Source organism: Nymphaea colorata, chromosome 13, assembly GCF_008831285.2.
Source record: "Nymphaea colorata isolate Beijing-Zhang1983 chromosome 13, ASM883128v2, whole genome shotgun sequence".
Classification (NCBI taxonomy): domain Eukaryota; kingdom Viridiplantae; phylum Streptophyta; class Magnoliopsida; order Nymphaeales; family Nymphaeaceae; genus Nymphaea; species Nymphaea colorata.
In genome coordinates, this window is record NC_045150.1 from 3,162,036 (window position 1) to 3,233,483 (window position 71,448).

At 39.2% G+C, this 71,448-nt stretch overlaps 5 protein-coding genes across 8 annotated transcripts in view; 1 reads left to right on the forward strand and 4 right to left on the reverse strand.

The window, feature by feature from the left end:
- Positions 1-16,782: 16,782 nt before the first annotated feature.
- Positions 16,783-35,168, forward strand: LOC116266959 (uncharacterized). Of its 3 annotated transcripts, XR_004175500.2 has the most exons (9): positions 16,783-17,050; positions 17,190-17,305; positions 31,126-31,195; positions 31,343-31,401; positions 31,482-31,574; positions 31,665-31,789; positions 33,811-33,868; positions 33,968-34,240; positions 34,825-35,168. XR_004175500.2 is itself a non-coding variant. In XM_031648496.2 (8 exons), exons 3-8 carry the CDS (start codon positions 31,126-31,128, stop codon positions 34,151-34,153), a joined length of 591 nt encoding a protein of 196 aa, XP_031504356.1. In that variant the 5' UTR covers positions 16,783-17,050; positions 17,190-17,305; the 3' UTR covers positions 34,154-34,425. The 3 variants fall into 3 exon arrangements, 2 of the variants coding, with proteins under 2 accessions (XP_031504356.1, XP_031504357.1); XM_031648496.2 differs by lacking the exon at positions 34,825-35,168 and having other exon boundaries at positions 33,968-34,425; XM_031648497.2 differs by lacking the exons at positions 17,190-17,305; positions 34,825-35,168 and having other exon boundaries at positions 16,797-17,050; positions 33,968-34,425.
- A 1,359-nt stretch (positions 35,169-36,527) lies between these two features.
- On the reverse strand, positions 36,528-53,753 carry LOC116266911 (uncharacterized). Of its 2 annotated transcripts, XM_031648390.2 has the most exons (8): positions 53,085-53,753; positions 52,538-52,637; positions 44,630-44,725; positions 44,447-44,499; positions 38,666-38,714; positions 37,410-37,457; positions 37,141-37,254; positions 36,528-37,010 (listed from the first exon to the last, which is right to left on the reverse strand). In XM_031648390.2, exons 1-7 carry the CDS (start codon positions 53,303-53,305, stop codon positions 37,156-37,158), a joined length of 666 nt encoding a protein of 221 aa, XP_031504250.1. In that variant the 5' UTR covers positions 53,306-53,753; the 3' UTR covers positions 36,528-37,010; positions 37,141-37,155. The 2 variants fall into 2 exon arrangements, with proteins under 2 accessions (XP_031504250.1, XP_049937180.1); XM_050081223.1 differs by lacking the exon at positions 36,528-37,010 and having other exon boundaries at positions 37,052-37,254.
- Positions 53,754-63,151: 9,398 nt separating this feature from the next.
- LOC116266931 (psbP domain-containing protein 2, chloroplastic) lies at positions 63,152-65,958 on the reverse strand. The gene is made up of 4 exons (XM_031648442.2): positions 65,638-65,958; positions 65,417-65,490; positions 64,501-64,656; positions 63,152-63,479 (listed from the first exon to the last, which is right to left on the reverse strand). The coding sequence occupies exons 1-4, from the start codon at positions 65,879-65,881 to the stop codon at positions 63,225-63,227; spliced, it is 729 nt and encodes a 242-aa protein (XP_031504302.1). The 5' UTR covers positions 65,882-65,958; the 3' UTR covers positions 63,152-63,224.
- Positions 65,959-67,283: 1,325 nt separating this feature from the next.
- Positions 67,284-69,548, reverse strand: LOC116266930 (uncharacterized). The gene has a single exon (XM_031648441.2). The coding sequence runs from the start codon at positions 69,519-69,521 to the stop codon at positions 67,449-67,451; it is 2,073 nt and encodes a 690-aa protein (XP_031504301.1). The 5' UTR covers positions 69,522-69,548; the 3' UTR covers positions 67,284-67,448.
- A 1,378-nt stretch (positions 69,549-70,926) lies between these two features.
- LOC116266589 (uncharacterized) overlaps positions 70,927-71,448 on the reverse strand; it is a 2,346-nt gene continuing 1,824 nt past the window's right edge. The window contains exon 1 of the mRNA XM_031647852.2: positions 70,927-71,448. This exon is cut by the window's right edge and continues 1,824 nt beyond it. Coding sequence (XP_031503712.1) covers positions 71,116-71,448 — 333 coding nt within the window. The 3' untranslated portion in view covers positions 70,927-71,115.

Sequence of the window (71,448 nt, forward strand, 5' to 3'; positions counted from 1 at the left end):
TATTGCTGTTTGATTATCACAGTATAGTTGAATTGGTTCGTGATAAGATCTTATTTAAAGTCTTTCAAGAACCGACTTATCATCAAAAGTAGTTGTAACATTACATGCTACATACTCTGCTTCTTGTGTGTGCTGAGTAATACATCCTTGTTTTTTATAGGATAAGACTATCGCTCCACCTCCAAAGAGAAAAACATATCCATATGTGGACTTACTATCGTCTTTACAATCCATTAAATCTATATCTGAATAGCTAACTAGGGTTAACTCGTTGGCTTGGTAGGACAATTTCAGTCATTTCATTCCTTTAATACACCGAAAAATTCTTTTAACTGCTTGTTAGTGAGACTACCCAGGATTACTTTGATAACAGCTCACCAAACAAATAGGAAAGCTTGTGCCTGGTATAGTACAATACATTAGATACATTAAACTGCCAACAGCCTATGTTTATAGAACATTTAATTTTTGTTGTCCTTCACCAGGACAATCACTTCTACTTAAATTTGTGGACCCATTTAGCTATGAGAGTTCCAATATGTTTATAGTCATGAATTTGAAATTTCTTTAAGACATAATCAATATATTGTTCTTGGCTCAGACTCATGATTTTTGAGTCTCTATCTCGAGTGATCTTTATTTCTAGTATATAGGATGCTTCACCTATGTCATTCATTTCGAAGTTCTCGCTCAACTAAATATTTGTTTTGAATATCATAATGAGAGGATACAAAAGAGACTCCGACTTTTTCAGACATATACACACTGGTCTAGTTGATTTGCTACGTATTCAAGCTTTGTTATTGACATGTAAAAGACAAAATACCACTATCTAGGCAATTGTTTCAAACCGTATAACGATTTATGTAACTTGTACAATTTGTCTTCATTTTCTTTGATGACACATCCCCATGGTTGAGTCAGAATATATATGGTTTCCTTTAACTGATCATTCAGAAAAATAGTTTTCACATCCATCTAACAAACATCTAAATTACAGAAAGCTACAATAGCTAGAATTATTCTGATTAATGCAAATTTTGCTACTGACAAATAGGTTTCTAAGTAATCAATCATTCTATTTGAAAAAAAAAACCTTTCGCCACCGTCTTGCTTTAAATTTCTCGACCGATCTGTCAGCATTATACTTTTTCTTTAGCACCTATTTACGCCCAATGAGTCTTCTATTCTTAGGATGATCTGCTAGTTCCAGGATGTATTCTTATCCATGGATTCGCTTTTCTCATCCATAGTGTTTTTTCAATCTAGTGATTCATGCGAGTTTATGGCTTTATCATATGTCAAATTATCAGACATTTCGTTAATATCTGTTAAATAGCATAACTCCTTTACAATATATCAATGTTGTAAGAGGCGATAAAGCGAGGCGAGGCGAGACGTTAATTGAAGCGTAAGCTTCACGGACAAATTTGTGAATTATATAATATTTGTAAAAATAACAACAAAACTGAAAAAAATAATTACAATATTAAACAGATCATTAAAGAACAATACACAACACATGCAAACAACAATAATTTGTAAGTCCAAATAAATACAATGTCATATAATTGGCTCTTAAACAGTTAAATGTCATAGAACTATTATTGAAAAACAAATAACCAAAATTAAGTAAACCAAGATTTAGGTGACAATATTAACTAAGAGAATAAGTAAATAACAAATATTTGTGGACAATAATATAAGCATATTAAAATATATCAATTTAAAAAAATTAAAAAATATAATTGTTTAATTTAGATGGTCATCGACTCACCAACACGATCAACCTATGCATCTAAGCACAGCAAATCTGATTTAGGATAAGATACAATGGATCAGGCCACCCAACCCGCTAAAACAATGGAGATTCCAAGTCCACTGCTGCTATAGACAAAAGGCGTCCATCACCACTTATAATAATGTTGTAGTCTTTTGCTCTCGACGCCACATGGCAACATTGGGAGGAGGACCACCATCCAAGGAGAACACGTCCAACTCCAAATGATGGCAAATGATGACAATAGCCAAAAATAAAAGAACAGGTAACATTATATTATGAGGGCAAAGATATGACTGCAATGCGAGAAGAAAATAGATTCAAGAGGGTGGCCCCGAAACTCCCCTCCGCCTCCCCCTCTTTCTTTTGGCCATGATAGAAAGAAAGAAGGCATGAACAGCCGAGCAGTATCAAAGAACGGGCAGAGAAAATGGCTTCAGGAGGGCTGCCAGTCATGGCCAGAAAGCAAGATGGTGGACATGGCCAGCGCCATGGACTGAGAGATTGAGACAGAGAAAAACTTATAGTTGCAATGGAATGATGGATTTTGACGTTGGCTATGGCTCCGCCGCTCCACCAGCCGCAGCTCCAAGCCTCCACCCTCTAACGATTTCACAGGTGCAGGGATGGTTGAATTTTACAGGTGATTTGAGATTGATCATAAGGGATTTAGGAATACAAACCTGGTTAAAATTAGGGCTAAGTGTGAAGCCCCTTGACCATTTTTATTTATTTTTATTTTTTTTTTAATTAAAAAAATTAGCAAAACTGACTTTGCCCTTGACGCGTACGCCTCAACCAAGTGAGGCGCACGCTTCAGGGATGCGTGCGCCTCACTGCCCTACCTCAAGGCATTTTTTAGAAAAAATGCCTTGAGTCGTGTTTTTTTTTCCATGAAGTGTACGCTTCTTATAACATTGCAATATATACACCATAATCATTCAGATATGAAGAAGGAGCTCTAGGTCTTTTATAATCTAATAAAGCCTGAGATGATGAGGTATTCGGATCATTTGGTTTATTACCAAACTACTCCTCAGTCGGTTTATTGTCAGACTGTTCCTCAGATGATTCATGCTCAGCTGGTTCATTACCGAACTGTTCTCCAGTCGGTTCATTACCAGACTGATCTTCTAAATACATTAGATCATCCAGTAGATCGTTATGATCTCCCACTGGATCATTGTTTTTGTTATTGAGTTCTTCTGAGAACTATACATCTCTACTTTCTATAAGTCCCATAGTAGAGTGATATAATTTGTAGCCTTTGGATCCTTCTGGATGTCCAATAAACACACATCTTACTGATTTGTTATCTAGTTTATCCATTTTTGGATCTAAAGTTTTCACATATGCTATAGATCTTCATCTCATGAGATGTCTCAGATCTGGTTTTACACCAGTCCATTTCTCATAAGGAGTGGTTGGGACTGCTTTGCAGGACACTCTGTTTATTACAATGTTATAAGAAGCGTACGCTTCATGGAAAAAAACACGACTCAAGGCATTTTTTTCTAAAAAATGCCTTGAGGTAGGGCAGTGAGGCGCACGCATTCTTGAATATTATGTAATTCACAAATTTGTCTGTGAAGCTTACGCTTCAATTAACGTCTCGCCTCGCCTCATGAGAGGCTTAACGCCTCACCTCGCTTTATCGCCTCTTACAACATTACTTTATTATGTATATAGTTGTTAGCACAGCTTCACCCCAACAATACCATTTTGTTGTGGTGTTCTAGATATTAATTTTTGCATCTTAATTCCAAGGTGTTTGCAGTATTTGAGGAATTCATTTGATATATATTCACCATCTCGATCAAGCCTTACAACCTTGATATATTTTTCAAGTTGCCTCTCGACTTCAATTTTATATGTTTTGAATTTTTCAAGTACTTCTGACTTATATTTAATAAGGTAAATATAACCAAATCTTGAGAAGTCGTCAATGAATGTTATGAAGTATAATTTGTCACTATATATGTGGACTCTGAAATATCTACAAATATTTATATAGATTATTTTCAATAGATCAGTAGCCTGAATTGCTTTAGATGGAAATGATTTCTTTGCCATCTTTTCATATAAACACTACTCGCATTTCGTGAAATCATTTATATTTATATTTAATATTATACTTTATTGTGCTAGAGTCTTTATCTTGTCGATGCTTACATGACTTAATCTTTTATGCCATAAATTTGCACTCACACTCAAGGCACAATCAATATAAATAAAAGTGAAAGTTTTATTCATCCCATTCAGTTTAAACATGTCATGTATTTTCACATACTTCCTTTCAAACATGGTCATTCAATGTTTTCTTACTATTTCCTTATAACAAAATGAACTTAAAAACCTTTCCTATTAGAGCGGGGATGGACACTAAATTCCTCCTCATGAAGGGGATATAAAGAACCTCATTAGGTATGGCACTGGCGCCCTAAACATTAAGACGATATGACCCCACTCTCACAACATCATAGTATGAGTTATTTTTCATATAGACCTTTTGAACTCTCGGATTCAAGTCTTCCATACGAATTACATCTTCTTTAGACTTTGCTATGTGACGAGTAGCACCCAAATCAACCCACCAACTAGTCAGATCTTTATGTGCAAACAAACACTCTAACACAACAAAAATGATTTCTCTGTTGGAGTCCCGTTGACTTATCCTTCTGTTGTTGTCCTGACCATTGTTGTCCTTATTCGAGAGTTTTGTCTTGCAGTTCTTCTTGACGTGTTTAGACTTTTCACATTTGTAGCATTTTACTACAATTCCTAGAGTTCTTTGAATACCTACAAAATTGCCTTTAAACTTGCCATTATTTCTCTTTTTAAATTGTTTTGGTCTTATAGGCACATGACTGCTGGCAGGTTTATCCTGGGCTGTCATTAATTCGGCATACTTTCTCTTGGCCAGACATTTCTTGCTGAATAGATAACCATATAGGAAGCTTTTCTATCTGACTCATTCATTTTATATCAATTCTACTGTTCTAAGAGTAACTGGAAGTGCATCATTGTAGTGGTGTTGTACTTTGAGGAAATAGAGTCAAACATCTCTTGCCAATTGAACAATCCTCAAAAACTCGATCAGGTCATCTTCCATGAAGGCTAACATAATGATTTTTGCCATCAAGTCATCAGTTTCAAAAGCATCAAACACTCTCTTTTCCTCATTTGTGGGCTTGTCTTCTAAGGTGTGAAATTTGTTGATTACATATATTAGCCTCTCTAGGGTCAAGGATAACATAATCCTATGCTTCCAAGCATGAAAGTGAGTTAAGTTTTCAGTCTTGACCAGTTCTGAGGCTCCTACTTTAGAAGTTATTTCTTAGTTTTGAATTTAAATGGCAAGTAAAGAACATTAAAAGGAAAACAACATAAAGAATATCATGGTAGGAAATCTTCAATAACATTCTAAAACATCACTTAGAAGCAAGGAGATCTCAATTTTAAATTTTAGAACGTGATTTCCTTTTTTATTTTCAAAATTATTTTTGGAACCCTCTTTCAGAAATTTTAATAAGTCTAAGGGTACCTATATGCAAAGTATATAAAATCTCGGTTTTTTTACTGAAATTGCAAAACAATTTTTGGGAACCCCTCTTTTAAAAATTTTAATAAGTTTAAGGGTATCTCCTCTCGCAAAACCCTCTGCTAGGGCTTCGCCTGATCGTCTTCCTCTTCACTCGACCGTTGCTGCAACTAGCTCGCCTCTGCTTACAGCTAAAGAAGATAACAGGGATATCAAGAAGGCAACAACAGTCGGCCATGCTAATGAAGGAAAGGGAATTCACACTAATGAAGGCAATGATGGTAATCGTTATATCAAGAAGGAAACAACAGTCCACCATGATATTGAAGGAAGTAACAATGGCAATATCAAGAAGGCAACATCAGCTAGCCACGATGATAGAGAAAGCAATGATTGTAATCGTTACAATGGTGATGATGCTGATAAGGAAACGTCATCCAGCCCAACTAATGAAAGACAACGGCTGGCTAAAGACGATAATGCAGTTGTCAATCAGAGAGGCGCAGCAATTAAACAAGGAAATAACAACTGCAAATTAGATCTTGTTTCCTCATGTAACGACCGATATAAATCTTGTAATTCAGGAAACAATGGTGCTTGTAATTTTATTATAAATAAAAGAAAGACTCAGGCCTATCGTTAACAAGAACGATAGCTGCCTTTGTGGACGTAGGTGTGAGTTTACACCGAACCACGTTAAATCAGGTGTTAGTCCCTTAAATCTGTGTTTTTCTTTATGGTATCAGAGCAGGACAACCCTATGGCGCAAAGCAATTCTTCCTCAAGCATGGCATCAGTTGCAAGCAAATACCCTTATCCATACAATTTGAACGTTGCCAACTTTGTGTCGATCAAGCTCAATCAAAGTAATTTTTTGCTTTGGCAAACGCAAATGATGGGACTCATCGAGAGCCAAGATATGACTGGATTCTTAGAAGGAGAATACCAGCCGCCCGCACAATTCCTCACTGCCTCTGCTGGAAGTACAGTCACAAGACTGAATCTCGACTATCTTGCTTGGTGAAAGTCAGATTGTCTTCTTAAAGAATGGATCACTGGGACTCTTGCGGAGGAAATCCTAGGCATTATCATCGGACAACAAACTGCCATGGAGGTATGGACCACTTTAACTCTGCATTTCGCTAACAAATCTAAGGAGCGAGAAATGTTTCTTATGCAAAAACTTCAAATGCATAAGAAAGGGAACTCGTCCATTGATGAATATATCCGCAGCTTCAAGAGAATTTTCGATGAGCTCGCTGCCATTGGAAAGCCTATTACAAATGAAACTAAAGTCTTTTGGCTACTCACTGGCCTCAGAAAAGATTATGACTCTTTTTGAACAACTCTATTGACAACCATGCTGAAACCACCAACACCCTCATATCTTGAGGTAGTTGCTTTTCTTCAAAATCATGAAACTATGAGGATGTTAGAAGAAGATTCTCCTAGCACCCACGCTGCATTTTCAGCCACCGTCAATCTAATCAATGGTACATGGGAAGCAAAAATCAAAACCTCAACTCTAAAGGACGTTGTTTTGTGCAAACAAGCCAAAGTGGTTCATGGAATTCAGACAACAAAAACAAAGACGGCAATCAGAACTGATCAGCTCAGGAAAGAAGCATAATATGTCAAATATGCAGCAAAAGAAATCACACCGCTCTCAACTGCTGGCATAGGTTCAATCAAGCTTTTCAGTCACAAAAGGCCCCGCAAGCTTTGACCATCACGAAAGCATCTGACAATCAAGATCAACAATGGTTTCCCGACACCGGTGCATCGGCTCATGTGATGTCTAACGCAGGTATACTCAGTTCTCTATCTAAATATTATGGGACTGGTAAAATAATGGTTGGAAATGGAGAAAAATTGGATATTACTCATATAGGGCAGGCTTCTATAGCTAATGGGCGACAAAAACTGGTTCCTGATAATGTTTTAGTTGTTCCCAAGTTCAAGAAAAACCTTATCTCCGTCAATCAATTAATGTCTGATCTTCCTTACGTTTTTGAATTTTCAACTAATGAATTTCTTGTAAAAGAAAAGACGACTAACAAAGTGATAATTACGGGCAAAAGGCATGAAGATCTTTATGCAATCGAAAATAAGAGAGAAGGCAGCGACCAGATCTATCAAGTTCATTTATCTACAAGATTTCAAGCAGCGAATAAAGAAGTTTGGCACCAACGTCTGGGTCATGTTCATCATGAGGTAGTAAATTTTCTTGCAAATAAAAAGGCCATTCGTGTGATAGGCCCTAGCTTCTTAAACAACATATGTTCTAGTTGTCAAATGGCAAAAGTGTGTCGTCTTCCTTTCTTATCAGTGGATGAGCATTGTGAAAAATTTCTTGATAAAGTTCACTGTGACTTATGGGAACCAGCCCCTGTTATTTCAGTTGCTAAATTTTGATTCTATGCTGTTTTTATTGATGAAGCCACCCGGTTCACTTGGTTCTATCCCTTGCGTTACAAATCCGAGTTATACCAAGTGTTTACAATTTTCCATAAATATGTTGAAAATCAGTTTGATAAGAAAATTAAAACATTTCAAATTGATGAAGGAGGTGAATTCAATAGTCTCAAACTTGCAGCGTATTTACAAGAACATGGTATTCATCATCACAAAGTTTGTCCTAAAACGCCACCCCAAAATGGAATGGCAGAACGACATCACATGAGCATTGTCAAACTCGGATTGGCAATGATGTTCAATGCTAATATACCAGCTTGATACTGGGTTGAAACCTTTTCCACTGTAGTTTGGCTTATTAATAAACTACACACTCCTACGTTGAAGATGAAATCTCCTTTTGAATTGGTCTTTGGAAAAAGTCTGTCTTACTCTTGTTTGCGAACATTTGGGACAAGATGTTTTCCATATCTAAGAGACTACGCTCTCAACAAACTTGAACCAAGATCTTTACCATGCGTATTTTTGGCCTATAGTAATACACATAAGGAATACACGTGCTTATATCCACCTACAGGGAAAATATATATCTCCCGACATGTTGTCTTTGATGAAAGTATATTCCCTTATAAACAGCCTGGAGCACTCTTTTCCTCTACATCAACCAGCAACAGCGGGGCAACTTACAGTGATTGGACAGCATTAGATCATTGTTTAGATGGTAACAATAATAATTCATATCAAGTGGTCGATCATCACCTGTTGCATGATGGTTCATTAGACACTGCTTTTGTCCAAGAGCCACCTAGCAGACACGACAATATTTCAGCACAAGGGATACATGATAGAGATGAAAACGATTTACTCTCACCAAACAATGAGGCTGAAAGTCAACCATCTGAAGGACAATAGTCGATCCAAGGAAGCTCCAATATTCATTCAATGGTAACTCGGGCTAAGGTTGGTACATTAAAACCAAACCCTCAGTATTTTCTAGCCTTAACGGTACCACTTGAACCCAAAACTGTTAAGCATGCCTTTAAAGATCCAGGTTGGGTCGCTGCCATGAAGGAAGAGTTACGTGCTTTGGAACAATGCCACACTTGGACGTTGGTACCTCACCAATCAGGTATGAACTTTGTTTCAACTCGTTGAGTTTTTAAAACCAAACCCAAAAGTGATGGAATGGTTGAGCGATTCAAAGCTTGATTGGTTGCGCGTGGGTTCAACCAAGTGCCTGGCATTGACTTTCTAGAAACATTCTCTCCAGTTATAAAGGCAACAACTATTAGAATTGTGCTTACTATAGCTCTTTCTCACAACTGGGATATTTGACAAATGGATGTCAAAAACGCCTTCTTACATGGTGATTTGGATCAAACTGTATTTATTGCACAACCACAAGGATTTCTTGATGATAAAAAACCAGATTATGTGTGCCAGTTACACAAAGCTCTCTATGGTTTACGTCAAGCTCCCAGAGCATGGTACGATCGGTTTGGAACTTATCTTCTATCAAAAGGCTTCCTCTCCAGCATCTCTGATTCCTCGTTATTTATCTATAAAGAAGAACATGGTGTCATACTTTTATTATTGTATATCGATGATATCATATTAACTGGCAGCAACCCTATGCTACTTCAAGACATCATTCGGGATATTAGCGAAGAGTTTTCTATGAAGGATCTCGATTATCTTCATCACTTCCTTGGAATAGAAGTGATCAAATTTTTTGGAGGCCTCTTCCTCAATCAACAGCGATATGCCTATAGTCTGCTGGAAAGAGCCATTGTGTAAACCAGCCGTCACTCCCTTGGTTCAAAATTACAAAACTCCGGTTGATGACACACCTTTCTCAGATCCAACGCTTTTTCGGAGTTTGGTGGGCGGTCTTCAGTACCTCACTTTCACACGGCCCGAGATCTCTTTCGCTGTCAACTTCATTAGTCAATATATGCAAACGCCTATGGTCAGTCACCTCCAACTAGTTAAAAGACTCCTTCGATATGTTAGTGGCTCCATTGATATCAGATGTCATTTATATCCTCAAGAGCAACTCCAACTTCATGCCTTCTCAGACTCCAATTGGGCTGGTTGTCAAGCCACACGTCGCTCAACTACTGGATTTGTTACTTTTCTTGGCACTAATTCTATCTCTTGGACAGCAAAGAAGCAACCCACAGTAGCCAGATGTACCAACGAGGCTGAGTACCGATCCATGGCATCCGCTGCTGCTGAATTAACTTGGATTACATATATTCTTAAGGACATCGGACTTTAGCTTTCAGAACCACCGGTACTCTATTGTGACAACATGTCGACACTTCAAGTGTCTATCAAACCTATTTTTCACTCTCGCATGAAGCATGTCGAGTTAGACTATCATTTTCTAAGGGAAAAGGTTGCGCTTGGTCTTCTTACAACTCAATTTGTTCCATCGTCCCAACAGGTGGCCGACATCTTCACCAAACCTCTCTCCCAGACCACCTTCGAATCCTTAAGAGGCAAACTAGCGCTTTCCATACTGCCACCTAGTTTGAGGGAGGCTAAAGACGATAACAGGGGTATCAAGAAGGCAACAACAGTCAGCCACACTAATGAAGGAAAGGGAATTCACGCTAATGAAGGCAATGATGGTAATCGTTATATCAGGAAGGAAACAACAGTCCACCATGCTATTGAAGGAAGTAACGATGGCGATCATTACAATGGCAATATCAAGAAGGCAACACCAGCTAGCCACCATGATGGAGAAACCAATGACTGTAATCGTTACAATGGTGATGATGCTGATAAGGAAACATCATCCAGCCCAACTAATGAAAACAGTAATGAAAGACAACGGCTGGCTATAGTCGATAATGCAGTTGTCAATGAGAGAGGTGCAGCAATTAAACAAGAAAATAACAACTGCAAATGAGATCTTGTTTCCTCATGTAATGATCGATATAAATCCTGTAATTCAGGAAACAATGGTGTTTGTAATTCTATTATAAATAAAAGAAAGACTCAGGCCTATCGTTAACAAAAACGATAGTTGCCTTTGTGGACGTAGGTGTGAGTGTACACCGAACCACGTTAAATCAGGTGTTAGTCACTTGAATCTCTGTTTTCCTTCACATGAGGAAGACCCTACTACCGGCACGAGGGAGACTCTACTATCGGTGCGATGGAGACGACCAGGAAGCGCTCTCTTCTGCCATTGTGTTGAGGACGGTCGGAGACCTTTGTTACCACTACGAGGAGGAGGACCAGAGAGTGTCTCGCTGCTGCTACTGCGAAAAGGAGGACAGAACAGCGACCGGGAAGCAACAGGGGCTAGGGAACTCTCTCTGCAGCAGTTTGGGTCGCTGCGAGAAAAAAATATAGGAGGTGCGGCTGGCAAGCTCTAAGGTCTTTCAAATCCTTTCTGCTGTCGTTGGGAGGAAGACGTCCGGCTGTGCACCAGACACACTCAAAACCTCTGTGCAGGTTCTTGGGTTGTCACTGGAGAAGAAGCAGCAGCTGCATAGAAAGGGGAAGCGACGAAGGCTTCTCCAGCCATTCATAGGAGCCCGTTTGATAGGCAGGAAATTTCCTGTTCTTGCCCATCAAACTTGGGATGAAAAAAATGAACGTTGGGTTGGTTTTTAAAAAGTTTTTTTCAAAAATTTCTTTCTATCTCAAGGGATGAAAAAAAACTTTCTGAATGAAAAAAGTTACCATTGAATTCTCAGGCAATACTTAATCCAACTATTTTGTTTTCTCTTCTTTCATTCTTATCTAAGGGAGAAATTTATTTCAGAAACATAAACCTTCATTTTAGAAATTTATTTCCTAAACATAAACCCAAGTACAACAAACACAAAGAGGTATTGAAAATCTAGATTTTGTTTCCAATACCAATTCCAAAAATAGATTTCTAGAAACTTCTTTCCATTTTTATATTTCCAAGGCATCAAACGAGCCCTAGATCGTTCTCGGGTTTCTGTAGCTGAGGAGTCTCAAACCCTCTTTAGACTTGGGCATCGGGTCGGCTCAATGCTTGAAACTCCAGCTTGGGTCAGGGCTCGATACCCAACCTCGGCCCGGACTGATTAAAATAAAAAAAATATTTTTTAAAATATAAAATAGAAAATTTTGAATATAATAAATGTTTTTAATAATAAAATATATCATTATTAAATAAAAATAATAAAAATTTTTAAAAAAAAAACTGTTAATCGGGCCGACTAGGCCCAATCGGGGCTAGGTTCCGGGTACCTCTGGCCATTTCCCATGCTTAACCCTCTTTGCTACTATATGGGTCGACGTAGAGGGAGAAAAGAAATGCACAGTAGGGGACGAAGAAAAAAAACAGACTTTGTGCAATCGTTCAAACAACAGTCAATTATTTCAATGAAACGACAAAGAAAAAAAAACGCTCTGGTCAATCCAGCAGAGGTGAATTTTCTCTCCTCATTCTTGCGCGTGTGTTCTTCTGGCCAAACCCTCGATAAGGGTACTGACTCCAGATTACTCTGGTTGTATAGATCCCGAATAGAGTTATCTCTACTATGAGTCGTCGGCAGTGCTGTCTGTCATGGGAAGCGCTGTCGCCGACGAAGGAGCGTTTCTAGCCTAGGGCGGCTTACACCAGAAACTCTCGAGGTATCGAAGAAAAAAAAAATGTCAACTAGAACTACACATGCAAGCTATACTTTCTAGCACACTGCAAATTATTTGATCTAGCATGCTTCGGGTATCAATGATAGGTTTCTCTCCATGCATTGATTTATATCATTCTATCATGCCAGTAAATTTCATCGTCTGAAAGTTACTTGTTTCAGGCGAATTTGATTTCCTACTCTGATACCAATGATGAAGATTCAGCAGCAGAACAACTTCTGTATCTCCTCTTCAAACTCGCCAGCGTAGTCTCTGAGTGCACGGTCTGTAGCAGCAAGAAAGAGGCAGCTAGCAGATGTTGAATGACATAAAAAAGAAGTAAACACGAGGGAGAAGAAGATGGAGCAGAATTCAACTGGTTTGCTTCTAATCCTCTGGATTAACCCTAGATTCAGCAGTGCTGGGAACTTTATACCAGCCTCATAGGTTTTACGATTTCCTAGCTTATGGTTATAATCTGTGAGAGACTGATGGAATATAAAAGTTTATGCTAATCTAAATCTTAATTGAAGAAAATTTTTTCTTTTGGAAATCAGTTTTCTAATTTAATATCATAATTGTGAGTGGGCACTCTTGCAGTTACGAGGTGTAGAAATATGCTCATGGCCACTATCCAACAGGATTTACATATGGAAAATCACAAATGACTTCCATGGACTGCAATGAAGCTCCAGCAAGCCATGTACAGCCCTGCAGCCCATTACGCTTGTGATTCGGATCCTCGCCATGGCATTACCCTTTCCACTAATTGGTAGAGCCACAGGCCCATAGAAGACGATGGAATCACTGTGTGAGTTTCTCCCATTGTTTCTTGTTCTCATCCATTTTAGCTGGTCTCTTTCTTCTTATTCTTGATTTTTTATAATCGCCTCACTTGTCATATTTGAATGCCTCTGTGTTGTTTCTTTGTTGCTTGGGTCTCAAATCTGTCAGCCATATGATTGTTGTTGACTGTAAGCTTCTCTCTCTGCCTCTGCTTTTGTTTTCGCTATTTGACTTGGGTGCTCAATTTGCCCTTGAATCTGTATGTGGCCCATTTTGGGGTTGCGATTTGGCCCTTTTGATTGGGCTCCACTGCTCACACCCATGCATTTTGCTTCTATAGATGTTAGATGAGATAATGTTCTCTGTCTGCAACCAAATTTCCTTTCTTGGTTTTGGTTTAGTGGTTATGTGTAAATATAATCTTGTATCATGATATCTATTAGCAATATATTTGAGATATTGGTCCAAATATTGGAAGTTTGAAGCAATCACTTTGTCAAGAGTCAAAAGAGGAGTCATTCACGATTTCTGTAAACTATTTTCTCAAATCATAACGCAAGAGTTAACAGTGCATTGTGCACATTAAGACTTTGCGTCCCATCCTATCTTGCTTCTATGAGAGGAAACTTGGAGTTTTATGCTCTGACAATGATATTATACATCTAAAAAGTTGATAATGAAATATAGAAATTTTGCATGTAAACTGTCCAAATTCAAGTAAAGGCATGAATTAGCTTATTGTTCCCAATCTCCGTTTACTCTGAACATCAAAGTAACTTTTTAATTTTTTATAAAGGTTAACATTTTGGATAGAAAAAGATGGTTTGAAGAATGGAAAAGATTCCTTGCAAATGCAAGTCATGAAATTGACTCATAAACTTTCATCATCTCCAAGACAAATTGATTGGGTATTTCACATTTTTTTAAATTCTTTAAATGAGATTCTAAGTTTTATATTGCTAAAATATAGATATTTGAAATCCCCAAATGCAAGAAGTTTTGATTTGGTACTTGTAAGTAGAAACAAAATTGGGCTTTGTTATACGTTATGAATATGTTGCATTTATTCTTGAAGTTGGAAGATTTTGGGAGCACTGAATTTTTCACAATTATGTGTGGTAGCAAAAAGTTTAGCATGACAATTGGCAAGTTGCTGCTTAGCCAAAGAAGAAAATATTCTGCACTAATCTGAAATGTGGTTATTAAATTTGAGCAGTGTGTACACATCATATCGGCAATGTAGTTAAGATAAGATACCTCTTTGTTGTAATTGCATCTAATATTTATGCATTTGGTAGATAGACACCTTCTAGCTATTCACATTTTTCCCTATCTTGGATAATTAATGATGTAGTTTTGTTCAATGAAAAGGACATGAAGGTGCTTGTCTTAATAAGTAATATTTATATTATATTATTTGTATATTTTGGAATTTATTATTATGTTTCATGAGATATTACTAATATTTGTTTAAATCTTTTGACCACACTATGAGATTATAACACACACACACACACATAGTTGCCCTTACATCGTTCCGCCTTCCATCCCTGGAAATAGACAATAAGAGAGAGAAAAGGAATGAATGGAAGATAGAGAGAAAGAGAGGTTAATAAAATAAAGAGAGAAAAAGAGAAATTAACAAAATAAAAAAAGAGAGAGAGATAGATTAATAAAATAAAGAGAAAAAGAAAGATTAATGAATGAAAGATTTTAAGAGAGAGATTAATGAAAAGAAGAGAGATTAAAAAAGAGAAAAATAGAGGGAAAATGAGAGATTAGTCAAGAAAGAGAGAAAAAGAAAAATAAGGAGAGAAATAAATAGAGAAAGAGGAGTAATGAGAGAAGACGAGATTGAAATGAAAGACAGAAGTTGAAAATGAGTGTGAGAGAGAAGTTAAAAAGAGAAAAAAAGAGAGGCTAAAAGAGAGAGAACAAAAAATGAAAAGAGAAATAAAAGAGAGGCGAGATTCAAAGAGAGTGATCGAGAAGAGAGAATTTGGAGAGAGAAAGACATTAAAAAGAGAGAGGTAGGTTAAAAAGAGAGAGAGACTAAAAGAGAGAGTCGGTAATAAGAGAAAAAAGAGAGATATATTAATAAAAGAGAAATAAACATTAAAAAGAGAGGGAGAGCAAGAAATAAAAAGAGAAAAAGAAAGATTAACAAGAAAAAACAAAAGAGATGGTCCTATATTGAAGAGATAGAAAAAGAGAGATTAAAAAACCATGTTTACCTTGGTCGTACATGGAGAGCTTTAAAGAAGATCCTTAGCTCTACAAAGGTCCTTAAGAAGTGGCTTGGTATGAAGGGAAAAGACAAGAAGAATCTAATATAGAAGAGATTGACATACCTTATGATAAAGAACAAATTTGAGATAGAGGTGATTCCTTGGCTCTTCCGAGCAAAGGAAACTCATTAATGGTAAGAGTCATGAGGCCCTCCATAGTTTCCTCTTGTTAAGAGTGGTGGCTTGAAGTTGAGGAAAATGAAGATAAAGAGAAAGAGATGAAGAGAGAAAGAGATTGAAGGAGGATAAACAGAAGGCATCAAAAAGAGAGAAAGGACTCAAGGGGTTGTGAATTTACGTGTTCGAGGATGGAAATGAGGGAGCATTTATAAAAGGAAGAGGTTCAAGGGCATTATTATCATTTTTTAAGTAAAAATTGGTTATTTTTTTAGTCATTATTGGCTTAAATTTGAATAATTACACTAAAAAGTCAAATTGGCCCAAAAATGAATTGACGCTTTAACTGCGCCAAGGGACAGGCTGACCCCTGCTAGCTTCTGCTTGACCAAGTGGCAGGCCTAAAAAGACTATTGCAGCCATAGGCCTAACATGGCCAGTTCTAGTCGGCCGCATACCCAGCTTGGCCAACTGCAGCCCTAGCCTGCGATGCCATAGCTAGCAAAATTGGGCCATACCTAGGCTAGGCCGAACCGGCGTAGCCCCCACTGGTTCAGCCAGGTGTGGCCTAGGATCAAGCCCTATAGGACTTGCAATGACTTGATCAAGCTGTCATGTCAGTAGTGGGCCCATGGAGAGAGAAAATGACATTTTTGACAAAAAAAAAGAGGGTATTCTTGAAACAATAAAGGATATTTTGAGAAAAACAAAGCATTTTGGAAAATTTAAACAGTTAAAGAGTATTTGAGAATTTTGAATTGGTTTTATTTTGAATAGGAAAACCAAGTGAAATCAAAGAGTGTGCATGCAATCCTGCCATTTCAACACAGTTTCAAGTTATCAAACCTTTGAGGCCGAGTTTGTAATCAATCTGAACCAGATTCCCTAGGAGTGCTTCATAAAAAGACATCTCTAGCTAGGGCTGAACATGAGCTGGGTTCACCTCGAACTCAATTCAAGCTCGATAGAACAAGCTCGGGCTCGACTTGACAATACATTGTCGAGCTTGAACTTCAGTAGTTTAACTTGTTTATGTTAAGCATGTCTTGTTTCTTTTAACTGATTTACTATTCTTTTATCTATTCATTGTAGTCGAGCTCAATTGAGTTAAAAGAAGTTCTTACATCTTAAATTCGGACTTGTTTAACCTTTCAAGTATGCATCAGTAAGTTCTTACACCTTAAATTCGGCTTATCTAACCTTTCAAGTATACGTGTTCGAGTCCAACTCGGGCTGGTCCCTCCGCCGAGAGAGGGAGGGCTTCCCTACCAAGTAGCTGGATCCCGGTCCAGACATATGGGGCGCCGGAACTGGACCTGCCTCGATGCCCCCGAAGGCCTGAACTCCAGAGCCTTAAGCCCCCACCGAAGTCACGGAGGAGCCCCTCCGCCCTGAGCCCCGTAGCTGACTGCCGAAGCTGCTTCTGCATTTGCCGTCGGCGGCCTGCATCTCTGCGTGACTCTCCGGTTAGCCGCGTTCAGTTGTTGACTGTTCACTGTAAGATCCTCCTTGACTATCTATTTCCTTCTTCTTCTTCTGAGTTCGACATTGATTTGCCCCTTTCGATTTTCGATTTGGGGGGTTCCCATTTGGGGGTTTTGATCGAGAGTTTCGGTTTGGGCTTCCACTTGTTCAGCTTCACGAGGCGGAACGAAGTGGACAACACCCAACAAGTGGTTCCCTTGGCTCACTTCCGTTTCTGTTCAAGCTCCACCCGGCGTCGCATCTTTTTTCCTTGCTGGTCGCTTTGAGGTCCGTCTCTTCTGCTTAGGGTGTTGTATGGAAACTGTGTCTTAGATCCGGACATTCCTGTACGAACGGCCGAATCAATAACGGCGTCGAACAATGTCCTCACTTGATAAAGCTTTATCTGCTTCTGTATCTTTTTCCCCCCTATTCTTCGAAGGTAAGTCTACATTGAAGGCGTGTAGTGGAATAGCTCGACTTGGCATCGATGCATTTGGAAGGAAATGGGTTTTGGAATAGGTGGTAACTAGTCTCTCGTTGTCAGTAGTCTTTTTGAGAGGTTATTGGAGCTCTATGCTGTTGGGGAAGTTGGCAAGGGTCTGACCACCTTCTTGATTGACCATATGTCAGTCTTTGGGGTACTTTCGGATCACATCCCGCGCCTCCTTTGCTTCCCCAGAATAGAATAGATGAGATTGGAAGGAGGGTGAGGAACGAAGTCACTCGAGGGTCAGGAACGAACAGAGTGGCTTGACTGGAGGGGTCCCTGTCGGCCTGCATCGGCGGAAAATGGAAATATAGAGGATGAGAAGGACAAAACGAAAGGGAGAGGTACTTATGGCTGAGGATGGGGTTTGGATAAGGTGGGAACGGATTTGGTCTATTTACATGAAAACAAACAAGATGCTGGCCTGCATTCATTGTGCTTACACTTTACAGCAGCACGTATTGCTGAGGATGGGGGTTTTGATTGCTAATTTGGGGTTTTGAGAATTGAAGTCTTCAATGTGTATATCTTGTGGTTCTGTTGGACAGTTTCCTGCTATGGTTACAGCAAATATATTCCATTGCAAGTGGTTGCCGTTTCACCAAAATGAGAGTCTTACAATCTGTGGTGTTCTGGCAGGCCCTTTTCTAAGTTTGTAGCTGCATTCTTAACTCAAACTATGGATTTCATATGCATGATTCTGGGTTAATGTAATGATAACTAATTGGTTTAAAGTAGATGCTTCCCCGTTTCCCCTTCAGATTTTCAAACGTGTATGCTTGTGCTAGTTCAGTGGATCACTCATCACTTAGCATTGCTATTTTAGTAGTGACTGGGCAAAGAAAATGGCTTCCTTGAATTCTGAAATTTCAAGTTCCCCATGAATTCTTTTCACAATGTCCTCTATCTTATTCTGTTCCTTTTTTTTTTCTTTGAGGACCTTGAATTGTCACCATGTTTTTATGCAAGAAAAATGTTATTGTTCTATCATGCTGCTTCTTTTATCATGATTGAAAAAGAATGGTTGCTTAAGTTCTACTTTCATTATGGGGTATAAACAACATTGTCCGTTTCATCAAATAACTTTGTTACTGTTCCTATGACATGCTCCCATCATGTGACGATAGTTTGGAATTAAAACTGACTGAAGTATAAACATCCTAGGAGTGTCGTGTAGGCCCATTATGATTGCCCGTTTTTTAGCATGTTTAATACCATGCAGCTTTTGAATTACCCTAAATCCTATTCTGTGAAGTTTGACAACATCAGAGATGAAGTGATCATGCATTTTTTGCAGAATATGAAAAGCTGATGAGGCTAACTATAAATTTGTTTATAGCTATAGTTTTTTATTTGGTTTTTTTGAGGCCAATTGTAAATTCTTCATAACTATGGTAATTTGATTTGCTTGTCGAGGCAATTGTAGATTTGTTCATAATTGTAGTTATTTGCTATTATTTTTTGAGGCCAATTGTTTATTTGTTCATAATTATAGTTATTTGCTTTGCTTTTCGAAAAAATGAAGTTTATAAGTTTTTTATTTGCTATGTATTAGTGCCCCTTAGCGAAAAAATTTCTAGTTCCACTACTACTAGTTCTGTTGAGTGAACTTTTGGGCCTATATAGATTCAGAGGCTGGTGAGTTGAGTTGATTGTCTTTTTTGTTCTGTTAATTTTTTCTAGCATTTGATTTGATGTTTTGTTGGTTGATTTGTTGGATTTTGCATATGAGTTTCATTGTTTGATGGGTTCTCTTTTTTTCTTTGCCATTAGGGTTTGTCTCTTCACTTTGTATGGATATAGACCTGGTGACAGCGGGTCACGGGCCGGCTCCTAAGGACCGTGCGGCGCGGCAAACTCTCGCCAGTAAGCCGCAAGCCTTCGCCTTGTTCAAGTGGGCGCAGATCACTTGAACGCTTTTTAGAAAACTCAAGACACAAAGTACACAAAGAGTGTGAAAAAAAAACTCGCAATATATTCACTTAAACAGTTGAGTACATCACGAGGGAAAGCAAGTAAACTTTTACACTTTACTTACAAAGGATGGCCGAAGCCGCTTACAAAATTCTCATGTCGACCATCCAAAACAAAGAATCCCAATCTTACACTTGGGGCCGGTTTTGGGAGGGCGCTCCGACACAGGTGAACATTCGAGCTTACACCAAGACTCAGCATAAACAAAGTAAATACAACAAAAGCAAATGATGACTATACAAACACGACAAAAGAGAAACGACAAAAGGGAACAAGCTCCCCCTTTCAAATCAAGCGCCGTCCTCGGCGCTAGCAGCTTTGTGGTAGATCTTGACTTCTTCTGCATGGCTTCGCTTCAAACGAAAGGCATACTCCCATGTTGGCTGTGTAAATCAGGCCCAAAGAGACAAATACTTCAAGTAAATCAGCCTTGAAGCTTCCACCAACAAGTCAAACTCACAAGCCCTCAAACAAGAGGTGAAGAAGAACTTGAATTAATCACAATATGAGATACATAAAGTAGGCTAAAAAGCCATATAGAACAATAGAGAAGCTGCCCTATTTATAGAGGAGAGAGCCAAAGAGAAGAACGAGGAGGCAGTCCCAACGGCTAGAAATCTAGCCGTTGGGACTAGTCACCCTCTAGGTAAAACAGATAAACGGAGAGGGATAAAAGGGGAAAAACAAAAAATAAACTAAAAGAAAAGATACATAAAGAAAGCAAAAATTACATAAGTGACCTAAGTACCCAAAAGATATAAAATATATATATACATATAAAACATATATTAGATGACTAATATATGTGATATATATAAATATATATATGTATACATTTGGGATACATACATTCTAACACCCCCCCTCAAACTTACGGTGTGATAACCGAAAGTTTGCCAACGAGAAATTTGAATCTGGCAGCAGCAAGAGCTTTAGTGAAGAAGTCGCGAAGCTGATACTTTGATGGAACATAGGAGAGATCAATGTTTTTCTGCAAGAATTCTTCACGAACATAATGACAATCCATCTCTATATGTTTTGTTCTTTCGTGAAATGTGTGATTGCTAGCAATATATATTGCACTTTTGTTGTCACAACAAAGCTTGACAGGATTCGTGATATGAATTCCCATATCTTTCAGTAAGTTTTTGAGTCACACTATCTCCATTGTTATAGTTGCCATTGCACGATACTCGGCTTCTGTTGATGATAGCGACACCTTATTTTGTTTCTTGCATCGCCAGGAAATTAAGGAATCACCTAAAAACACACAAAAACCAGTGGTGGAGTGCCTATTATTGGGATCTCCACCCCAATCAGCATCTGTATAAGCAACTAATTCTAATACATAAGAGGAAGACAGAAATAGTCCTTTGTTGATAGTGTTTTTCACATAACAGACAATCCGCATTGCCGCTCCCATGTGCACTGAGGTGAGTCTTTGTTGAAATTGACTTATCACGTGCACGGCATGAGCAATGTCAGGTCTGGTGATGGAGAGATAAGAGAGAGCGCCAACTATTTGCCGAAAAGGAGTGGGATTCTCCAATATCTCTCCATCATCAATTTTCATTTTTACTCCTAGTGCTTCTGGAGTATCCACAACTTTGTCATTTGAGATACCTGTTCTGTCAATTAATTCACTAGCAAACTTCATTTGAGAAAGAAGATAACCATGCTTGCTATAAGCAACTTCAATTCCAAGAAAATAAGTTAGTCTTTCCAAATCAGTCATTTGAAAACATTTGTTAAGAAAATGTTTTACCTCTATAATCCCTTCATCATCACTCCCAGTAATAACCATATCATCAACATATAATAATAAAACAATTACACCTACGGAGGTGGTTTTTACAAACATGGCAGTATCAGAGTAGCAAGATTGAAAACCTTGATTAAACATGACACTACTAAACTTGTCAAACCAGGCCCTGGGAGCTTGCTTTAAACCATAAAGGGCTTTCTTTAGACGTAAAACTTTGTTTTGAGGTAGATCAAAACCAAGGGGAGCACTCATGAAAACTTCTTCCTGTAAGTGACCATTTAAGAAAGCATTTTTAACATCCATTTGAAAAATAGTCCAATGTTTAACAGAAGTAATGGCAATAAGAGTTCTAACAGAAATCATGCGAGCAACATGAGCAAAGGTTTCTTCATAATCAATCCCATATTCTTGAGCATATCCCTTGGCAACAAGTCTGGCCTTATATCTTTCTAAGGTTCCATCACTTTTAGTTTTGATTTTATAGATCCATCTACAACCAATAGTCTTTTTCTCCATTGGTAGAGGCACAATCTCCCAAGTCTCATTGCTTTCAAGAGCTTTAAGCTCAAGATTCATGGCTTCAATCCAATTGGGATCTTCCTTAGCTTCAAGGTAAGAAGATGGTTCATAAAAAGAATGATGTGCCATAAGACACGCTCGAAATTTTGGAGAAAAAGACTCGTAAGAGATAAATCTTTGAGGAGGCCTAATGTGCCTTTGAGATCTCCTAGGAAGAGATTGATTAGTTTCTTGATTTTGGGGATCTCTTCTTCTATAAACTAATATCTCTTTTGGAGGAATCATACGAGTAGAATTATCGTTGTTGACTTCTCCATTTGGCACTTCTACAACTTTATCGGGTTCATCATCATCAATATCATCATCATCATCAATATCATTAGTCCAAAGAAAAGTATAATCTTCTAGTTTCTTGGGTTCATCTTTGAAACCATCTTCATTTTCTAAAAAGATCACATTTCTAGAAACATAAACTTTATCTCTTTGAATATCATAACATCTATAACTCTTTTGAGTTTCGGAATACCCAATAAAAACACAAGAAATAGCTTTGGAAGAAAGCTTATCGTCTTTGTCACTTAACACAAAACATTTGCAACCAAAGACTTTAAGTCTATTGTAATTAGGTTTAACATGGTGAAGTTTTTCAAAAGGAGAAATATGTTTCAAAAGTTTGGTAGGCATTCTATTAATTAAATATGTTGAAGTCAAAAAAGCCTCAGGCCAAAAGTTTTTGGGAACATTTTTAGATAAAAGAAGGGCTCGAGTAGTTTCAATAATGTGCCTATGTTTACGCTCGGCCTCTCCGTTTTGTTGTGGAGTGTTAGGACAAGATCTTTGATGAATAATGCCTTTTTCTTTTAGAAATTGTTGAAATTCATTTGACATAAATTCTCCTCCCGAATCACTTGTAAAGATTTTGATATTTGAGCCAAATTGGGTATAGATCATGTTGTAGAAATTCTTAAAGTTGGTGAAAACCTCCGATTTATGTTTGAGAAAGTAAACCCAAGTATGCCTAGAATAATCATCAATAAAGATCACATAGTACAATAATCCTCCTTTTGACATAATAGGAGCAGGTCCCCACACATCCGAATGCACTAAATCAAAAGATTTTTGGGCAATAAAGTTTCTATTATCAAAAGGTAAGGCTTTCATTTTAGCCTTAATACAATCATTACAATCAAAGTTCTTTTGACAAAAATTCTCCATGAAGGGAAGATGAGACATTTTTTCTATATTGGAATGTCCAAGCCTTTGATGCCAAGTTTGAATGTCACATTCTTTGGAGATATTGCAAGATGGTCTTGAAAGGTCCAAAAAGTCTATGTAGTAGAGATCTTTTGTTCTAAAACCTTCCCCAATCGTCTTCTTGGATACTCGGTCCTGTATCAAACATTTGGATTGTGAGAAGATTTTATCAATACCAAGATCGGCTATTTGAGAAACGGACAATAAACTTAAACTTAATTTAGGAATGTGTCTTACTTGAGGTACTTTTAAAGTTTTGGATCCAAAAGCTAGGTCAAGATTTCCAATAAAATCAATTTTAAGAGAAGTACCATCTGCCGTTTTCACAAAGGAATATGAATCATTTTTAGTGCATTCGGTGAGATCCACAAGGAGTCATATGAAAAGATGCACCCGAATCAATAATCCAAGAATACTTACTTGAAGAAGTAGATGCTACGGTAGCTCCCAAAGTTGAAGGTGTGCCTCCTCCCTTTAGAAAAGGTTGAAGAGCACTTATGAGTTGATCAAGTTGGAATGAGCTTGCTTCTTTTCTTTTTTCTTGAATTGGAGCCGCAACATTGCTTCTTTTGTCAAAAGTTCTAAGTTTTGGACATCTTGGCTTGGTATGTCCTTCTTCTTGACAATGATAGCAAAGAACTTTTCTTCTTGCTCCTTCATTTGTACGATTGAAATGAGGAGGTCTATAAGGTCTCAAATGGGCCCCCGGCCTAGATGTAGCAAGCACATTGTTGACTTTCTCTCTATCAAGACAAAGACGATTTTCCTCCATTTGAAGCTCCGCAATAGCCTCATTCATAGATGGTGTTTTAGAGCGATGAAGTAAAGCTGTTTTGACACCATCAAATTCAGGTCTAAGACCTATAATAAACTTGTAAAACTTGTTGCGTTGTATTTGTTTTTCTCTAAGAATAAGATCTTGTGTCCAATGTGGTTCAAAAATACTTAATTCATCATACAATTGATCCATTTCAGCCACATAATCTTTAATGGATCTATTTCCTTGTTAAAGATTGTGAATTTTGAGTTGAACATGATGCATATAAGCAACATCTCTCATGGTATGAGTTTTCTTTAGATATTCCCAAGCTTCTAGGGCAGAATTTAATTTAGAGATTTGCCCGCTAGTAGCATTGTCAACACAAGTCAAGATCCAAGTAATAATTTTGTGATGACCAATACTCCATTCTTCCCATTTCTTGGTGTATTCCGCCACTACTTTTTCTTTTTCGGTTCCATCCAATTCCATACCTCTTCCATCAACAACTTTAGTAAGGACTAGTTGTGGTTCAAATTTTGTCCCATCAACTAGTCCCCAAAGGCTTTTACTACGAATAAAATGTTCCATAGTTCTAGCCCATTGTATATAGTTTGTTGATGAGAGTTTGGGAAATTGAAGAGATGAGACTTTGTCGTCCATGATCAAAATCAACAAGGTAATTCCACTTACAAGTTATGATGAAGCTGGCTGCCACGTGAGAAGAAGTCCACGGCAATAAACGAATCTAGTCACCCTTCTTCTTGTATAACACTTGTATGTTTGAGATGACGAAAAAATGAAGAAAAACAGCCACAATCTTCACCACCAATAGAGGCCAGCAAAATAACACCTCAACCACAATCTTTACCACCAATAGAGGCCAGCAAAACAACACCTTCTTGTGTCAATAATCAGCCGGCAATAACGTCGAGCACTTGGAGTGCTTCACGGCTCCAAAGAAGGAGTAAAAGCTGAAACTTCAAACTGAAGGACAGCAAGATGAATAGCCAAAACCCAGCTCTGATACCATGTAAATCAGGCGCAAAGAGACAAATACTTCAAGTAAATCAGCCTTGAAGCTTCCACCAACAAGTCAAACTCACAAGCCCTCAAACAAGAGGTGAAGAAGAACTTGAATTAATCACAATATGAGATACATAAAGTAGGCTAAAAAAGCCATATAGAACAATAGAGAAGCTGCCCTATTTATAGAGGAGAGGGCCAAAGAGAAGAAGGAGGAGGCAGTCCCAACGGCTAGATGCAAGATGAATAGCCAAAACCCAGCTTTGATACCATGTAAATCAGGCGCAAAGAGGCAAATACTTCAAGTAAATCAGCCTTGAAGCTTCCACCAACAAGTCAAACTCACAAGCCCTCAAACAAGAGGTGAAGAAGAACTTGAATTAATCACAATATGAGATACATAAAGTAGGCTAAAAAGCCATATAGAACAATAGAGAAGCTGCCCTATTTATAGAGGAGAGGGCCAAAGAGAAGAAGGAGGAGGCAGTCCCAACGGCTAGAAATCTAGCCGTTGGGACTAGTCACCCTCTAGGTAAAACAGAAAAACGGAGAGGGATAAAAGGGAAAAAACAGAAAATAAACTAAAAGAAAAGATACATAAAGAAAGCAAAAATTACATAAGTGACCTAAGTACCCAAAAGATATAAAATATATATATACATATAAAGCATATATTAGATGACTAATATATGTGATATATATAAATATATATATGTATACATTTGGGATACATACATTCTAACAGGCTGGTCTTCATCTACCTACTTGACCAAGTATCACTTCGGTTCACCAAGGTAGTTAACTTTGTGTCGAAGGATCTGGTGTAACTGTCGATCGGTGGCCCTCCGGGTCGAAGGAGCTCATTGCAAGATCGGCTCTTGTCGTGGCTGGCTTCTTTCCAGGTCTTCATTGTCGGCATAGTAGGGCTTAAGGTTGCAGACGTGAAACACAGAATGCACCTTGAAGTTTGGTGGTAAGTCTAACTTGTATGCTAGCTTTCCAATCCTCTTGACCACAGTAAACAACCCTTCATATTTCTGGATCAGTGCTCAGTGTCGTCCACGGAAGATACCCGAGCGGTCTGGGTATAGTTTGACAAGAACTTGGTCTCCCACTCGAAAATCTGCGGGTCTCCGATTCTTGTCAGTCCATTTCTTCATCTTTTTGGCGGTCTTGTGCAAGAACGTGTTGGCTACCTTTGTCTATTCTTGCCAGTCCCTAACGAACTGGTAGGCGAAGCTGAATCTTCCATTCTCTTGGGCAGCACGAATGTGAGGCATCAACGGTTGCTGTCCGGTGGCTACTTCGAAGGGGCTGTGGCCTGAAGACTCGCTTTTCTACAGGTTGTAACAGAATTGGGCAACATCGAGCAACTTTACCCAGTTTTTCTGGTTGGCGCTGACAAAGTGTCGCAGGTACTGTTCCAACATGGCATTGATGCGTTCGGTCTGGCCATCAATCTGCGGGTGGAAGCTTGTGGAAAACAACAAGTCTGAGCCAAGCAACTGAAACACTTCACGCCAAAACTTGCCCATGAAGCGAACATCGCGATCGCTCACAATACTCTTCGACACACCCCAGTACTTTTCGATGTTTTTGACAAACATTTCCGCTGGGCTCTCCTTCGTGGTTGGGATGAACGTGGCATACTTAGAAAACCTGTCCATAACAACGAAGATATAACTGTAGCCATCAACTCTGGGTAGACTCACAATGAAGTCCATGGAGATGCTCTCCCACGGACGCTTCGGAACAGGAAGAGGCTCGAGCAGGCCGACAGGCTTCTGGTTACTCTTGTCCTGTTGGCAGATGAGGCAGGTCTTCACATACACCTCCACATCGTCGCGCATCTGGAGCCAATAATACCCCCATTCGAGAAGGGCCAGAGTCCGCTCCTGGCCTGGATGGCCAGCCCAAAGCGTATCGTGGCACTCCTTTGTTAGCTCCAGCCGGAGATTGCCCCACTTCAGCACGAAAATGCGCCCGTCCTTGGTGAGGAGCAATCCATCTCGTAGGCAGAATCTTCGAGTCTTCCCCGCTTTGGCCAAGGCAACCAAGTGTTGGGCCAATGAGTCCTGCCACATTCCTTCACGAACCCGCTCGAGAAGCGCACCCTCCAATTGGGCTTCGGAGGTCCCTGCTCGAGAGGCTGCAAGTTCTGTCTTTCGACTCAACGCATCTACTACCACGTTGGTCTTACCAACTTTGTACTCCAAAGCAAAATCAAACTCCGCCAAGAATTCCTGCCAACGAGCCTGTTTCGGAGTTAACTTTTTCTGAGTCTTGAAGTAACTCGTGGCTACATTATCCATCTTGACGACGAACTCTGCCCCGAGTAGGTAATGCCTCCATATGCGCAAGCAATGCACAATGGTGGTCATCTCCCGTTCATGCACTGTGTACTGCTTCTCAGGGTCCTTCAGCTTCTGTCTCTCATAGGCGATCGGATGACTGTCCTACATTAGTACCCCATCGATGGCAAAATCTGAGACGTTTATGTATACTTCAAAGGGCTTTGAGTGATCTGGCAACCTGAGAACGGACTCTTGTACAAGGGCATGTTTCAGGCCTTCAAAGGCATCTTGGGCAGACTGAGTCCAAATTCAGAATCTATTCTTCTTAAGAAGGTCAATGAGGGGCGCCGCTATCAATGAGTACCCCGTGATGAACCGTCGATGGTAATTGGCTAACCCAAGAAAGGACCGCAATTCAGGCACATTTGAGGGTGGCTTCCAATCTTGGACAACTTTCATTTTCTCCGGGTTCATTCGCAGTTGGCCATCTCCTACAATATGGCCGAGGAAACTGATATCTCGTTGGCCAAAGAGACACTTCTTCTGCAGATAGAGATCATTTTCTTTGAGTACTTGAAACACCATCCGCAAGTGACTAACGTACTCCTTTAGGTTGTTGCTAAAGACTACAATGTCATCAAGGTAGATTACCACAAACTTGTCAAGGTAGGGGCAGAATATCTTGTTCATAATAGTCGAGAAAGCTGCAGGAGCATTCGTCAACCCGAATGGCATGACTAGGAACTCATACGTTCCATAGCGGGTGACGCAAGTTGTCTTCGGTTCATCACCTTCTACGATTCTGACTTGCCAGTAGCTGGAATGAAGGTCTAGCTTTGAAAAGATCCTCGCTTTGCCCAACTGGTCGAACAAGTCTGCAATCAAAGGCAACGAATACTTGTTCTTCACCGTCACTTTGTTCAAAGCGCGGTAATCCACACAGAGTCTCTTGGAGCCATCATGCTTCGTCTGGAACAATACAGGGGCTTCGAAGGGTGCCGTAGAGGGACGGATGATCCCTAACTCAAGCATGTCATCAAGCTGTTTCCGCAGCTCCTTCAGTTCAACCGGTCCCATTCTGTAGGGGACCATAGCTGGTGGCTTGGCTCCAGGAACCAAGTCAATCTCATCATCAACTTCATGCTTGGGAGGTAGGCGTTTGGGGCCTTTGGGCAGTTTTAGGGGCATCACTCCCTCGAACTGCTTCAGGACAAGGGCTAGCCCTGGGGGAATGACTCTCGACTGAGGGTCATCTTCTTGTAGACGTACAACCACGAGGAATGTTTGTTCCCCATGACGCACGCCCTTCTTCAGTTGCATTGCCGACAACGTCGGCTGAGACTTGTTTCTGACGAAGTGGCAATGCATTGTATGGGATTGATCCGCACCCATCAACGTCAATGTGTTGAACTTCGGCAACATCATTGCATTCTGGCCTCTAAGGAACTCCATCCCAAGAATCACCTTGAAATCGTCCAGGGGTACCACGGAGAAGATGGTGACTCCCGTCCAACCTTCAATCTGAACCGTTACACTCTTCACTTCTCCTAGGATGGGCCTGACTTCAGAGTTCACCATTTTAAGGGCTTTCTGCTACGGCACAGGCTTCAATCCCACTCGATCCGCCTCCTCTCTTGAGACGAAGTTATGCGCTGCCCCGGAGTCTACCATTGCAACAGTAGACATTTCATTCAAAGCGACGTCTAGGTACATCAACTCCTTATTCATCATACTGCTAGACACTGCGCGACTTTGGACAGCATTGATCGTCTGGGCGGCACCCATCCGTGTTTGCCCTTCTTCGGTCTCGCCTTCGATGGCCCTCACAGCATTGGCCTGCCCGGTAGGTCTCACACGTTTTGGGCAGACGTGCGCCTGGTGTTTTCCTCCGCAGACCCAATAAGTCACTTCTCTTGGTAGCTCAGTGTAGTCCTTGCGAAAGAAGGGTTTTCTCTCGACTGGCTTTTGGGACGACGATTCATTTCTATTGTCTCGCCGTTCCTCCCTCTTACTGCCGTGGTCAGACTTATTCGTAGACTTGAAGTCATCAGTATAGCTTTTGCGTTGGGTGTCGGCCAAGCGCTCGGCTGCCACATATGCCTTCTCCAAAGTCTTTGGATTCGATCTCTCCACGTCGGCTTGGGCCCAAGATTGGAGCCCTATGATGAACCAGTGAAGTTTATCTTTTTCTGGCATCATAGGTACGTCCAACATGACCTTTTGGTGTGCCCTGATGTAATCTCTCAAAGCACCTGTCTGCTTTAGGTTCGCAACCAACCGATAAACATGTCTTTTAGCATCCACGGGCATGAAGTATCCCCCTGCTTGCGAAAGTCGTTGAAGGTACGAATCGTGCAGTCCCCATTCTCAATGTCCAACATTTTTTGCCTCCACCAAGCCACAGCATCTCCCTCTAACAACATCGCTGCGGTCTTAATCTTCAAGTCCTCTTCTACTACGTTCTGCAAGTCTAGGTAGTAGTCAACTTGGAACAGAAAGTTGTCGATCGCCCTGACATCCCGGCTACCACTGTACTTCGCCGGACGTTGAACATCGACCATACTGGTCCTCTCTTGACTACTACTGGCTGAATTAGTACGTAACAATCTCTAGTTTGAAGCTCGAAGTCCAGCGACTTCATCCTGTAAGGTCTTCACCAAGACAGAGAGTGATTGGTTCATGGCCACTGAATCGGCCATTTGTTCCTGCATCAACTTCATCTCCTTCTTGAATCTCTCAAAGGTTTCGGCAGCAAAGCCGAGGGCTTTCTCATGGGTGGCCACATCTGAGACCAACCAATTCACCGTCTCCTCTAGGTTTCCTAGTCATGGGCCGGGCTCGTCTCCTCTGGACGGGCCGGCTCCTTGCCTTTGGCACCTCCTCAACAACAGCAAGTCAGCGTGAAGCTCTACACCGACTCTCCGATCGCTTCCTCAGATTGAGTAGAATCTGGGCTTTGATACCAGTTGTCACGGGCCGACTCCTTCGGACCGTGCGACGCGACAAACTCTCGCCAGAAAGCCTCAAGCCTTCGCCTTGTTCAAGTGGGCGCGGATCACTTGAATGCTTTTTAGAAAACTCTAGACACAAAGTACACAAAGAGTGAAAAGAAAACTCGCAATATATTCACTTAAACAGTTGAGTACATCACGAGGGAAAGCAAGTAAACTTTTACACTTTACTTACAAAGGATGGCCGAAGCCGCTTATAGAATTTCCATGCGGACCATCCAAAATAAGAAATCCCAATCGGGCCAGTTTTGGGATGGTGCTCCGACACATGTGAACATTTGAACTTACACCAAGACTCAACATAAACAAAGCAAATACAACAAAAGCAAAGGATGACTATACAAACACGACAAAAGAGAACACAACGTCTTCCTTTTATTTTTGTTGCTTCTATTTGTGGTAGTCAATCTCAATGCATGTTCTGTCCTTTAGTTCTGCTTGCATATTTGTTTTTGGTTGATTCCTTCAACACTAGATTTTTAAGGTTCATCTAAGGAGATGATAAAATCTGTTTTTACTTTGCATGATTTTTGGAGTTTTGTGCCCATTCTGATTATAGATAACAAACAAATAATGATGAAGGATAATGAGTGGGGTTTTTGGGTAAGATTTTGGAAATTTATTTTGATCAGTTTCCTTCCAAATCCATATTTTTCAAAATTTTTACTACCCACTGGTGAGCTTCCTTTTTTTGTCCTTGTTCACCTGCACCCTTTGATGTTATTAGTTTGTACTTTCTTGAGGCATAGTTTGAGCGATAACTTTGCCGTTATTCAAAAGGATGAAAAGGGGAGGTGTAGAGAAGAGTGGCATGTGGTTGACCTGTTGTTGTAATTGTCAATAATGAGGGCATGGACTGTTGCAACTTCTTTTAGGCTTACCAAGGGTTTTTCCAATGCATTTTGAATGTTTTTATTCCTGTCTTGCATTTGTCAGTCTTAAATTGTTGTGCATTTTATTTGTCCTTCATCGGGTTCCTATTGCTACAATTTGGTTGAGTTTTTTTTTTCCGTTGCAGATGGCAGCCAAAGCAGCATTTACAAATGAAGCTATTGCTCTCACTGAGAAGAAGATAGATATGACTCTTGGTAAAGTTCCTCTGGTCGTTGGAGCAATTCGTGTGTTGTCGTTGCTCTAGTTGGATTTCTTCATTCTCTAGATAGGCTTGCAATATATATATTCCATTAGACAGCTACAAACAAATATTGAAGTTTGTGTTTGATTTGTTTGTGTAGATGACATCGTTAAGATGTCCAAAAAACCTGCTTCAAAGGGAAAGAACACAAGGATAGTGGTAATTTAACTTTCATGGTGCTTTAGTTGCTTTTATTCAGTTATGTGCAGGTTTTAAATCTTTTGGTGTTTGTCTGACAGAATAAGAATGGAGGTTTAATCAACAAAGGCACTTCCCAAACACGTGCTTCACAATTAAAACAGTTTTCAGATTCAAGGGCAACCCTTCGGCAGGTAATTTTTTCATGGCTTTATAGTCTTGCATGTTGGTTCTCTATATGGATGTCTCGGATAGTTTCTCTAATGCTTTATTATCCTATACAGGGAGTTCTTGCTCAAAGGAGATCCAATTTTAAAGCCAACTCTCAGTTCCCCTTTGCAGTAGAGGCGGTTAGGAAAGTTGCAAATGAACCAGTCCGGATGAGGGTGTCCAACTGGCACAAGACAAGGTATTGATTTCTCTATCTCTAGCAGAATGGGAACTACTTGCTTGTCCTGCTCATCTCTGCCTCTATTTGGTATTCGTTCACCTGATCCTTGGCTTCTTTAATTACAGGTAAGCAAGGTGTTCCACTTCTATCAATAACGTCATTCCTTTGCATGAGGCATATGCTGTAAATGAATTCTGCATAACTGTTGGTCAGTCCGTTGGTTGATATGTATGCAGCATGGTCAGCTAATGTTACACATGATAGACTGATGAGGGATCTAGAACTTAGAAGTGGTGAAAGTTGCGGGCATATTGTAATCAGAGAGCATTGGTTTCTCTTTCTCAACATGAAAGTGGGTTTGCACTTATTTCAGTCAGAAGACTCAGAACTTGGCTGCTTGCCAACATATCTGCCTAGGTGTCAAACAGTTACCTTATTTCTCTATGCCTCTCTCAATCTAGGTTCTGGATAGATGCTATATATGGTTATAGTTGGACATAACTTGTCATACAAAGGTGGCCAGTCACATAACCATTTTATGGAGAGCTTTTCTAATTTGTATGCCACCATGCCCAATTCCCTCATGGTTAATGACTTGTCATGTTTTGTTTCAAATGGGTATTTGAAATTTTGAACTTATTATGTAAGGAAAGGATTGCACAACCTTATCTAGGGCATGCCCTTCCAACCTTATTTTCGTTACTGACCACTCTCTCCAGCAGATGGTATGAAGAAATTTTCTGACCTTTTGAGATGAACGCCTCAATGACTAACACATTCCCCTCTCATTTGGCCTCTAGCCACTGGCATCTTTTATTGTTTAGACCTTGTTGGTGGATACAGTCGAGCTGTTATATCTGTTGAAGGGATGTTCAAACTTGATGGAGATTTTATGAGATTTTGGGTAGTGCCCGGTCCCTCTGCTGGGGTCAAATCTGACCTCGATGTGGAGGGCCCACGCATAGGACCCTCCTACAAGACATGGTGGCGGCAGGGCCCGCTATGTCCTGTAGGAGCACTTTGTGTGGAGCCTCCCTATCGAGGGTGTATTGAAGCCAGGCGGATTTAACTGACCATGGATTTTAGGGGTTTTCTAGGAAGGCTGCATAGATGCCTGCAGACAGAACGGATGTGTTAAGTTTTTAATGGCTATTGGTGGTTTGCTTTGCCCAAATTATTTGCTTCTGCTGCTGATTGGTCTTTTCTGGAAAAATGGATGTTAGAACAGCAAATTTACAAAATTTTTGCCTTATGGATCGATTTCAAAGCAGCAGATCGTACAAACATTGTCTTGTCATAATCCCATTGGTAACAAGTTTAATTTTGGAGGTCAACCATGTTGAAAACCTGGGTAGTGGGTAGTCGTGATGCTTCACTTTTCGTGGATGATCTTCCAGTGAACTTTATGGACCAAACATCTCCTTGCATAAAAGTTTTGCGGTTCTGAGGAGAGAGTTGACATATTATGTTAATATCTTGCATCAAATTACCAGGGGGTTATTCTGTTTTTCTTCTTCTTATCCATGCTTTAATTTGAAGTATAAAGGCGTCAGAATGGCATTGTCCAACAGGAATCTCCATTCCTGCAGCACTTTCATAGACAGGTTGACAAATGGCTGGTCAGTGGTATTTCTGTGTCAAAAGATATTAGATATGCCTTCTATTTTCCTGTGTTTGAGAGGTAGCCGGGCATAAAGATTTTCTGTATGTGCGACATGGATATAAAACAAATCACTGGGAGAGGCTGGTTTCAGATCCTAGAGACCATGGTTGCTTCATGAGTCTTTGCTGTGGATCGTACCATCAACTCTAAAATGTGACGCAACTCTCAGGGTCTCCTATTATCCTGCAGGATTCTGGTCCTATTTTTTCCCGTACTTTAGTTTTAAGTTTTCATATTATGTTCATTGTTATGGTAACTGAACTAAATCCACATTTGCCTACTGCCTCCATTTGTTTGTGTCCAGATTGTTGGTGGAACTGACTGGACTAATCTTACTTCCCTTCTTTGTTCTACTGATGATGGTTTCTTTGTTTAGACCTATACCAGTTGCCCAGAGGAAGGTTGGACAAGTCTTTTCCTCTTATCCTGCCAAGGTAAATTAATAGTGTGGAGCTTGTCGAGCTTCTTTCTGTGATTTAGGGGTTTGAACTTTGAAGAACTGTACTTACCAAATGCAAGCGGCGTGTATGCAGGTGGTGCAGCAATCGAACATTCCAAAGGGGAGGCCTCAGACTCTGGACTCGTTGTTCGCAAACTTGAAGGAGCAAAGGCTAATAAAAGCTAGGGGGATGGCTCTGAATGGCCAAGCAGGCCGAAGACGTGCCCGTGTTCCTCCGAACAGCTATCTTGCCAACAACCGTGGGAGGCCAAGGCAGTGAGGGCCCTTGGATTGACGGGTTGTCAGGTGGAATTTGAGCAATTATGACGGATTTTCATGCATGTCAACAGGCTGAGAAGAATAAAAGGTTTAAAGTTATATGTATATATTCAAAATATGTGTTGTAGAAAATATAACTGAAATTCATACATTAGAACACAGGCCAACAGGTCAGCCTAGATTCATGACCATATTTATGATACCTGGAGGCAAATTGTACCTAAAATAATAGTCAAAAGTATTTAATAAGAGATTACTGAAATGGTTGTAAAATGAGTTTAAGGATTGGGTGCTTTGGCATAGCCTTTTTAACCAGATTTAAAAATCTTCAGAGAATTTATACAATACTAAGTTTTATATTATAATTTCGAAAGGTTTACCAGATAAACTTCAAAATTTAGATGCACAAATGGCACAATACTAGGCAAAAGAAATGTTTGATTAAATGCTAAGGCCAATCATATGCTGTCGAGGATAAGTGCATATTCTCTTCTGTGTTTCCTGGTACATGTTCTATTTTTCTATTATCCTCTTGTAGCTGAGCATAGCTCCGCGAAGTCAGCTGTTGTTCTGAGTAGCAAGCCAAGCGTATGGATCTTGTCCATTTTCAGTTTGCCAATTCGGGCTGGGTTTTGTGTCTAAAGAAGTTTCTTTAATGTGCTTATGATGCAGGGCTTCTCATTGTATGATACAAAAGGTGGTCCGTCTCAAAAAGCTTCTACTGTGTGAACATGTACACCAAGAGACAAAGAGACTATTGGTTCATTTTGAGCTATTCTCCCTTGCAGATATGCATTAGTTGTTGGTACTGCAGTTGAAGTAAGATCGAGGAACCTTTCTTCCTAGATGAACTTTTCTAGAAACACAACTTGATATTGCGACAATGAATGATTGTGACATTCAGTTGAGAATATTATTGCAAGCTGACAAAAGAGATCGATGCGGAGGAAGGCATGGCAGCGTCCATAAGCCTCCAAAAACAATCAGATTCCTCAACATTATGATTCTAATGACCATTTCGAGTTCCTCTTTTTTTTTTTTTTTTGGCTTATTGGCATCTCTGCCCCCTTTTCAGTTGCCATCGTGTGCAGTTTGTCTGCACTTTGATGTCTGCGTCCTCTACCTGGGTAGTGCTCTCCCTCTCTGTCAAAAAATAAGATTAGGAAGACTCGTAGGATTTTGAAGCCAGACTTTTGATTTTTAGTACTCGTCTTGCGTGTCAGGAAAACATGTTGTGTCGATGTATATGTTTTCTGAACATGCAAAAACATTTATCGTAATTATTTTTCCTTAGGACTTTCAAAAAATAAGATGCGTCCAAACAGTCTCATAGTGAGATTTAGCGGCGCGTGAGATGATTTGCCATGGGATTAACCACGCGACATTCCAATTTTCATCTTTCTGAATGTCTCTGCTTATTTACGAAAGTGGTCGTTTTTTAGGGTAAACCAAGTTTTCCTTCAAGAAATAACCGTGACTTTCTTTTTAGCAGCCATGCCTCTCTCTCCCACGATCCCACGACATCTCTCTCTTGACATGGATATGTATTGATACGTACAGAAGATGTAAGCTTGGGCATGGGGCCTAATCGGGCTCGAGCCCAAACTTGAAAAAACCTGTTCGGTCAGTCCGACGGGATTTGATTTGGCCTGATTAATTTTTTATAATATTTTTATTTAATAATGATATATATTATATTATTAAAAATATATCTTATGTTTAAAAAATTTATAAAAAAATATTTTTTATTTCAATCGAGCTAAACCTGAGCTCGAGTTTCGAGCATCAGGCTGGCCCGATGCCCAGGCCTAGTTGGATGCCCTCGATTGCCACTGCCTCCTCCCAAAACAACCCCACCCCCTCCCCTCCCCTCCCCACAACTTAAAAAAAAAAAAAAAAAAGACCACACACACACATTGGTCGGATGCCTGAACTGAGAGAGAGAAAGAACCGATGAAATGAAAACAAAAACTCAGAAATGAAAAAGAAATCAAGCAACGCAAACTAATAGGATTTAAAAAGATCCGAGGATCCAAAAGTAGATCCAAGGGCATCAAAGGAAACCTTAATTTTAAAAGGCTTAGGCTTTGTAAGAAAGAGATACTATTGTGATGTTTTCAGCTTAAAAGAAGGCCTTCTACAAAAAAAAGGCAATATATTAACTGCATTTCCAATAAGGGGTGGGTAGCAAGTTGAAGCACAAGGAGATTTCGCCACTCTGACCTATGGGCAAGGAGAAAGAGTGGGGCTTCAACTCTCGCCTGGGTGATGGGATTAATCCTCCCGCTCATCTAGAACTGGAGCTTCTATCATTAGCCCCGAGGGGTATCACACAACTGGCTAGGCTAGTAGTTGGTAGGGGTCAGTTGCTAGTTCCAATCCAGTTGCGCCTGCCTTTTGCAGAAACCAAGGCATGCCGGGACCCTCAGGCTGCCCTTCAGGGTGTTTCACACCCTTGCAAAGCAACCAAGTCTGTCAGCCTGGGCCAATTTGAATGCAGCATAAGGTTTTGGACCAAGCAAGCAGACTCAGTAACATGTTTCAGCACACTATTGGAAGTACCCTGGCTTATCATTGTTTCAATTGGTACTGAACATTATCAGTTACGTGAAATATCAGCTTTTCACTCTATGGTAGCATAACATTCTAAATTTATGTGGGCAAACCACGCCGAAGGAACGACTCTTTAGAGAAGCTGACATAGGTGCATAACTTGAGGTCAAGCAAGCGTACTTAAGGAGATTTACCACCGTCCTGAGAGAATTTAGGTCCAGGTTTTCTTCAAAGTTGCATGAGGAAAGCTTCTGGTGGGTGGTGTATGCACCTCGACATCCATATTCTTGGCGTGCTAAATTAACCTTGGGCGCAATCAACGGAAAGCAAAAAACATTGCAAAACGTTTAAGAACTTGGATGTACTCTGCTTTAAACAATATTATGAAAAACTTTTCAACAAAAAATATACAACACTAAATCCATTGAATCTTACCACTAATAGAAGACGTTAAACGTTTTGAGAATATGCTGCATAATCTTCTTTAACATATGTTGCAAATCTGTCCAAGCCACGCTGAAGAAAGCTTTCCACAAATGGTCTAAGTGCCTGCAAATCCAAATGCTCATAGAACATAAGAAATAAGGCCTGCTGCAATCCAGAAGCAAGAACATTGTGAAGCTTCTAGCCTTTGAACTGTCTGCTTTATAGAACACCAAAAACCTACTTCAAAACGGACCCAGCAACAATTCAAGGATCCTTACCGAAGTGAAAGGAGAGAGAACTACAGGAACTTCATATGAAACGGTGAGCTGCAAATCACGTAAAGCCATCAAAGACCACTTTAATAGGAGTGACACCGTTGTCGGCATGCAACTCTTAATCTAATAAACTGCATAAAAGACATCCTTACCAAGATGGGGGCTCCATTATGAAAGACTATACTCATGCTCATTAGATTTCACTGTTGGCACGAAGCACAAGAAAATATATCTCCATGAAACATCACAACTAAAACAGAAGGAAGGTTCTCACTTATTTCTTTTTTAAGAAAAACACTTTTAAGTTTTAACTAGCCCTCTCTGTGCACAACCTGCCACTACTTGCAAATTATGTGTTTTCTTGTAAATATAGCATGAACAGTGCCTAACGATGGTGCTCGATTGTCAATTTGAGGTGAAATATGGATACATCATCAAAGTAAAGCTCCATGATCTCTTGGGGAAAAAAATGTCATAGGAGATAGCATTACCTGTAGTCTACGCAGAATTACATAGTGCAGCTCAGGTTACTATTAATCAATTGGATACACTAGTTGATATGTGAATTGGGAATACTTATACATGATAAAGGCACCCCATTCTTTGACAGCATTAGTACTATCTGGTATTTAAAGACATTCAGAGATCTATAGAGATTAGAGACAAAACATATAAAAATTTGTTGACAGTGAACCCCCTCAAACTCAGAGTCATGGTAAGCTCAAAAGAGGCAGGGACCAAATCAGAAGAAAAATATTATAACTTTGGGTGATTCGTACATAATGAATAACCGTAAAACTTGCAGCAAGGTGAACTAGTCTGGTGCAACTCAATCCAGCTCACTACCTGAATTCTATAGGAAATATTGGATCTAAATCTAATGAAAGATATAAAGTTCCTTAAATGTTTTAGGTGTAAACCGATGTTCAATTCCATTGCAATTGAAAATCTCAATATCATATTTAGTTCTACTGAATGTCCTAATTCTCAAATATTACTAGCCCATCTACTTTGATACTGGATCATCAGTATTGAAGAAGAAAATGACTTCAACCTAATGCTACAACAATATATTCAAGATCCGGAAACTGCAGCAGACAAAAAATATATATACGACACTATGACTATGGCCCTATAGAACTCACATAATTTCACATGACAAGGTTCACTTTTATCAGTTTTCTTTACATAGCGCCAGGGAAGAGTTTTTCTGGATGTCTGATGAAAAGTGAAAGAACCACATTAAATTAAACACTTACTTCAACGGTGCAGGAAGATATACTTCTTGGGAAAAATCTAACAGCTCCTCTGCATTTAATCACATAATTCCACCATTATTGGCCAGAACTCCACAGGATAAAGACATAAGACAATATATTTCTCACAAGTTTATACCATGAGAGAAATTTATGATTTTTCCTTGTTAACTGTTCGCACTTTGACACATAATCCTAGCATAAAAGCGGAAAATAAACAACAAATGTATCCATTAGTAAATTTCAGTTTCAAAATCTAAAACATCAACCACTAGTTGTCTACCGCAACAATATGTTCCAGCTACCTTTTAACACTTGTTAATGAATATTCTCTGTCCACATCAGCATCTCAAAACACTACTATAGTCTGCTCCTAGCAGCTTTGAGATGCCCTTACCCAATAGTTACCTATCAACACTACATCTCCACTCAATCAAGTGTTGGCCCAACCATGCAGAGTGTACAATAGCTCCCCTTCTCTAATTTAACAGATTTTTTGAAATCCACAGACATGTTTTCTGTGGCCAACACTGCACCTGTTGTTACACATATCCATTAATTCACTCTTGTTGGATGGAATTTGTAATGATCAGCCGAAGATCATTGTTGGACGATTAAATTTCTTTTCCAGCAGCTATTATTTTTCAAGCAAAAGAATATCTACGAAAGCTCAAAAATTGGATTTTGGGGAAATGCTGCAGTATTCAAGTGACAAAAATGTGTTTAGTTTTGAGCACCAAATGAGAGTCACAAAAAGTAAATTCCGTGAATAGATGTTAGAAAAAAAAATTACATACCAACATCATCTTTTAGGGTAAAAGCAAAATTTCATTCAAGAGCACAAAGGTTAATCAGCTATAATGAGGTAGAATACTATCAGTTGATGTTTGATATGATACCAGCGTCTTAATGGCACTATGACTGCATTGACATTAGGCAAGTTACATGATGAAGGAAATAACAGAGTCTTGGTAATATCTTGTGAATATCCTGATGTTCACACTCGTTTGATATTTGAACTTAAACAACTTTCATCATTGTTAGTAAATAAAATCATATTATTATGAGGAATATGGTAAAATTATGATTACTTGACTAGAGGTAAAGTATAGGCTAGTTGGTGACATAATGCATGATTCACTTTTTTTGTCATACATCCTTTTAATGCTTGGATCTAATTGTATCACAGGCCTATTCCTGCATTTCAATAGACTGGATGAGGTGAGCTTTGGCCTAATCAACGTTTCCATGCTCTCATTATATCTCATATATTTCATCATCTCCTGGATCTAGTATTACTCTTTTCTACTAAATCCTCATTCATTTCCCTTCATATGACATCTTGGCATCTTGCCAACACGAACTAAATTAATCTAGTTGCTTCTGATAAGATGTTGGAACTAATCTGATCCAGATCCAACATGTCTACTGAATCAGATCCAACACGTCTAACCATGTCTGAGCGCATTTATCTAGGCAGGGTTATGATTGTAATTTCTGTAATTGTTTTATTCTAGACTCTAGATTAATGTGTTGCTTCACTCTAGGCTCTAGATTAATGTGTTGCTTCACTCTAGGCTCTAGATTAATGTGTTGTTTCACTCTAGGCTCTAGATTATTGTGATTGTTTCATTCTAGATTTTTATAAATTGTGTAGAGGGATCACTATATAAATGGGTTGTGTGAGAATGTAAACACTCGCCTGCCTTCCTCATTTTTCTTTTCCTATTCTCTTTCTTATCTTTCCTTTGCTCAATCTGGACGTGGGTTATACTTCGACACCAAAATTCTAACATGGTATCAGAGCAAGGTCTGGCTGGTTCTACCAAGGAGAATGTTTGAACAGACTTGAAATTTCCTGATTGGTTTTCTCTTATACTCCTTCTAAACATTCTGCTCCTAATCCTTCATCTATCTTGACAACACTCTTATATTTTTGTTCGTATGTATCTACATAGATATATAATGGATATTCTCTCACAATCCAATATGTCCTCCAACTTCTTGCCACACCTTATTTCTGAAAAACTGAACCACTCCAACTATCTTACATGGAAAAGGAAGATCACTCCTTTCATAAGGAGTCAAGATCTGTATGGACGTCTTGATGGCTCCATTCCAATCCCACCACAGTTCATTCAACAAGAGGTTAAGAATGAGAGAGGAGAGACAATTGCCACTCAGGAAATTCGTAACCCTCAATTTATAACATGGATGAAACGAGATCAAAGTCTTGTTGCGTATATCACATCAACGCTCTCTCAAGAAGTGTTGATTTCTCTTTCTGATGATTGTACAGCAGGACAGCTATGGATCAGTCTTGCTGAAATCTATTCTCAAATTTCAGAGAAACATATTCTATATTTGAAGAAAAAATTTCAAAAACTTAGCAAAGAGTCATATACTTCCTTTTCATAATATCAATAAAAGAGCTTCTAAACCTTTTGAGATTGTCTATTCTTATGTATGGGGGCCAGCTCCCATTGATTCTTTGTCTGGCTCTCGCTATTATGTTTTGTTCATAGATTCTTATTCTCGATATACTTGGATTCACTTCATGAAACAAAAATCAGAAGTGTTTAGTATCTTCGAGAATTTCATGTCATGATCCAAACACAGTTATCGTCTAAAGTTGTGCATTTCCATTGTGAGGGTGGGGGAGAATATTCTTCACATGACTTTATTAACTTTTTACGAGAAAATGGGATAACTCGATAGATTTCCTGCCCATACACCCTACAATAAAATGGTGTAGTTGAACGAAAACATCGTCACAACGTGGAAAGTGGTATGAGTATGATGCATGATAGTAATACTCCTATTACTCTATGGACGGAGGCTTTTCACACTGCTGTGCATATAATAAATCGTTTGCCCAGGACAGTTTTGGATTCAAAATCTCCTTACTTCACTCTTTTTTATCGAAATCCAAACTACAATGATTTAAGGGTTTTTGCATGTGTGTGCTATGTTCACATTGACTTGTCATTGAGAAATAAATTTCAAAGCAAAGCAGTGCAGTACAGGTTCATTGGCGATGCAAATGAATACAAAGGTTTCAGATGTTATGACCCTACAACCAGACACATCAAAGTATCGAGAAATGTTGTGTATGATGAACATTATTTTAACATTTCTATGGAGAATTCTCAAACCGTGTAATCATATGATCCTTGGGTAAGTGTTGAGTTATTTGCAGGAGGCAGTCTAGAATCACATCCACATGATGAGATAGGATCTTCACATATCACACAAATAGAAGGAAACAAAGAACTTGTTCCAGCTGTGAAAGAAGGAGAAAACAATGCTTCATGTCGATTTTCAGGACAGGTTTACACTCGTCAAAAAAGAAGGAGAGATGGCAATCCGACCTCTTCCCACGTTGAAATCTATGATCAGCCTGTTAGAAGATCGATACGAGTGTGACACCCCATTCATAGATGGGTAAGCTATGATAATCTCTCCTTAGATTTTCAGCTCTTTATGTCTCAAGTTATAAAACGAGATGAACCTACTTCTTTTGAGGAAGCATCCAAGTCGTCGCATTGGATCAAGGCAATGAATGAAGAAATAGATGCATTGCATGAATGTGGGACATGGAAAGTTGTTCCTAGACCCAAAAAAAATAATGTAGTAGGTTCGAAATGGATTTATAAAATTAAATATAAACCTGATGGCAGTGTAGAAAGATACAAGGCAAGATTGGTGGCACGAGGCTTCACACAACAATATGGAGAAGATTATGATGAAACATTCGGCCCTGTGATCAAAATAGGAACAATCCGTGTGATTATATCATTGGCAGTTGAACATAGATGGAGACTACATCAAATGGACGTGAAGAATGTTTTTCTTCATGGTGATTTGAGGGAGGAAGTATATATGGAACAACCTCCAGGATATAAAAAAGGAGATCCTCATGCATGGGTTTGTAAACTGAGAAAATCTATTTATGGACTCAAACAGGCCTCACGCTCGTGGTTTGACAGTTTCTCCTGCAAGATTCAAGAATGTGGTTTTCGGAGATGTCCTTTAGATCACTCTCTTTTCATCTATCGAAAGGAAAACATATTTACTTTACTTCTTATATATGTTGATGATATTGTTATCACAGGCAATTCAGAAAAACACATAGAAGAAGTTAAAGTTTTGATGATGCAAAACTTCAAAATGAAAGAGCTTGGTGATTTATGATTCTTTCTTGGAGTGGAGACTGATAGGCACAATGATCGCCTCACATTGACACAACAGAAATACACGTTGGATCTACTGAAAAAGATAGGTATGTCTGATTGTAAGCCTGTTGGAACTCCTAGTGTTCTAAATCAAAGACCAAGTGCTCAGGATGGAGAGTTATATGAAGATCCTACACAATATCGAAGTATTGTTGGGGCACTTCAATATCTTACATTCACTAGACCAGATATTATATATACTGTGAATCAAGTATCTCAATTTATACATGCACCTAGAGATACTCACATGGATGTTGTCAAAAGAATATTAAGATATCTAAAAGGGACAACAGGAGATGGCTTAGTTTATGGTAAAAGTGAAAATATAACTGTTGGACATCAACTTGTAACATTCACAAATGCAGATTGGGCTGGAGATCCCGATCAAAGAAAGTCCATTTCTGGTTTTTGTATTTTCATTGGACGTAATCTTGTGTCTTGGAGTTGTTGAAAGCAAAAGGCAGTGACAAGATCCAGCACTGAAGCAGAATACAGATGCATGGCTGCAGGTGCTACTGAAGTCACATGGGTTAGACATTTGCTAGAAGACATTGGAGAAAAGATTAAAACGTCAATGTTAATGTGCGACAATCAAAGCGCTATTAACATTGCTTTTAATCTCATACAACATGGTCGAACAAAGCACATTGAGATTGATCAACACTTTATTAGACAAAAGGTGGAAGACAAGGAGATTCAGCCTATTTATGTTCATACAGATGAACAAGTTGCAGACTTATTTACAAAAGGACTAACGAAGCAACGATTCTGCAAAACCATATACAACTTGAGCGAGGATGATAAGATGTTGGATCTAATCTGATCCAGATCCAACACGTCTAACCATGTCGGAGCACATTTATCTAAGCAGGATTATGATTGTAATTTCTGTAATTGTTTTATTCTAGACTCTAGATTAAAGTGTTGCTTCACTCTAGGCTCTAGATTAATGTGTTGCTTCACTCTAAGCTCTAGATTAATGTGTTGTTTCACTCTAGGCTCTAGATTATTGTGATTGTTTCATTCTAGATTCTTGTAAATTGTGTAGAGGGATCACTATATAAATGGGTTGTGTGAGAATGTAAACACTCACCTCCCTTCCTCATTTTTCTTTTCCTATTCTCTCTCTTATCTTTCCTTTGCTCAATCTGGACGTGGGTTATACTTCGACACCCAAAATCTAACAGCTTCCCCAACCACAACTCCCTTGCCACCACCCCCCACCCCAAAACAAACATTAAAAGCAAGGAAATGAAAGATTGAAAAGTGACAAGCAGAAGCAAGATGAGAAAGTAATTAGATCACAATTCCAAGCTTATCTTTCATGAATCTTTAAAAAACAATACTTGTAAAGACCAAACAGTAAGGATATCACATGTTACATGTTCAATTAACCCCTACTAGATATCTGAGATTCTGATGCTCGTAAAACTGAAATTAACATGAACAAAGCCCTTGCAGAAAAGAGGTAAGTGACCTGAACAAGCATCTGGTTGATCAGTTTCTTGCAATAATTAGCATATGCACATGTAGTATCAATTCCTTTTACCTGTTAGGGGTACCACCAAGAGATCGCCAATGAATCTTTTGGTTGGGCATTGGCTGTAAAAAGGATCATCATGACAGATATCAGTGGCAAGACAGATAACTGAGGCAACAAAAGAATTTGCCTCATATGAATATGTTCCAGTTTAAGGAATTACAAGATGGAAAAAGGTGATGATAGTTAAACCTGTAAATTATGAGCAAGCCATGAGAATGTGTAATCTCGGCCAAAATATTCATATGAAAGGGTCCATTCTGATAAATGAGGTTTATCTTTTAGCACCTGATCATAAGAATATAAAAAATAAGGAAAGATCAGGAGAAGGAGAAAATCTAACAAAATAACATGTATATGTTACCTACAACATGCACATTTTCATAAACTAACAAAATAACAAGTATATGTTACCTACAACATGCACATTTTCATTAGAAATTTTTAATATTTAAACTTGACCACTTAAATTACTCTCAATACTTAATGGAAATCAAATAATTGTTGTGCATCACCTACTTCTGTTTGGAGAATAGATATGGCTCCTGTTTGAAAAACCATGAAAGCCTTGTTTTTTTGCACAAATTAATCCTAAATTTTATTCTTTTATTCCAAATGTGAAAAAATGCCTCTAGACAAGCTTAATCTTCAGCCTTAAGGAATTCATGTAACTTTAAGTTTAAAAAGAAAAAAGAAAGATTTTTGTTGCTTTTTTGTGTTTTGGAGGTGCAATGTTTCCTACCTTGTATTGTGCCATGACGTAAAATACAGGGGTATGTTATTTGGAGGTGCAATATATCTTGCACTCTACAGTAATGTGACCATAGCGATAAATTATAAATATCACCATATTAACCAAAAAAAGGACAATGTTGAATATTGGAGGAAGAAAGGGACGTGTGTGTGTGTGAGAGAGAGAGAGGAAACTTTCTTGTGCCATTCCCGTAACCTTAATCTCTTTTAAAAGAGATTAGGGCGTTGACTACATATTTACAATTTCAGTCCACTAAAATATAAGAAAACAATAAGTAGACCCTTGTCTACTTTCTAATATTTCAAAAAGACTCAAATTGACTCTAGAAAACTTTAACACTCCCCCTCAAGCTGGAGCATAGATATCAATCATGCTCAGCTTGTTACATCCTCTCAAGAAATCTCCAATGGGAAGAGCTTTATTAAACATTTCAGTTGTTTGATGTTCAGAGGAAACGTGGATCATGCTAATGACTCCTTCTTGGACCAAGTCTCGAACATAATGGCAATCCACTTCAATGTGTTTCGTCCTCTCATGAAAAACATGGTTATTTGCAATGTAGGTAGCGGCTCTGTTATCACAATACATCTTCATAGGAAGTTTCACTGAAATTCCCAATTCTACAAGCACTGATTTGACCCATGACATTTCAGTTGCCGTTTGAGCCATAGCTCTATATTCAGACTCGGCACTCGATCTAGCAACCACATTCTGTTTGTTGCTCCTCCAAGAAATAAGATTCCCACCAATAAAGACGCAAAAACCTGTAGTAGATCTTCATTTACTGACCCTGCATAATCAGCATCACTATATGCTTCTATGTCCACACATTCTCCTTTTTTGAACCATAACCCCTTTTCCGGGACTGATTTCAAGCTCCCAATGAACTTTGAGGTTTCTCCATGAATTGACTAAGCATATTTACAGCAAAGCTGATGTTTGGACGAATGATGGTCAAATATAAAAGTTTCCCTATCAGAGATCTGTAAGAACGAGAGTCAAAAGCCTCTGATTCATCATCATGCATATGAATGCGAAGATTCATGGGAAGTGTAGCAGGTTTGGCTCCCAATAACCTTGTTTCCTGCAGAAGATCAAGAACATATTTCCTTTGAGACATCACAATCCATTTACTACTATGAGCCACTTCAATACCAAAGAAATATCGAAGTTGACCAAGATCTTTTGTGACAAAGTGTTTTTGTAAGAACTCCTTTATCTGAGCTATCTCTTGAATATTTTCTCCAGTGAGAACAATATCATCAACATATACAATCAATATCACTATACCAGAAGTCCCTCGCTTGATAAACAACGAGTGATCAAGCTGAGATCTTCGAAATCCACATTTAGAGACAACCTCACTTAGCTTATGGAACCATGCACGGGGACTTTGTTTAAGTCCATAGATAGCCTTTTTGAGTTTGCATACCTTGGAACACTCTCCCTGTCGTTCAAAACCAGGTGGTTGTTGCATATAAACTGTTTCAGAGAGATCACCATATAAAAATGCATTTTTCACATCAAGCTGAAAAAGAGGCCAATCCTGCTGAAATGCGAGAGATATAATTAGGCGAATAGTATCTAACCATGCCACATGCGAGAACGTCTCGAAGAAGTCCACCCCATAAGTCTGTGTATAGCCTTTAGCCACAAGACGAGCTTTGAATCGCTCTACAGACCCATCAGAATGATATTTGATGGTGAATACCCATTTGAAGCCAACAACATCACAATTCAACGGTAGGTCCACTAAGTCCCAAGTCTCCCTAAAAAGAAGAGCATCCATTTCTTCCTGCATAGCATGCTTCCATCATGAATCTAATAAGGCTTGGTGGTGAGAGGTCGGAATAGTACGACTAGCCATAGCTCGATCAAACTGCACCAAACTTGTGCTCAAATGGTCCATAGAAACAGAGTTAGAAATCGGATGTCTTGTGCACTGTCGCTGACCCTTACGAATAGCAATAGGTAGATCATCTGCAGAATAGTCATCATTTCTTCCTGAGCCAGTCTTATCATTAGAACTTACCTCATGAGAAGACGTTGGTGGGCGGTTAGGAGAGGGACCTTGACGTTGGGTATAGACTATTGGAGGATCAAGAAAACGATCACCTGATAATGGTGGAGAGGGCGGGATCAACTCAAGTGATATTAGGGGAATAGGAAGAGGAACAGACATTGGAAGCTCAGACACAGTGGTACTTGGAGCGAAAAAATAAGGACGAAACTCAAAGAATGTAACATCTGCACTAACGATCTCTTTCTTAGTATGGGGATCAAAACATCGATAGTCTTTTTTATTGGCAAAATATCCAATGAACACACATTTGATAGCTTGAGCAGCAAGTTTGTTTTTGTTTAGGCCCAAGATGTGTGCAAAACAAGTGCATCCAAATACTTTAGAAGGTACATGAAATAATGGTCGATCTGGATATAGTATTTGAATGGGGATGCGTTCTTAGATGGCAGACGAGGACAATCTGTTGGTGAGATAACGTGCGGTAAGAATAGCATGACCCCAAAAGTAGGTAAGCATATGAGTATGCAACATGAGGGTACGGGCCACATTTAGAAGTTGTCGATGTTTGCGTTCAGCAGCACCATTTTGTTGGGATGTGTGAGGACATGTATATTGTGGTCGGATCCCATGATTGGCATAAAATTTGAGTAGAACTGAAGATTTAAATTCAAGAGCATTATCAGTGCGAATATTTTTTACAACAACACCAAACTGAGTTTTTATTTCATTGACAAATTTTTGAAGAATATAGATGACTTCAGACCTGTCCCGTAACAAAAATACCCAACTGACTCTAGTAAAATCATCAACCAAAACAAGGTAATACAAAAAATGTGAACGACAAGAAACACGACTTGGACCCCAAACATCAACATGCAGAAGATCAAAGGGACTTTGACTCGATGGACTCTGACTTGAAGGGAAACTACTACGTGTATATTTGCCTAACTAGCATGCATCACATAAGAATGACTCTGACACAGAAATATCGGGAAAAATGCGACGAAGCTTGGACACAGACGGATGACCCAGTCTGAGATGCCACTGCAAAGGAGAAGGCTTTGACATGAAAGAGGATGCAGCAACATCTACAGGGACAGAGAGAAAATAGAGCCCCTTCCTGTTCATGGCCGCCACCAATCATCTTTCCAGTTTGTAAGTTCTGAAAAGAACATGAACCATGATAAAAAATGACTCTACACTGTAAATCTCTAACCAATTGCTTAACAGATAACATGTTAATAGGAAATCGAGGAGCATATAGCACATGTGTAATGGTCCCAAAAGGTGTGAGATAGATATCACCGCTACCCAGAATAGGGGACAACTTGCCATCAGCCAACCTGACGTGTTGTGGTGTAGTGAACCTGGTAAACGATAAAAACATCTGTGGCTGATTACAACAATGCCTGGATGCTCCTGAGTCAATCATCCATATCATACCTGGGTCACTGGTAGGGGCACCAACAGAGAGAACCGAGTCTATAACAGTTGTGCTGGTTGAGGCAAGAGTAGACCTCCTAGCAAGAACCTAATCATATTCTTCCTTGCTTAAGTTGAGATAATACGATGGAGGTATAGGAGAACAGGTAGGAGACTCAACCATAGCATCCGTAGACTATGACGAAGTTGCAGTAGATGAAGAAGACCCTTTTGACCTACTACCGTCAGCCATAAAAAAAAATTGCACTCGAACACGCAGGTCAGCCATAAAAAAAATTGCATTCGAACACGCAGACCACAACCAAATGATGTGCAGCAGGTTGAACACTAACACAAAAATAGCAGACTTAGCCTGTGGGAATCCACCAAGCACCACACGACTAGACAGATCTGAACGCCCAAGAACTTCTTCCATGGCAACAAAGGTCAGATCTGATGGCTGAAACTTCTTCCCCCAACGACAAAAGACTACTGCTACTCGATTAGCAGCAGTTAACACCTCACAAAGCCTCACTTTACTGATTTCACATTCACGATTTGTAGATATTTCTCCTCAAGTCAAACTGCATCTTCAACCAGCAACATGACTCTACCCACAACAACTTCTCACGTCACACTGTACCCACAACCAGCAGATTAACTCTGCCCCACACGATCTTATGCAGCGACAATAAAAGGGCAGATCTGATATATCACGTCACAAATCGTCTTCCATGGCAGAAAAAAAATCAGATCTCTTTAGGGCAGATTTGATACATAACGGCATAGGTTTTCTTCCACGGCAACAGAAAATCAGATTTGATAACCAGATCTGAGCGGCATAGATATTCTTCCACGGCAACAGAAACTTAGATCTGATACATCTTGATCAGATCCACCATCTTCTTCCACGGCAGCAACTTCATCAACATTTCTCCATGTCTTCCACGGCAACAACAGCACAAGGGTGTTGATCACGTTTCTACATGTTAAACGTGATTAGTCCCTTTCCACCAAACAATCAACTTGCTTGTTTTGTAAACAGCAGGAACCCAAGGCGTGAAACCCTAGTTTGGAGGAAGAGAAGAGAAATGAGATAAGGAGGGAACCCTAGGCGTGAAACCCTAGATCGCACAGCCCTAGGTCCATTGCTCTGATACCATGTTGAATATTGGAGGAAGAAAGGGACGTGAGAGAGAGAGAGAGAGAGAGAGAGAGGCAACTTTCTTGTGTCATTCACGTAACCCTAATCTCTTTTAAAAGAGATTAGGGTGTTGACTACATATTTACAATTTCAGTCCACTAAAATATAAGAAAACAATAAGTAGACCATTGTCTACTTGCTAATATTTCAGAAAGACTCAAGTTGACTCTAGAAAACTTTAACAGACAAAAACGAGAAAATCCTAAAAAAAAGTGTTTTCTTGAAAAAAAAATGTGAAAATCATGGGCTTTGCTAATATCATTGCTTCACTTCGCGAGTGCTTTCGCTTTCTCATATGGCCTGGCTGAACCAAGCACTGATACACTTGCTTGACCATCCCATGATCTCTCTCCTGACCCCTTTTGTCTCGTTATATTTATCGTATTTTATCATGTTTTTGCTGTGTTCTTTTCTCATCTGTTTTTCTTTTTTTTTTCATTTTTCTTCTTTTTACAGTTAACATCATAATTCACCTTTTAAATTGAAGGCAAATTATTTATCATCATTAAGACATTATTTTGATCATTTTATGTAGTTTTTTTATATTTTCTTATTAGTTTCTCATTTATTTTATTTTTATCTAGATTTTAGGTTTTTCTTTTCATTTTCCAAAATTTGCCAAGATTTTCTTGACATTTTCCAAAGAAAAATAACTTTGCTGAAAAATATAAAAAATAACCTCTTCGTTAGAAGCTCGAGAATGATATTTCTGTCTATAACCATGACAAGAGACGGGGGAACATTATAAGTTACATCCTGTACAGTACAATTATATCTTTGAAACTAGCTTCAAGGGTGTAGTTGTATTGTTTTTTCATTAAAGTTGTAATGTAATGTAACCATCGAGTGACATGATACGTCATTTACATTTTGCAGCATTGGTTTATGCTTCCTTCTTTTTCCATTTAAGCGAAGAAGAATGAAAAAAGAACTACAAAGACAAAAACTATGATTTTTTTTTCTCTTTCTTTTTGAATAAGGGTGTTCTTGTGGATTCGTATTCTGATCTGCAAGGAGGACCTAAAATAAAATATGTACTTGTTTAAAAATATTTAAAAAAAAATAGGAATTCTAAACAATCTAAAAGCTCACACTGACAGGAGCATAAAAATAATAATAATGATAATATCAAACCAAACAGTTCTAAACCTCGAGACAATAACAATCCAGATAGCAAGCTGCTGATATCTCACAAACACTAGCACACATTGCAGTCAATATCTCAATAGAAAACTATACACTAGATATGTGTAGCATGAGAAAGAAGGCAACGCTAATTAACTTAACTATTCAAAATAGTTTTCCCCAACTCATGAGTGAAGATTTCACACACCTTATTCTCTTGAACAAGACTTCAGAAACCCTAGATTTCACACACCTTCCTTTAAGCTCTCTAGAATATGTGGCTTTTATCATTTAATAATCTAAAGTATGGATCAATATCTAAGCCGTCTTAATGTGTTTCACTAAAAGGGAAAAGTAAATGAAACTTAAGGAGCACAAATATTTTACAATGAGATGTACTACATACTGCATTGTATCATACTGTCCCGCAGTGTTTATGCACCAGGTAAGTCTCACTAGTGACTCTGATTCTGGGGATGTATATTTCCTTGATAGTTGTTATGAGTTCCCTAGGTTGTGGTATAAAACTTGAACACCAAGGAAGGAACCAAAGGAAAGAATGATACTGAAGTTTTCTGTTTTGTTTTTACGAACAGACTACAAAGGGACTTTAAGGAAGAAAGAAAGGGAAAACACGCATGTGACTCAGCAAGTGTTCTATGCTGAATACCATGCTGAAAGTGATTCAGAGAGAGTGCCATTTATAGAAAGAAGGATTTTGCACAGAAAAAACAAAGGAAAAGAAAAAGGCCGTATCTGGAAGAGATGACTTTCATAATTATGGAAGGCATCATTTAGCAGATTCTAATTTAAAACAGCACAAACACAAAAGTGCACCTAATAATTGTACAATGCTTGAATTGCTGAACCTCAGAGCCCTTTACAATTTGAATAATAAAAGTACCTTTTGGACATTTACAGTAGAGATGTACAAATGAATCCAAGTCGTACCCTTTGGATTAAGAAATAAGGTGCTCTTTAAATTGATTTATGCTCTGTGTCGTGCATATAGATGAATGCAGGAAATTTAGCACAAGAAGGATAAAACTAGTGGGTAGATATCTCGGTCCAAATTTTGTAGACTTAACCTTCTAATGAGTAGACATCTCAGGCAGAATGAAGGTTCACAAATATGATCTACCATAATTTGTTCAGCAGGAAATGACTTCCAGATAATTCTAACATCTACTCAGGACCTAAGTGCTTCAGAAATTCAGAAATCGATATAGCAGATATATATATATATATATCGCCTATCTTTGTACATGAACACGTTCGTGTGCGTCTATAGGGTCGTATGTGGACGGTGTCTCTGGCCCTTTTGCAAATTTGAGCCTGCAGATGTTTGGCACGAGCTATTTGCAGAAACTTAGCACGTTTTGCTTTCTAAACATGAAAAATTGGCCGATTTGCAGAAATAAATAGATGGGGAGTACCAATTGCAGGTCTTTCCGAAATATGCATCATTATGGTGCTTGGAAGCATAATAAAACAAAATGCATAGCATTTCATCTGAAACAGGATAAGCAGGTGGCAACAGAGAAATATTTCCATAATCAAACTTCCAACAACCTTTACGGATGATATCATCGGCATCCAACGGGGAATGGCCTCACGTTCTGAATAATAGTCATAAGCTACTGAACAAGGAACTTCAACTTCCACTACTGCCCTGCATAAGTTGGTCTGATCAGTGCTCCGCTTTAAAGGAAATGGCAATAATCTAGAATGGATGTTTTTATTCTTGGAAAAAGGAAAACCAAGTTGCATTCAATCTCTCTCTCGGAAGAAATCCCACGAAACTCGACATCCCACAATGGCATAAGCAGGTATCAGTAAAACAATTTAGAAGACAAATTCTGAACCCCACTAAATTATACAGTTTCAGTGCAGATTCACCATGTGCAATAATTATTTTTTAAAAAAACAATCCAGTTTTCCAAAACATAGATCAGTTTCCTTATTGTTCTTCGGTCAAAAACAGCAGACCAGGAAAAACAAAAACCCCCAAACCCCACAAATTTGATTATGGAAAGCGCAGAATGAATCACATGAAGTTCTCATTAAACACTACTATCAAAAAGTGAAAAGGGAACCCAGGTGAAATCAGACAGCGTACCTGCAATCCTGCCACTCCATCACGGTTTTAGTCCTGAAACTTTCGATGCCGAATCGCCGATCAATCTGAATCGAATTCCTCAGGAATGCTCCACACAAAGACGACCTCCTGCCGCTTCCGCCAGCGAGAAAGGGCTTCACCAACAACCTATTGTTTCTCGGCGATGCCGCCGTTCGAGAAGGGGTGTTCGGCCAGGCGAACACGGCAGGTGAAGCCGACATGGCGTGGGATCAGAGCACTGAAAACCTATTCGGCGCGGAATTGCGCCCCGTGGCTATTCACCATCAAAAGGGAGCAGAGCAGACGAGTGTGGAGGAGGAAGAGAGGAAGACGTCGCGTGTCATCATCTCTTAAGCCCAGAGAACACAAAAAAACTCGTCGTAAACCGTTGACTATTCATCAAGAGTCTATTAACTCCAGTAATTTCCAACCAAAAAAATCAAATGGAAAAGATAAACGTGTGAAACAGGAAATCTCTGAGGTCGCCATGAACAGGAAGCCATAGCCACCCACGAAGAACACACGCGAGCACTGATTAAAAGGCCGGCAAGCCGCTGTCGGAGGAAGTTTTTCCACGATGCCTCGTCCTTTCCGTCGCCATTCTTCCCAGTCAGCATAACTCGCTTTCGACGGCCGACTCCTGTGGACCAGAATTCCGCGATTATTGGAATCAAAAGGCTGAAGCAAAGGATCTTTGGCTTCCGGGTCTTATTACAGGTTTGAGCGGAGACGCAGGCGCCACGAGAAATTTACGAATAAACATTTCAAATTTAGTGATGTTTATAAATAACCACCTACTGAATCAAAAGTTCATATATCACTTGATTTAGAAATAATTTACAAATACACATTCGACAAAAAAGTGTCACACTTGATGAAAAGAACTTTTAAAAAAAACACCAATCACATTTTTTATATTTTTTTTAATAACCAAAATAAAAAAATAAAAATTGTGGTGTAGAAAAAAAAATTGTTAAAAACATTTTCGCTTAAGGCATTGTTTGGATAAAGGGAAAGAGAAAAAATTGACTGAAGGGCAGGGAAAAAAAAAGAAATAGCAAAAAAAATGGAAAGAAAGAATAAGAAAGGAACACCCAATCATTTCCTTTTAATTTCTTAAGTTTTAAAGGGATTAAAATTATATTAAAAAGTTATTTTCTGTTTCTTCTTTTTTTTTCTTTACACTCACACAGTTCTTAGCTCTTTTTTTTTGCTCTTTATTAATTACTCATCCAAACAAAAAAAAAATCTTTTTTTTTTCTTTACCCTTCTTTTCCTTTCAATGTAAACTTTTTTTCTTATTCTCTTTCCCCTAATGGGCACTTCCTTCAGCACTCTCGTCCGGCCGTAAAGAGCGGTGAGCTTTCTACGCCCTCTCTTCTTCAAGCCTAACACAGGCGTCTCCCAAGTTAATCTGTTATTTGCAATATTTCAAATATTATGTGGCTTTCAGTAAATATACCAAAAATTGAGCAGCGTTTTCATAAATTTATCTTCAGGTCGCTGGCCGATGCAAAGAGTGCCCAACTGCCAATGCCTCTTTCATCTTTAAATCACTTTTTAAAATATTTATATATTTTTAGCCGATTCACAGCAATTCACCTGAATCGGCACTTCTTCGATTCGGTTCCAGAACAAATGCTGTCAAGTACTTTGGCAGTCAACTAGTTTTTTTTTTTTTAAAGATAAATACTAATCGGTTCCTTTGTTCATATAATTTTTATTATTTTTTTCTACATGCTGTTCAAGTTGAATTAGACGAGTAAGAGGAATTCCCATTATCTGAATAGAGGCTGAAGTATTTTACTTTCCTTAAGTTTTAAGTCTGCTTTCGATGTTTTAGGGCCTGTTTGATGCCCTAAAAATTCACTATTGAAGAATTTTTTTTTTCAAATTTTTAAAATCTTTTCATCCCAAATTTTTTTAAAATTTTTAAAATTTTTCCAGCCCAAAGAAAATTCTAACTTAGGTAATTTTTGACAAATCTATTGGATTTTGAGGATATGTTTTCGATTTTATTCATCTCAAAAATACTCTCTATCTTTTTTTAGCTTTTCTTGTAGAGGTTTTAAATATTGTGATAGGTAGGAAATGCACTCTCGTATTTGGTTTACAAAAATTATTGTAATTTTACTTTTGCCACTAAGTCTTCCAATGCTGCAATTTTTTGTACTATATGATTTTGTGTATTAATTCACGCTTTTTCTATATTAGTTTTTCTAATAAATTACAGATGTCATGACTTCTGTAATTTGGGTGTGGTGTTTCTTCAATGTTAGGATGTTCATACTTCAAAATTTTATTTTCTTTATATAGTCTGGTCATTTTTTCAACGTGCTTTCAATCTTCAATTCTTTTTCATCTGTAATGAGTCTCAAGTCTTCTGGATTTAATTCCAAAAATTTCTTTTTAGGTTAGTAGTTATAACCTTTGTTCTCGTTCCGAAGGCAAATATTTTTTGGATTGTTACCTCATACTCTTTTTATTCATATGAAATATTTTGTTATAGTTCTACCTATTAGTAATTGTGGATTATAGATCGTTGTTTCATATTTTACTCATCTTTTCACTACATTTTCTGAAATATATTAAAAGGTTTTATCTAATTCTAAATTGTGCATTTCAGATTCTTCGTTTTCTATTTTTCTTATAAGGTTAGTTAAAATTTCCATCAAACTTTTTCTGATTTTCAAGTACCAATATTAAATAATTTGAAATGTCCTTTTATAGTTTGTAGTGGTTCTGGCATGGTTTCACTCAATTCTTCCTTCTGAACTATTTTCTGACCCTTAGTGTTATAGTGTGTGTTGTGTAAGTGTCAATCATCCATTCCATACAAGCTTCGTCTGGCTTTAAGATCTTCTGTCATATTACCCTCACCATATAGCTGGTTTCTCCTTCTGGCATCTGCCTCAATAGATACTCCCCAGTGCCTTTGTCTTTTGGGTTTCAGAATTTTCAGATATCTCTTATTACCAAATAATCTTATATTATATTTTGGCGTAGCATGCAAATTCAAATTAAACTTAAACATTGAAGACTCTTTCTTTTGGCTTTATAGTACAAGTTTTCTGTTGTGCCGGTCTTCGAATCTTTCCCTTATTTTTTAGAGGAATCTTATGTCATATCTGAATATATCTGTAGCTCTTGCTTTTGTGCGGGAATCTTGGCTATCTTTACATTATTTCTATCAGCAACGTGGCCTTCTTTTTGTTTGGAATCTGCTTTCGACTACTTTACTGCTTTCGACTGCTTTACTTTTTTACTTAAGTCACTATCTACAGTTTTCCGTACAAATACGATAGTGATTGAAAGGATAGGACTTAAGTTCTTCCTTTATGTCATCATTATTTCACATCCTTCTAGCGTTGTAGCGCATTCTATAGAAGCTTTGATACCAAACAAAGACCAACTAGTTAAAACTAAAATTTAAACAAAAGAAATGAGAGAAAGGGGCAACAAAGGGAGAGTTGCAGAGAGACCGTCCTCTAGGGAATGCTCCTGGTATTTGAATCTTTTCCTTTATTTTTTAGAGGAATCTTATGATATATCTTAATATATTTGTGTGTTATTGCTTTTGTGCACGAATTTTGGCTATCTTTATTTTATTTCTGTCGGTAACATAACCTTCTTTTGGTTTGGAATCTACCTTTGGCTACTTTACTATTTTCGACTGCTTTACTTCTTCACTTTAGTCACTATCCACAACTTTTTCGTATAAGTACGGTAGTGATTGAAGGGATAGGACTTAAGTTCTTTGTAGTCTTATTTCACATCCTTCTAGCGTTGTAGCGCACCATATACAGGTTCTGATACAGAAACCAAGACCAACTAGTTAAAACTAAAATTTAAACATCGGAAATGATAGAAGGGGGCAACAAATGGAGAGTTGCATAGAGACCATCATCTGTGGAATGCTCCTTCTTCTCACTTTATACTTTATAGTACAGGTTTTCCGCTGTGTTGGTTTTCGAATCTTTCCTTTATTTTTGAGGAGAATCTTATGTCATATCTGAATATATCTGTGTGTTATTGTTTTTGTGCGAGAATCTTGGCTATCTTTACTTTATTTCTTTCAGTAGCGTGGCCTTCTTTTTGTTTTGGATCTTTTTCGCAGCTTTTCTTTTTTACTTTAGTCGCTATCCACAGCTTTTCTGTATAAGTACAGTAGTGATTGAAGGGATATGACTTAAGTTTTTTATTTATCTCGGCCTTATTTCACATCCTTATGGCATTGTGGCGCAATCTATATAGGCTCTGATACCAAAACCAAGACCAACTAACTCAAATTAAAATTTAAACATAGGAAAGGAGAGAAGGAGCTCATAAAGGGAGAGTTGCAGGAAGAATTGTAGGGAGACCGTCCTTTAGGGAATGCTCATTATTCTGGCTTTATAGCACAGGTCTTTTGATGTTCTAGTCTTCGAATCTTTCCTTTATTTTTGAGGGAAATTTTATGTCATATCTGAATATATCTGTATATTATTGCTTTTGTGTGTGAATCTTGACTCTGTATACTTTATGTCTGTCGGTAATGTGACCTTTTTGTTTGAAGTATGCTTTCGGTTGTATTAGTTCTTTACTTTAGTCATTATCCATATTTTTTCCGTACAAGTACGGTATTGATTGAAGAGATATGTTTTAAGTTTTTCTTTATGTGGGCCTTATTTCACATCCTTCTGGCATTATACTGCTCTTTATACAGGCTCTGATACAAAACCAATTCCAACTAGCTAAAACTAAAATTTAAACCTAGGAAATGAGAGAAGAGAGCGGCAAATGGAGAGTTGCAGAGGGACCGTCCTCCAGAGAATGCTCCTTCTTCCGCTGTGCTGGTTTTCGAATCTTATCCTTATTTTTGAGAGGAATCTTATGTCATATCCAAATATATCTGTGTATTATTGTTTTTGTGCACGAATCTTGGCTAACGTTACTTTACTTATGTCAGTAACGTGGCTTCTTTTTGTTTAAAATATGTTTTTGGTTGTTTTACTGCGCTTTCGGTTGCTTTACTTCTTTACTTTTGTCACTATCCACAGCTTTTTCGTATAAGTATGGTAATGATTAAAGGGATAGGACTTAAGTTCTTTCTTTATGTCATCCTTATTTCACGTCATTCTGGTGTTGTATCGCACTCTACACAGGTTCTGATACCAAAACCAAGTCCAACTACTTAAAACTAAAATTTAAACATAAGAAAGCAAAGAAGGGGACGACAAGGGAAGAGTTGCAAAGAGACCGTCATTCGAGGAATGCTCCTTCTTCTAGCTTTATACTGCAGGTATTCCGTTGTACTGGTTTTCAAATATTTTCTTTATTTTTGAGGAGAATCTTATGTCATATTTGAATACATGTGTGTGTTATTGTTTTTGTGCGGGAATCTTTGCTATATTTATTTTATTTCTTTCAGTAATGTGGCCTTCTTTTTGTTTTAAATATACTTTCGGTTGCTTTACTCATTTACTTTAGTTATTATCCACTGCTTTTTCGTACAAGTAAGGCAGTGATTGAAATGATAGGATTTAAGTTCTTTATTTATCTCATCCTTATTTCACATTCTTATGGCATTGTAGTACACTGCTCTATTACCAAAACCAACACCAACTAACTAAAACTAAAATTTAAACATAAGAAAGGAGATGAGGCAACAAAGGTAGAGTTGCAGGGAGAGTTGCAGAGAGAGTTGTAAAGAGACCGTCCTCTCGGGAATGCTCATTCTTCTAGTTTTATAGTGCAGGTCTTTCGTTGTGCTGGTCTTCAAATCTTTTCTTTATTTTTTATGAGAATCTTATGTCATATCCGAATATACATGTGTGCTATTGCTTTTGTGCGTGAATCTTGGCTATCTTTACTTTATTTCTATCAGTAATGTGGCCTTTTCTTTATTTGGAATATGCTTTCGGCTACTTTACTGCTTTCGATTGCTTTTACTTTTTCACTTTAGTTAGTATCCACAGCTTTTTCGTACAAGTACGGTAGTGATTGAAGGGATAAAACTTAAGTTCTTCCTTTATGTCAGTCTTATTTCACATCTTTCTGGCGTTGTAGCGCACTCGATACAAGCTCTGATACAAAACCAAGACCAACTAGCTAAAACTAAAATTTAAACATATGAAAGGAGAAAAGGGGGCGACAAAGGGAGAGTTACAGAGAAAGTTACAAAGAGACTGTCCTTCGAGGAATGCTCCTTCTTCTGGCTTTATAGTGCAGGTTTTTTGTTGTGCTGGTTTTCGAACCTTTCCTTTATTTTTTATGAGAATCTGATGTCATATTCGAATATATCTGTGTGTTATTACTTTTATGTGGAAATCTTTGCTATCTTTACTTTATTTCTGTTAGTAACGTGACCTTCTTTTTGTTTGGAATCTGCTTTCTGCTGTTTTACTTTTTTACTTTAGTTACTATCCACAACTTTTCTATACAAGTACGGTAGTGATTGAAGTGATAGGACTTAAGGTCTTTCTTTATGTCAGCCTTATTTCACATCCTTCTGGCGTTGTAGTGCACTTTATACAGACTCTAATACCAAAACCAATTCTAACTAGCTAAAACTAAAATTTAAACATAGGAAAGGAGTGAAGGGGGCGACAAAGGGAGAGTTGCACGGAAAGTTGCAGGGAGACCGACTTCTGGGGAATACTCTTTCTTCTGGCTTTATAATGCAGGCCTTTGTTGTGCTGGTCTTCGAATCTTTCTTTTATTTTTTAGGGAAAACTTATATCATATCCAAATATATTTGTGTGCTATTGTTTTTGTGCATGAATCTTGGCTATCTTTACTTTATTTCTGTCGGTAACGTAGCCTTCTTTTTGTTTGAAATCTGCTTTCAACTGCTTTACTTCTTTACTTTAGTTACTATCTACAGCTTTTCCGTATAAGTATAATAGTGATTGAAGTGATAGGACTTACATTTTTTCTTTATTTCAGCCTTATTTCAAATCATTCTGACATTGTAGCACAGTCTGAACAATTATGTTTAGAAAATTTTTGCATTAATTTGCAATATTCTTGTAGGTTGCTTTTGCTGAGCAACTGTCCTTTGATGGCTCTTGTTTATGAAGCTTTTTTTGGCTCTATGAGTGTTTCCAACCACTTAGGATTTTTTCTTTTGTCTCTTCTTTTGTCTTTTGTGACTAAGTGTAAATTATCTGGTGTCCCTTGCTTTCGTAAAGCCATACATTGGTTTCATTGTATTGGTGGATTAGTTCTTCGAATATGAGATGTATACTCTTTGCCATTTTCTTTGAGAAGAATTCTGAAATTTTGGGTAGTAATAATTGTGACTGGATTCTTAATGTTTTGAGTTTTCATTTTGCATATCAGTACATCTCTTTTACAACACAAAGAGTTTGTTGTCATGAGAGTTTGAAATGGAGACTGTCCATAGAGGCCCCATTACATCTATTACACCAACTTCTTCAAGAATGTGTAGTTGAAGTTAAAAGAAACAAATAGTGATGGAAAGACTAATTGAAGTTGGGTATTGATTTAGGTACTTGAATGTTGTATTCATTTTTAGTCTTCAAATTAAACATCTGGCACTATTAGATTTTCAATATTGATATAGCAAGAACAGCAAAGCTATTTGAACTTGGGTTGAATCCACTATTTACCATATTCAATCTAATCAAACATAGCGATTTTGGTTTACTGGAATCATACCTGGGTCTGGCCGAGTAAGAATCAAATTTTACTCAGGTATTTTATCCGATCTATTATTCAAATTTGGATGCATAAATTCTATGTCGTCTAGCCAAGAGAACATTTGGCAATTATGTGCCCAAGACAGATTCTATGATCTAAATAATGCAGTAAATTATTGAAAACTAAGTTTTTTAATGAATTCTAAATAACATGGTTTGTTTGTTTGTGATACACCCAAAAACCCAATTCTTATGAATTACACAAACAAGAGCCATATGGCAAAAACACTTCAAAAACTAACACTTCATATGGCAACTGTATAAACTATTGTTGGGAAGGGTTAAGCTGTCTTTGATGCTCATTGGATCCTTAGATCACACAAGATCTGAAAAGGTTAGATTTAAGGGCCGAGAATATCGGATCTGGGGTCATCAAAACTCAAACCTAGTTTGAGGACCATTCAAGGCTCTCTCTCTCTCTATCTCTCTCTCACTCTCTAATTTCCCATCAGCCGGAACCATGGTGGAATACCTCCTGCATACAAATCTGAGTGCTTGTGATGCAAGGTGGATCATGATTAACAGATCTTAACCCTAATTAAAACCTACGAAAGGAAGAACACAAGAGAAAAACAACAAAAAACTTCTGCTTCTTGCAATGACTAAGCTAAATGGAAGAACAAAAAAAAAAAAACTGAGAAAGATATTGCATTTCATTTCTTCAACGTTTTCAACCTCCTTTCAAAATGATAGAGAAAGGGACGGATTTTGGATCTGGATCGATTTAAAGTATTAAAAACTAACTAAATCCAGTTATAAGATTTGGTTCTACTTTCTCTTTGCATCAGTCTCCCCCTAGTTGGAGAAGGGTCGTCTTCGACAAGTTTTAAATATATCATTCTACCAAAATGATTCACCTTAGAGGGTTTGGATCTGCTCAACAGAAGGTACCACCGCTCACTCACTTTTGTTGTTCATCGAGGTGGCGGCTTTGGAGAATAAACAAGAGTTTGGATATGACCTAAGGGCATACCCGATCTCAAACGATGGAAAGAACTGGTTTGAACCCAGATTTGAATCCATTAACCTGCGACACGAGCCCGAATCGGACCCCAAACCCAGGTCGACATGAACCGGTCTCAAAAAGAACCGGCCCGATCCCTCGACGCTCGAGACGCCACGCAAGTTTTCCCCCTTCCAAGGCAAACCAGAGGGTGGGGTGGGGCGCCCACCGCCACCCACCCATTTTTCTGAGCGGGGAAGGGGAAGGAGATGGAGGGCGGCTACCTATCACATCCGGTCCGCCGGTGGGAGGAGATTCCATGGACGGAACCCATTCGAGAGGCAACATCTTCATATCCTGCCCACAAACAGCAGGCAAAGTAGTGGGCATCCTGTTGCTGCTAGCGGCGAGTCTGACGCCTTCCCCAGCTGGAATTGTGCACCTCTCCTCCAGGCGCCTTCTCACAACAACGACGGAGCTCATTGTTGGTAGCTCGTGAAGAGCTACGGTCTCCTGCTCTCCTTTAGGCGAATCGAATAACAGGGCTTGCGCAGGCAGCAAAGCTTCCCTGCTGCTACTGGCTGGTCTAGCGCCTCCAAACTATGCTTAACCCTAATTAAAACTTACAAAAGGGAAGAACACAAGAGAAAAACAACAAACAACTTCTGCTTCTCGCAGTTACTAAACTAAATGGAAGAACAAAGAAAACTAAGAGCTTGCATTTCATTTCTTCAACATTTTCAACCTCCTTTCAAAATGAACCAACGTCCCTTTATATAGAAAAAGGGATGGATTGTAGATCTGAATCCATTTATAAGTATTAAAAACTAACTAGATCCGAATCTACTTTTCCTCTGCATCAGCCTGTTTCGCAAATGAAATGATATGTAATTGTTTCATGAATATGTTCCAAAGATTAATCTACCTCAATTTACAATTACAAATCGTTCCATTTGCCAAATGGCCCTAAGATCCACAGGTTCATTATGTGTAATCTACAGATCTTAAATTCTATGTTTGTTAAGACCCCCACTGCAAGAGGCAAAATGAGGTTAGACCCTTGACCAACTACCACATCTCACCCCTCTTGTACATGTGAAGATATTGCTCGCAGCCTTACAACAGTATTCATGAGGAGGATTTCATCGTCTCATTTTGCAGACATGCAGTAATATGTGGTCATCTATGATGCCCCAGTAGCCAAAGCTCCTCTCTTTTTTCCAGTAATATGTGGTCATCCATGATGTCGAAGAAGCCAAAGCTTCTCCCCTTTCCTGATTGCGTCGACTTGCACAAGAGGTAGAGGTCTACCGAAATCGAACTGGAACTAGTCGCTTATCAGTCATTAGTCTGACTAAGCACGCCAACTCTTGAAGTGAGTAGTGATCGTTTAGGTGATCAATGCAAAACACACACAAACATGTTGAATATACGAGGATTATGATCAACTACACCAAAAAGAAAGCTCAATGAATGAACAAATATAGAAGTTATTTAACTTGACAAATCAAAAGAGCCTAGGACTTTCTCTAACAACAATTTTGTTTGGGGATTTAAAGGGCTGGCCTGAGAATCAGAGTGAGAAATGTTCAAGAGATACAGCTTCTTGGAAGCAACAAATGCAGCTGAAAATATCCTTTTCACTCCACCCCTTGAGCTATCAACTTTGTATTCAAACTCATACACGGGAAAGCCTCCTTCTGCGGTTCTTTCGCGAACCTGAATCACCTCTGCTCCCTTTGTGCTTTCCTTAAACAACAGAACACCAAAAAATAGAAAGAAGAAACGCATCAGTTTCTGAGAGAGAGAGTGAGACGGATAACTTAGCCTCCCCATTAAAGAACTAGAATTAAGAATTTCAGCACCTTTTAAGCTGAATTATTTCCAAGTTCTTGCTATCCAGATATAGTTATTTTGTTAAATTTTGTAATCAATGTTAAGTTTCCTGTCACAGTTATTCAAATTGTAGAGGAACAAGTGGTCATTTTGGTTGTGCTGTTACTATTACTTTTTTCTTTTTCTGAATCTAGCAGAATAAACTACAAAGCTTGGGCCATAACATTGTTATTTTCAGAAAGCTCAATAACCAAAAATTTTCATAACTAAAACCTGGATTGTGCTCCCTGTGCATATGTAAACTTCTGAATACCTTTCTACTAGGCCTCCACAAGACTCCATGAGTCCATGAAATAGCAGGACATCAGCAATAGCATATTACTATACAGAAAATTAATTAAAATAAGTAGAAACGCATAAATATTTGCTAAACCACTTAAAATTTAGTCAAAGTTTTGTCTCAAAACTAATCAATACAAATTTACAAATATGATATCATGCCCGAGAAACTAAAACTTAGCTCCAATCATGCTTTATAACAAAAATATAGGGATTATAAGCCACATAGTTTCAAAATGTTGATTTTTATTCCCATAAGAAAGAAAAGAAAAATCTTATCCATACATCAAAAGGAGAAAATTCAAGAGCTGATTCCTCACCGTATCCGTATGATCGTCCAAAAAAAAAAAAAAAAAAAAAAAACTTTCAGACAATCATTTTAACTAAATTATAAAGAGAAAAAAACAGCAGAGTACATAAAGCAGTAGCACTAGTCACATAGGTCTATCGACAGCAGAATTATTTAAAGTTTAAACCGAATAGGAGTAAAGGATGTCAAACTGGGTTTTCACAAAATCAATTTCCTACTACAAACACATATCAATCACAATTCCTTCAATTAGAACATCAATTTATGCATATAAGAAAAGGGTACCTTTCTCCTCTCAGCTTGTATGAGCTTGTCAGCGACATCATTGGGAGAGCCAAAGTCAGTGAGAGAGGAGATTCTAACTGGGTTTACCACAACTCCTATATTGTTAGCCTTAGCAGTAGGATCCTCAAAGAGGGCAGCTGCACCAGCCTTATCAACCTATGCATATACACAGTTATGTCACACACACATACACATATGTAGACACTAAAATTGTCTGCAAATAAGAAAGTCAACAGTTAATAAGCTAACATTTTATCATGGATTCCAGGAGAAGGAAAGCAAATTGCCAGTTGCCGACCCAACTCCCGAGTCACCACAATGCTTAGAATACGTTTCTGCTATACTTTATAGTACTAAGAATGTCAATGGTTTATACAAGCTAATGTTGATTTGAAAGGCTATACCAGATCTGTGGCGTTCGATAAGAAACCTCGGATTCAATTAGCAATCCGATCCGAATTTGATGTAGAAACTTTTAATGAATTGAACAGCAATGGGATTCTCAGGGACATCTGAATGCCGACTACATGTAAAAGACTGGATTCCCTTTTCTCTGTTTCTTATATGAAAATTCAAATCTGACTCCAATTGAAAATTCAATCTGTTCACATCCATCCCCCACATTGAACTCCGCTTATCTTTCAAAACAAGGCAAAAAACAATACTCTTACCTGATAGAATTGGGACAGTTACGATTCAATTAGTAATTGCATTTCAATTTTACCACCTTGACTGTATGCACTACTGCAACTACAACTGAGTTTAGGTTTTTCTTAAATTCAACAATTAAACATTAGACATAGTGTGTAAAGGGATTTCCTACATAGTGCCACTTTCCATTAGGATAAAAATGGAGGGTTTAAGGGTCATATTCGGAAAAGAACAAGAAAGATCGAACAACTAGTGAAATCCTCACCCTGGTCCAGGAGGTGGGCTTGAGGAGAGTGAACCCCTCGCGGTTGTCTGTGTACCTATCCAAGTCCTCCTCCTCTGCACATCCACAACTCAGATTTACTTACTCACCGGGAAATTCTCCGCCCTATTGGACGGAAAATTTTCAGGCTTTTCGGAAAGAAAAAATCTGAAACAGTTTTCCTTCTTTTTTCTTCCATTTTCTTTTGCTTTGAATTCTCTTACCGGCAGACGCTGATGCGGAGGCGGAGGGCGGAGATGTGCCGAGGAAGAGGGCAACGGCGAGGGGAAGATGGGTTGCGAGCGTGGAGACGGTGAAGGTCCTTCTGTTGCAGCAGCAGGAGGAATAATACGAAGAGGAAGAAGATAATGGAAGAGAGGTTGCCGACATTAGCGACTGGTTTCCAATGGAGTTGCTCATATTTGGGGAAGGCAGACAACAGAGGCGAGCGGACCAACAAGACCACATTCCTCTCTCTCTCTCTCTTCTTCTTCTTCTTGGTCCTCCTCCTCCTCCTCTTCGTAGTCGTCGTCTTCTTCCTTTGTCCATGGGCAGGGGCTTATCGGGGTCGGCTACGAAACGGGTCGAATTGTATCAACGCCCGATCCATCCTCTTTCTGCCGAAGACAATCGAGCCCACAAGAAAATTTTACAAAATGTCTCTCAAATTTTCGCGTAGCGCTTTTACAAACTCCATTGCTAGCACCACGTTGCTATTGGTTTATGTTACTCAGAGGGCCTGCAAATGGTCCATATTCAGGTCGGATCCAGACTCAAACAAATTGAATTTAATCAGATTTTAATTCAAAAATCAGATTCGAATCCAGATTTTTAAATGCTAATTCAGATCTAACTAACATAAGATCCAAATTTATATCTAAACGAATCCAATCTAACATCAGACTCCAATTTAATGAAGACAAATTAGACTCTGATTAACTAGTCAGATAAGTACTATGATAAAGTCTTTCAATGAACGTGACCACATCTCTACCTAAAATGGGTATTTGGACACATTTGAATACTTTTAAATCAAAACTGATCCAAACTACTTCATTTTAGTTTGTTTCTAACTCAATTTTTTATTTTGATTTTGAATGCTATTGTTTATAAATATGTAATGTTTTTATGTATATTACTTGTTTATTTAAATATTTCTTTTATTTTGATATATTACATGCATGTGTGCGCGCACACATGTACATGCATATCTCCTGACATACCCATATTTTTTTTAAGTTGTTGTGTTTGTACCCTAATGCTTCTACTCATACTCATACCCATGTGACTTAGCTGACTACAAAATTAAATTTTAGTTGTTTTGCCAAATCCAACTGAACACATCCCCGCTTTTATCTTCTCTTAAAAGTTAAGCATTATTTTTTATACCTTCATTATCTCATTCACCATGTAGTTGGATCCCGTTGTGCCCCGTAATATTGGACAAACAGAATGTCCCAGTGCCATTCAAAATAAAGTTCATAACGGGACACTTTAACGTAGGAATGTCAATAAGGTGTGCCCTTTGCTACATCGATTTATCATATGTTTAAATAATCAAATTTAAATTTGGATTCAAACATAAAATGAGAAAACGTCGACACCATCCAGAATTTGGATCCAAATCTGATATTTATTTTTACATCCAGAACCGACTTCCAATCAAATCCAAAGAGACGTCAGTTTTTAAATCTAAATCCGATCCAATTTCTTATTCATATATCAGAATTTTAAAAAAGAACAGCTCCGTCTTATCCAAATTATGTGCATTGAAATCCCCACATAAAACCTCTATCCTATCCTACCAAATCATCGTTCGCTTTTCTCTCAATCTTCCTCCACCAGTGCTTTCGACTTGCAACACAAAAAATTACTTTCTATCCATAAAAATATTTCATTCCTCTATTAACTACAAAAATACATGACCAGCCATTATTTTCTATACATAAAAGGCGATTATGTAATGGCATATATATATATATATATATATATATATATATAGAGAGAGAGAGAGAGAGAGAGAGAGAAGTGTTGGCTAGCCGCATTTGGTGAGATGGGCCGAGTTGGACCCATTGGTCCAAGCGTTGGAGACCGGCTCGAGCCACATGCAATCACCAAACTTGCAGGTCCGAGCCATCCCTTCTGCATGGGTCTCGACCACGTCGTAGGGCTCGATGAACTTGGACCCCCAGGTGGGCGTGCCATCTTCATAAGAGTTGTGGGTCATGCGCCTGATTCCGGACCCGTCCAACCGGATCGTGAAGATGTCCCCATAGGGCTGGTAGTGGTGCGGGTTCGAGATCGGCTCGGCCGATACGGCCGCGTAGTCCGATGTGAAAACCAACCGGCTCGAGTCCGGACTGAACCAGGGGTGGTTCGTTCTCCCGCCCGTCCCGCTCTGAACCAGCTTCCTCAACCCGGTCCGGTTCGGATGAATCAAGTAGATCTCGAAGCTGCCGCTTCCCGGGTCATCACGGTCCGACGCGAAGGAGATCCATTCCCCGTCCGGCGACCAAGAGCACATCGTATCGGTCCAGTTCCCCTCCGTCAGCCGCCACAACCCGCCGCTCTCGCCCTCAACGGCGTCCATTACGTAGAGGTTCTTGTGCCCAGACCGGCCCGACCGGAAAACCACAAATTTTCCGTCCGGCGACGGCGACGGAAAAGCGTTGTTGCCGTCGCGGGTCAAAGTGACGATCCGGGAGCTTCTGGGGTCCGTATCGGAATCGGAGAAGCTAATCGAGACAATGTTCACCGAGGTCATCTCGCTGGAGAAGGTGGGCCCTACGCTCGTATAGACGACGTTCTTCCGCTTGTAGTCCCAAGCTGTTCCGAACGAGAACGAATCGGAGATGCGGCGCCTTCCCGATCCGTCTCGTTTCACAATGTAGACCCCCCGCTCGTCCAGACTCGGGATGAACGCGATTCGCTCGCCGTCGGGGGAAAATGAAGGGAAAGAACCGTCGATTCGGAAGAGAGAGATGGAGGGAATCGGGCTCCGCACGTTCTCCAGCAGAAGATGGTTGGCGCTCCCCCGATTCGGGTTCGTTCCCCTGCATCTGTGGTAACCGATACGAGTAGAATCGGCGGAGATGAAGGGGTTGTAGTGGTGGGCGTGGGGCGCGATTTTCTTGGAGACCTCGACGAACTCCCGACGGACCAAATCGAAGATCTCGATGTGGCGGTACGTCGAGTCGGCCCTCCGAGTCGCCACCACGATGAACTTTCCGGTTCGAGACGCGGCAGGGGTGAACGCGTGCACGCCGGGAGGAGTGACTCTTTCCACTTGGGGTTTGCGGCGATGCCGGAAAACCGCCCGGAAGACGCTCCACCACCCGTCGTCGGACTGCCGATGGAAAAATACGGTCGACTCGTCGGAGAACGACGGCCAACCGCCGTGGTCGACGAGCTTGAACCGGCCGGACCCATCGGACGTGTTGAAGAGATATATATCGGTGGCGAGCTCGTGAATCTCCCCCGACCACCCTCGCTCGCCGGAAGACGCCACCGCCGTCCACTGGCCGGAAGGCGAAACGGCCGGGCTGAAATCCGCCACCAAGTCGGGCGTCAGCCGTCTGGTCTCGAGGGTTTCCAAGTGCGTCGAGTACACGGCCGCCCAACTCTTCCTGGACTCCCTAGCCGGCCTTTCCGTCGAGACGTAAATCAGCCGGTCTCCAGCGATGGACGGTCGGTCTTTCATCGAAACAGCCTCGCCGAGCTTCGGTGTCGGCACGACAGGAATCCCACCAGAAACTTGGTCCATGACCGACCTTCTTCCTTTTCGAGAAGTGGGCTCCCCTGCCACGAAAATTTCCGGCATCCCATTTCGCTCGGAGACGTATAGAAGCGAATCCCCATGGAAAAAGCCATTATAATTCACGGATTCGCCGTCGGTGAACTGGAGCTCTTGGTGGGGAACAACGGAGAAGGTGAAGGGGGAAATGGGGAGGGTGAACACATCAAAGGAATAGTGAGCCCTACCCAACGTAGCGAAGACGATGGAGGTTGGTGGCAAATCTGTTGCAGAGGAAGACGAAGAGGAGAACAGTGGAGAGGGGAAGAAGACGACGAAGAGAATCAGAGTCTGAAGGAGCACCAGCGTCTCCATTGTCGTCCTCTCTCTCTCGCTACGACATTCTTATCCTTATCGGGGACCTGGAATTTTTTTATGACTTCTTTGACACTATGTTCTGCGTAAAATAACGTCAACTCTTTCAGTTGGCGTGGAAATTATTAGTGGTAAAATTGTCATTTTTTTTCAAGATTTTTCCTCAGTAAAATATGTTATTTATTTACTTATTTATTTGAGGCTCTGGTGATCAGGATAATGACCACGGTGCTTTCGGCAACCGGGCTAGATGTATTTGGATCCTGGATCTAGATCCAACTTCACAATGTGCTTTTTATTACGTCTTATCATTTAATTGGAATTTTTTTAGCAATTTATTTTCTTAACCTGCCTTTTGGAAATGACATCTAATATCTAATTACTGTCTGAAGTTTCCAACGTCAACGATGTTCACCTCACTTTTCTTCACAACTTCAAAAAAAATGCCTCAAGTTTCAGATTTTTTTTAAATCATTTCCTGCTCTTTAATTTTTAATACAAGAAATGATTTCTTAAAATATTTATCCTATTCACAAGTGGGTTTAGACCAATCAAAGCATCTTCAAAAGGACATGCTGACTTTTGGGCTGTTCAACATGAAAATCATACATTAGAAACCCTAGAAACTAGGAATTCATCCACAGTGCATTACATTCAAGTGTAGATGGCAAGCCCTTAGAAACCCTAGAAACATGTAAATCAGTGGCAATGCGTCCTCTTGGATCGCATGCATGATTTGGATTTGCAGCTCTGTCTGGCTCGTGTTGGATCATGGTTTTCCCAGTTTACTTGGCTAAAATACTCCCAAAGGTCCAAATCCGTAAGGGAAAGATTTCTCACACTCTTCCAATTTAAATCCAACATCTATGATCCAAAAGTTTGCTGTTAGTAGATCCATTTTTTGGCTGGTTGGATTTGGTCGGATTCAGGAACCAGATAGATGTTGCCCCATCTAAATTGTGTTTGGATGTATCAATATCCAACGAGGGGTTGGTGCAACGAACAGGGTAAAGAGTTAGTTTTGTACGGACTTGTAGAACCCTAAAGTACCAAAAGCAAGCAATGTGATCAAATTTATATCACAAACGTACGTGAGAGAGAGAGAGAGAGAGAGAGTTGAGTTAATGATTTGACGAAACCCTAAAAACACGTGAATCATTGGCAAAGCGTCATCTTGGATCCCATTCATGGTTTGGATTTGCAGCTCAGTCTGACTCGTGTTGGGTCATGGTGTTTCGAGTTTGGCATGATGTAGGTGAGGGATCCAATCCACATCAAAGATCCAAATCCGTAAGGGAAAAATTACTCTATCTTCCAATTCAAATCCAATAGCTATGATCCAAAAGGTTTGTTGTTGGTAGGTCCATTTTCAGGGTGGTTGGATTTAGAAAGATAGTGCCATATCTAAGCCAAAGTGGAATTTTGCTTTATTAAAATTACCCAACAGCAAATGGAGCTGGTAAGCCATGCTCCAAATTTTCAAGTCTGGCTACTAATACTCGAAGCCCATAAGCAAAAGACACCTTATTAGACAAACGGACCGAACTTGAACAACGATCCAGGACCCGAAATCTCTACATCGACAAAGACCCCCCTATCCACATCGGGACGCACGGGTCACACTTGTCCCGTCGTTTCCTGCGCCGGTCATGTGCTCGAACCACCGGAGGTCATCAAAGTCACAGATGGCAGCTTTCTCAATCGGATCTCGGTCAACCACATCAACCGGTTCGATAAAACCGGGTCCCCAGGCCGCGGCACCGTCCTCATAATAGTTGTGGGTGATCCGTCTCAGCTCGGACCCATCCAACTTAGCTGTGAAAACCTCGCCATGAACCATGTTTTGCTGTGGGGTCGAGATCGGCTCAGCCGAGACCGCAGCATAGTCCGCCCCAAAGACCAACCTCGCCGAGTCTGGACTGAACCC

Coding starts and splice junctions, on each gene's coding strand:
- LOC116266959 (XM_031648496.2), top strand. CDS start 31,126: ATGGCAGCCAAAGCAGCATTTACAAATGAAGCTATTGCTCTCACTGAG. Junction 31,196..31,342: donor GAAGATAGATATGACTCTTG/GTAAAGTTCCTC, acceptor TTGTTTGTGTAG/ATGACATCGTTAAGATGTCC. Junction 33,869..33,967: donor TTTCCTCTTATCCTGCCAAG/GTAAATTAATAG, acceptor GCGTGTATGCAG/GTGGTGCAGCAATCGAACAT.
- LOC116266911 (XM_031648390.2), bottom strand. CDS start 53,305: ATGTCGGCTTCACCTGCCGTGTTCGCCTGGCCGAACACCCCTTCTCGA. Junction 52,638..53,084: donor ATGGAGTGGCAGGATTGCAG/GTACGCTGTCTG, acceptor CAACTTATGCAG/GGCAGTAGTGGAAGTTGAAG. Junction 44,500..44,629: donor GGCTTGCTCATAATTTACAG/GTTTAACTATCA, acceptor TCCTTTTTACAG/CCAATGCCCAACCAAAAGAT.
- LOC116266931 (XM_031648442.2), bottom strand. CDS start 65,881: ATGTGGTCTTGTTGGTCCGCTCGCCTCTGTTGTCTGCCTTCCCCAAAT. Junction 65,491..65,637: donor CTCCGCATCAGCGTCTGCCG/GTAAGAGAATTC, acceptor GTGGATGTGCAG/AGGAGGAGGACTTGGATAGG. Junction 63,480..64,500: donor TACAAGCTGAGAGGAGAAAG/GTACCCTTTTCT, acceptor CTGTTGTTTAAG/GAAAGCACAAAGGGAGCAGA.
- LOC116266930 (XM_031648441.2), bottom strand. CDS start 69,521: ATGGAGACGCTGGTGCTCCTTCAGACTCTGATTCTCTTCGTCGTCTTC.